The sequence below is a fragment of the Arachis ipaensis genome, chromosome B4 (genome assembly GCF_059453495.1).
Source record: "Arachis ipaensis isolate K30076 ecotype BB chromosome B4, ASM5945349v1, whole genome shotgun sequence".
Taxonomy (NCBI): Eukaryota; Viridiplantae; Streptophyta; class Magnoliopsida; order Fabales; family Fabaceae; genus Arachis; species Arachis ipaensis.
The window spans coordinates 117723098-117795186 of NC_142439.1; the positions used below are offsets into that span (position 1 = coordinate 117723098).

General features: G+C 34.0%; 1 protein-coding gene, 1 long non-coding RNA gene, 1 other non-coding gene and 1 pseudogene across 7 annotated transcripts; 1 reads left to right on the top strand and 3 right to left on the bottom strand.

The window, feature by feature from the left end:
• Nucleotides 1–6122: 6122 nt before the first annotated feature.
• LOC110271161 (uncharacterized) lies at nt 6123–32249 on the top strand. 4 transcript variants are annotated; one of them, XR_015881142.1, is made up of 4 exons: nt 6235–6451; nt 6536–6785; nt 30919–30997; nt 31405–32249. It is a non-coding gene; the product is annotated as an uncharacterized LOC110271161 (long non-coding RNA). The 4 variants fall into 4 exon arrangements; XR_002361472.2 differs by having other exon boundaries at nt 6236–6451; nt 31294–32205; XR_015881141.1 differs by having other exon boundaries at nt 6241–6451; nt 30919–32209.
• On the bottom strand, nt 6964–8549 carry LOC107639673 (thermospermine synthase ACL5-like). The gene is made up of 6 exons (XM_016343223.3): nt 8350–8549; nt 7803–7869; nt 7633–7727; nt 7448–7550; nt 7267–7355; nt 6964–7127 (listed from the first exon to the last, which is right to left on the bottom strand). Exons 1-6 carry the CDS (start codon nt 8463–8465, stop codon nt 6965–6967), a joined length of 633 nt encoding a protein of 210 aa, XP_016198709.1. The 5' UTR covers nt 8466–8549; the 3' UTR covers nt 6964.
• A 370-nt stretch (nt 32250–32619) lies between the features above and the next one.
• Nucleotides 32620–49931, bottom strand: LOC107639672 (uncharacterized; annotated as a pseudogene). Its single transcript, XR_015881005.1, has 4 exons — nt 49316–49931; nt 36090–36181; nt 33795–35987; nt 32620–33103 (listed from the first exon to the last, which is right to left on the bottom strand). The product of XR_015881005.1 is annotated as an uncharacterized LOC107639672 (transcript).
• Nucleotides 49932–71843: 21912 nt separating this feature from the next.
• Nucleotides 71844–71951, bottom strand: LOC148568921 (small nucleolar RNA R71). Its single transcript, XR_015882103.1, has one exon. It is a non-coding gene; the product is annotated as a small nucleolar RNA R71 (small nucleolar RNA).
• Nucleotides 71952–72089: the final 138 nt, after the last annotated feature.

Here is a 72089-nt window from a genome sequence, read left to right on the forward strand (position 1 = left end):
TTGTATGTTCTTGTAACCATCTGGACCCAACTTTAATGTTGTCAAAACAGCCATTACCGTCAAGAGGTGGCCCTTGGAAAGACATTTGCCAGCTTAATATTAAAGAGCAACATGTAAGAGATATGATGATCAGTGGTTTGTCTATGGAGGTGGGAAATGGCACACGTATTCGATTTTGGGAGGACGATTGGTTACAAAGTGGCTCTTTAAAAGATAGTTTTCCGAGACTCTTCTCAGTGTCAAATCAACAAGGATCTGTCATAGGGGACTGTGGGTTTTGGGATGGGTTTGAGTGGGTATGAAACTTTCAATGGAGGAGAGAATTATTCCAATGGGAGTTGGAACTGCTTAATCAACTTCATGAGCGGCTTAGGCTGGCTAGACCATCATCTGATAGAGAGGATACAGTCATATGAAAATTTGACAGAACAGGTGTTTATTCTACTAACTCTTTTGTGTAGGTGCTACAGAAAGAGACTCTCTCGGAGGACATCACGAGCTACAGTTTCACCAGTACCATATGGAGAGGATTGGTTCCTCCAAGAGTTGAAATATTTGCTTGGTTTGTCCTAGTAGGCAGAGTCAACACTAAAGAGAAACTCAATAGACTAGGAATTATACATCATGGTGATAATATTTGTGTTCTGTGCAAAAAAGAAATAGAATTTGTGCATCATCTCTTTCTTGGCTGTGAGTTTACATGGCAGGTATGGTGTGCTTGGCTGACAAGGGCTGATAGAGCTTGGACTATTCCGGAAACTGTCAAAGAGCTGTTTGAGAGTTGGATTGAAGCGCCTGGTCGTAGCTTGCAGCAAAAGAAGTGGCTGATAGGGTTCTTTGCGGTGATCTGGAATATCTGGATAGAACGGAACAGTAGAATTTTCCGGAGCTGTGACGCAGGTGTTGATGAAATTAAGAATAGGTCGTTTTTGAGCTATAGAGAATGGTGTGGTGTTGATCTGTTCGGTTGTTGATGGCAATGCCGGAGATGACAACGGATTAAACCTTGCTGGCTGCTGTATGGTGTTTATTCTCTTGTGATTTTTGTTTATTTTTCGTACATGCTCCACTTTAATGTGTTGAGCTTCCTTGGTTCAAAAAAAAAAGTAAAAAATATTATTATGCTGTAATTTTTAAAAAATCAAACTTTAAATATTTTAATTATTAAAATATTAATATTATATAAAATTATTTATCTCAAAATTTAATCTGATAAATAACAATATATAAACCATTAATTTAACTAAACACATGGTAATAGTAGATCTCATAGCGGGACAAATGACAAAAATAACATACTGCATTAACCCCAAGGAAATGAAAAAAAAAAAAAAAAACTAAAAGTACATCACGCATTAATCCTATCACTATGAAATACGGAAAACAATATGAGGAACTAGACCTTCTACGTGAAAAGCACACATCAAATAACTTCTTCTCTTTCAATAGACCAAAGTAACCACCCAAATTTTGCAACTGTTGCGAAGTATCAGAACACCTCCTACTCTATCAGAGCTACATCCCGATTCTGAATTTCCATGATTTTTTTTCTCTTGCAATTTAAAGTCTCTGCTAATATTATTGATATTCAAAATCTCTACTAAAGAGTTTGTTTGATTTAGCCATTCTGTACTGAGTGGTGTAATACTGTAATCAGCAACCTCATTCGTGACTTGGAGATTAAGAGTTTGTTTAGTTTAACAATTGAGTCTAAAAATGCAGGTTCAATTTTTAACGCTTCAAATTTTTGTTTTTTTATTTTTTTATCTCTAGACATATATGTGATTTTATGTATAAATTCTCATTCACTTGAGACCAAAAAAAATTTTGCTTCAACTGTTAAGTTAGGTGCAGTTATCTTTATATAAATTAATAATTAAAAATTATTAGATGATTTAAAAGTTTTAACTAAATTAATAATATTTTTAACTATTAACTTCACATAAAGATAATTAGACATCGATTTTTATTTATAATTTATTTTTTTACTAACTTTATCTTTTAGTCTAGACTATAAAAATATATATATATAACAATCATTAGAATTTTCATATTTAATTTTTTGTATGCCTACGCCAAGCAAAAAAATTATTTTTTTATTTATATCATTTTACTAATTTTTTTTATTTTTCTTGTTTATATTATGGTTGTTGTTATTTTTTTAAAATTTTTTTAAATGTTGTATGATGTGTATTGTTATTTTTTTTATTTTTTAATATTCATTATCGATATAAAATTTTTTAATCTAAGAAGACCAAATTAAAAAAAAAACGAGTACCAAAAAAAATAAAAAAATTATGACAAAAAATATAATAAATACTAATACATAAATTTAAGTTTTTTTAAAAAAGTTATAGCAAAAAAAAGTTAACAAATGATTTTAAGTAATATAAATTTTATATCTTTTTTTAATCTAAATATAATTTTAAATAATATAATCCAAATAATAATTATTTTATTATAATTTAGTTTAATATAAAATTATCAAACATAAATAATAGTAATAGTCCCTCACTCTCAATATAAATTAAGTTTGTAAAATCAATTAATACTAACTTCTATTTATAAATTTTAATCAAAATACACACTAAAAAACACTAAAATTTGGTTCCACAACAAAAATCAAAACATAAATACAAAAATAAAATAATTTTTTACAAAATTTGTCTTGATACATATTATTTTATATTTTTTTTAAATTGAGATATTTTTATCGTTATCTTTGTATTCACGTTTCGGTCTTAAAAATAAAAACAGATCAAGTTTATATAACATGTGAAATGTTATTCTGGTTAATTCTTCAAAGGAAAAAAAAGGCAAAGGCTTAAAAGATACTCTCAAGATTTGGATAAGACCATTTATTTATGTGACTAAATTTAACAGTTTATGACACATGACAATAGTAGGTTTCACTTGTCATTGGTCAGGTGGAAACACATGGCAATAGTAGGTTTCATAGCGTGACAAATGGCAGGTGCTTGCAGTGGTCACGTATGGGTTAAAGGCCTTTCTTTACTTTAAAGTACTTTATTACTAAATACTAGCAGTAATTTCTTTAGTACTAACTGCTCTTCTTGCATTGTATTGCATTGCAGCTACTCTAAATTTCATTTATTTCTCTGTCTATAAATTTTCTCTTGAACAATTTTTCATTTATATCAATAACAAAGTTGGTGTTAATTTTTAACCATACTAAGTATATAAAAAATTCAATTATCAAACTAATTACATATATATAATATATATTAAAAATATAAAAATATATTAAAATTTTAAAAATAATATATAATAATTAATTTTAATAAATATATAATATCGGTTATTGTGGTTTCGATTATTTACTTAAAATGACTGAAAAATATTTAAAAAAATATAAAAAATATATTTTTAATTATTTAATTTTGTTTTAAAATTTATAATTAAAATTTTAACATTAAAAATTTATAATTTAAAATGTATAATTTAAAATAAATTAAATCATTATAAAATAGTAAGTTATATTAACTTAAAAAAAATTGTTGTATAATATACTCCTTTTAAATACATAAATTTTCATATAATATATTAATAGAATACATAAAGTATGCTCTATTAGATATATTATAAAGTAATGATATCTGATATCAATTTAAATTTATTTGGTACTCAAGTGTAATTAATTAACTTTTTTTTGTACCATCTTTTTTATTCTAACTCTTTTATATGTCAAAATATAACAAATAATTTTTTTAAATAGGCCCATTATTAAAAATTAATTTACATCATATGTGATTGATATTTAGATATCACATCTCATAATAATAAGATTTAAATATGTGTTTAATTTCTATAAATATGTTTCATTTTAATTTATGTTTTTCTTAAAAAAAAATTTGGCTATATTATTATTCTTTTATTATTAATTTTTTTGTCCATATTACTTAATTTTAATGTCAAAGTACTGGTCAAAAATACCACTCTTCCATTGTAGTTTTATTTAAACATAAATACAAAACAAAACTGTGGAGTACTATTATTAAAAATAAAAATGATAATATTATTAATTATATTTTAAATACGTTATTGTCTTTTAGACTCATAAAATTTTTTGTAATAAAAATTTTAGTACTATGTCATAAAATTATGTTTTAAATATTTAAATTTATAAGAAAAAATATATAAATAAAGATAAACGGTCAAAATCACCTCTAATTTTTTAAAATATTAATAAAAATATTTTTCACTTTTATTAATCACAAAAATATCTTCAAAATATTTTAAAATATGACAAAAAAATATCAAAGATTAGATATATATTATCTAAAAGTGTTTTAAAGATTGGTTTTTGAGATTTTTTATAAGAAAAAAAAAAAAAAGATATTTTTATCTTTAAAGTTTGGTACTTGAGGTTAAGTCGATTTGTTTTTACGATTTTTATTGCCAATAACTAAAATTACTTTTAAAAAATAAAAAATATAAAAATAAAATTTATATTCAATTTTTTTATATATTTTTTAATTAGTTATTCAAATATTCTAATAAAATTTTAAATCAAATATATAAGTGGTTTGGTAAATATAAAAATCACCGTTTGCTACTTAAAAAAAATAATATTCTTTTTAGTTATTTTTATCGTATTTTATGATATTTTAAAAATATTTTTATTATTATAAGAATGATATATATTTTAATGAGAAAAAATAAAATTTTGGTAGTTGCATCAACTATATACATATCATACACATTAATAATAATGTTAGGTATATATTAAAATTAATTATTATTATAAAATATTTTTTAGAATATAAAATACATATTAAAAATAAATTAAATAAAATATATATTTATACATAAATATATAATATCTAATTATAGTAATTAATTTTAATATATAAATAATATTTTTATTTATTCATTTATATTAATCAATTTATATTGACCATGAAGAGGGAGAATTATCAATGGTTCATACTAAATATCAATACAAATTGTATTACTTAATTTATATTTATGAAATAAAAAATAATTTACGAAGATGCCAACAACAAATAAGAAATAGAAGTGGTATTCTAACACAATAGTACACATCCAAGATTAAAGAAATAATACATTACATTTGTTTCAGTGTTTTGTGATGATATCTTGATAACAACCGAGTTAACCATTAAGATTTTGTCTTTTTCTTTTTTTTTTTTTTGGTAAACTTTTATGTATTTCTACCTCTTTTAGGAAGCAAGCATGGATACGGAACAGTCATGTATGACTTTACATGCCTCTTTTTATATATTTTTTTGGTACATGATAAAAAAATATTTATTATATCTCATTTATTTATTTATTTTTTCTATCTAATACTTGATTTATGTGTCAATAATTTATAAAAGTAAAAATTATTATTATGCTGTAATTTTTAAAAAATCAAATTTTAAATATTTTAATTATTAAAATATTAATATTATATTATAAAATTATTTATCTCAAAATTTAATCTGATAAATAACAATATATGATTTAACTTAACAAAACGTATATTTTTTGTCCCTGAAGTTTAGCAAAAATTTAAAAAATACCCTTAAGTTTTATTTTGTTTCAATTTTGTCCTAAAAGTTTTCGATTTGCATCAAATATACCCTTAACAGCTAAATTTTCAAAAAAATTAAGACCAATCTAACAATAATGCATGAAAACTATGCTTGATTTGCTTGTGTTGAGGGTTATTCTTATGAAATTGTTGTTGAATTGGTCTTAAATTTTTTGAAAAATTAGCCGTTCAGAGTATATTTGATGCAAATCGAAAACTTTTAGGACAAAATTAAAACAAAATAAAACTTAGGGGTATTTTTAAAACTTTTGTCAAACTTTAGGGACAAAAAATATACTTTATCCTAAAAAAAAGTGTTTGTTTCGATAAGACCATAAATTTATATCTACTAGTACAATAAAAATATGGACAAATTAAAACATGACATGTGGATTATATTTTCCACATTAATAATTAATTTTTCTTTTTTTAAATACATATTATATCAATGATTTTACTAAATTACCTTTATACTTTAATAAAAATAAAAATAAATTTTATTTAATTTTTACAAAAAAATTTAAATATCTTTTTTTGTATTGGACAAAAACAACTATAATTCTTTAATTTAATCAAAATTCAATTAATTTTAGTTTTATAATTTTATAACCAAATCAATTTAAAAATCAAAACTAAAATATATTTCATTATTCATATACACTAAAAAAAATTGCTTTGTTTATCATGAACCCCAAATCTTAAATCCCCCTGTCCCACTCCAGACTCTTCTCCTCTCGAAAACTGAAAAATGAAAAAGGAACAAAGAACTCTAGCACCCTCAGGCTCTCGCAGCCCCGCAGCCACCGGAGCCCCCGTAGTCACCGCAGCTCCTGCAGCCCCACTTCGTTGTCATCGCGGAACTCTCCTCCGCTGGGAAGCTCCGTCGCGAAGGTAATTAATTTATCACCAATTCCAACATGCATGCTTACTGTTATATAATGTTATTGTTGGTTAATTGATGATTATATGATGAAGCAACTATACGGAGCAAGAAAAGTGTGGGTTCTGAGTACATTGCCATTGGGGTGCTTTACCAGGAGGTAGAACTGCAGCAGGAGGACCTTTAAGATTGTGTTCTGATATTGTCAATAGAGAAGCTCAATTATTCAATGGTCAATTAGCATCGCCGGTTAGTTCTTTGCAAGCCATACTTTCTGGTTCTACCTTTCAATTCATGATTTCTATGCTGCACTGCTCAAGATCATACAAAATCCTTTTAGTTCAGGTTAGTGTGGCTCTCATGTTCTATTTAATTTGGTGGCAATTGATAATCACCATATCATGTATGTTTTAAGTTAATTAATCATTTTAGGGTCTAGAAATGTTGCAAATGGATGTTGTGGTAGAAATGTTTCTTTATTGTTTCCTCTAATAAGTGTTTGATTCATGTAATGGACACTGGTCTTATAATACCCGTGTTACAAATATGCCACCCTGCTTCAGTCTAGGCTTGACGGTGCATTCATAGAAGGACTTGGTGTAGTGTTTATAACAAGGGCCTCCATCAATTGGGTCTGCCAAGTCTCCAGTTATCACATCATACCTCTCTTTGCTTTCTAGCTCGGCCCTTCATATCATGATACATTGCAGTAAAATTTATCACAATTTTTGCATTCATTGCTAATACCTATTAGAACTTGGTATTGGTGGCAAAGACCATTGAACTATAATTCACGAATCACAAGTTATAATTTTGATTAACAGACCTGGCATCATTGATGATGACCTTAAGTCTCGGATCATGGTATGCTTCCCTGTTTACCACTAAGTATGATTTGCAGAAGTCTACCACCTCCTGATCAATAAATAAAAGCTTTGAAGAAATGAATTTTGATAGTATAGCTCCATGGGATGTATATTATCCAACTTAGGAGACAATTAATTTACCTCATCTATATCACACATTATAACTTTGTCAATGGTATTATGCCTGAGCAATTCCCTTGCAGTGGATCCTTCTCCTCCCCCCATAATAAAAACATTCTTTGGGCTGAATGAATAAAAGTTCTAGGTAAATCACATGGGATTGGGAATGAAATTAGATTCTTAAAGAGCATATAGGACGGAGTTACTTAGGATGGTGAAGGAGTGGTGGATGAACAAGACATTCATGGTAGATGAATTCATCTGTCTCAGCACTCTGAAGCTTCCCATCAATTACCAATGCCTGTAACAGCCACATAAACTTAGTTTCCTCTTCATAAAGGTAGATTTAATTCTTTTGCATAAAGAAGATGCTTACCTTTCCAAAGGGCTTAGTGTCCAATAGTGCAATGTCTTGGTATTGGCTAGTTCCTGTATGCAATATACTACAACCGATCCAAAGAAGAAAATGAAATTACTCTTACATTAGTGTGTCTTCATAATAAAAGCAAATAAGATAATTGAAATATAGCTACATTTGCTATGTCTTATTTTCATTATGTACTGTTTGTATATGTATGTATGTCTGCCTTTTTCATAGCCATAGGCAAAAGAAGCTTATCATTTTTTAGGATCACTTTACTTTTCCTAGCATGAGAAGCTGCAATCACCAAAGATTGTTCCACTTGTTCTATTTTTGTCTCATTTGGACTCAAAGAAGTTCTTACTTCTCTCACCATATTGTCTCTGGCTTTATTCTTTTCATGAATCTTCTAAAGTCAATAAGAAAAAGTTATAATAGTAAATCATAAATGAACATGAAAAAGGCCAAAATGCTAATGTGGTATTTCATCTGACAGTTAGTGATATGAGATTTTGGATTAGCTAAGAACAGGGAAGAAAAAAGAGTAGTTAAAAAGATGTACCTATTAAGAGCAAAGCACCATCTTAAGTTGTCTTCAATCTCTTCTTCATACCAACCACTCTTCCTGTAACCATTCATAGAATGGTTCTGCCCATTTGAGAGAGCTACCTCACCCATATCTCCCTAAGCTTTAACAAATCAAAGAGAGCTAAAGAAGAGAAGTGTAGTGGAGAACATATATATATAGAAGGTGAAGATGGTCGTAATCGAAAGGAACAAGAGAGAATGATGATTATGTGAGGAAAAAATCTAGCAAAGTAGAGGCAATGTATTCAATACTTGAAAAGAACAATATTCTCCTGGAGTTTCGTAAAAGCTACAATACAAATAAGCTCTATCTTGTCGTTTTTTGATGTTGATGCTACGGAATATACGAGTAAACTATTATTTTAACTCTAAAAAAATTTAAATAATTTTTTATATTTGTTTCGGTACGATGATAAATTCATATATACCGATATGTTTAAAATATAAACAAATAATAACTAGTCATGTGGAATTTATTTTTCACATCAGTATTTAATTTTTTTTAAATATATATTATATTACTATTTTTACTAAAACACTCTTTTAATTAAATAAAAATTAAAAAATATTTTTTATTTAATTTTATAAAAAGACCTAAATATCCTTTTCTTTATATTGGACAAAATATATCTCTTTAAATTAATTAAATTTTAAAATTGAACTAACTTATATTTATAAATTTAAATAATTTAAATTTAAAACAACATCTAATTGATTATTGATGGTTTTAAGTGGCTAAGAGAAGGGGGTTGAATCTTAGCCCCTTTTTCACTTAATAACACATGCTGGTCTTTGAAACAACTTCTGGAGACTTTTTGATTTTTGTCTCGTACCCAACCACGAAACTTTTTCTTTTTATCTTGTGACCCGGCACGAGATATTTTTCAGTTTTATCTCCCGTGCAGCAGAAACAGAAATGGAGTAGGAGAGAAAATTACACCCAAATATATCTTGGTTTAACTGCTAAGTGCAGTACAACCTACATCCAGTCTCCATCACAATGATGATAAAATTTCACTATAATCATCCTTGATTACAAACACCAATTCTCCCTAGGAACTACCCTTCCTATTTGGGATAAGTCCAGAATCTAAACCCCAATCCTGAACTTGACTTGGTTACTGCCAAACTTTCAACTGCTAAGTACTAACCCAACTTGCAAGGGAATTCTCACAGAATCATGAAACACAACACAGATGTACAAAGGACCTCTAAGGACATCTATGGCTTTTTTCTTTTAATTTTGCACTCTCTGCCTTTTTTCGCTCTATGACTTTTTCTTACAAACCTCACTGTTTGCCTTTTTCCATGAGACTCAAGACAGACAAAATTAAACAGAAAAATACAAAACAGAAAACATTGAAGGAGAAGAATTTCTGTTAGCTTAGGTAGCTCTGAAAACTCTGTGCCTTGCACTCTCACTCCTTGCTTCAAGCCATGGCTGTTCTCCCTTATATATAGGGGGAAGCCTCCACGGTTGAAACCAAATAAACCAAGCTAAACTTCTTCTTCTTCATGCAAAACCGGTTCGGCCAGAGAGAGAGGAGAGATAACCGAATGCTAAAACCAACATGCAATTACCTCTGTGTCTTCTCTTTACACCAATCTTCATCAATCTGAGCCAAACAACTTGACTTACACTCCAAGTAGGATTTCTAGCCCTTGATGCTTCTTGATGCATGATAGCTCCTCCTGCACCACTTTTGCTTCCTCCCTCACGCAGCCACCCTAATTACCTTCTGTGATGAGTGAACACAAAAGTAGAGATGAGCCATCCCTCTGAGATCTTCTTTCTCTGATCGAAATCTTCTTCATCCATTTTTGGTATGGAGAAGTTGAGATCTCTTCACCAAATCTTACCTTATGTGATAAAAATCTCAGCCACAACATACTTTTTGTTTTCTTTTTCTTGCCATCATTATAATGGTCTTGTTACTTGCTTCTTCTCTACGGTAGCTTGCCATAGCTTCTATGGTTTCCTCTGTGATATAATCGAATAGAGAAGAGAGAAGAGCGAGTAGAAAGAAAAGTAATTAAATGAATTTGAACAAATTAATTAAAAATGAGTTGCTTTTGCTTCCTTTTTGCTGAGTAGCGTGTCTCATTAAGGCCAACCATCTAATCAATTATAATTTTTCTCTCATGGTTCCAAGGACTCCATTAACTCTATTTTATAAAATTTGAATTCCATCACATGATGAAAAAAAGAGATCCGTTGGAAGCATGAAGCATAACATTTGCTTTCTCTCAAAATTGGTTTCGGACCAAGCAAGTTAAATTCTAATAGAAACATTGATTTGGGCTAATAATAATGATTGAATCTGGCCCAAAAAGCAAATCAGCCACAATAAACATTGTATCAATGCTGAAAATATTTTATTGGGCTTGTTCTATTTTTTCCTTTCTTTCCGGCCCATAAAAAACCTGCATAACAAAATTATTTTAATAAACATTTATAAATTGAAATTAAACTAATAATTTTGCAATTAATTATATTAATAATGTTTGATCATCACTAATTTAATTTGGAGTTTTCCAAACTCATCAATCTCCCCCTTGATGACAAACTGGTGCACGAAATTGTGATCTCTGGTGCCCAAAAGCTTGGTACGCACGATTGTAATCTCAATTATTCTTCACAACTCCACACAACTAACCAGCAAGTGCACTGGGTCGTCCAAGTAATACCTTACGTGAGTAAGGGTCGATCCTACGGAGATTGTTGGTTTGAAACAAGCTATGGTCATCCTTGTAAATCTCATTCAGGAGGATTCAAATGGTTAAGAGGTTTTGGTAATTAAAATATAAATAAAATATAACATAAAATAAAGTTACTTATGTAATTCACTGGTGGGAATTTCAGATAAGCGTATGGAGATGCTTTGTTGCTTCTGAACTTCTGCTTTCCTATTGCCTTCTTCCAACCATGCGTTACCTCCTTCCATGGCAAGTTGTAAGATCCTCTCGGATGAAAATAAATCCATATGCGCTGTCACCGCACGGCTAATCATCTGTCGGTTCCTGCTAGCATCGGAATAGGACCATTGTCCTTTTGCACACTGTCACTTGCGCCCCACATTCGCAGGTTTGAAGCTCTTTACTGTCATCCCTTCCTAGATCCTACTCGGAATACCACAGACAAGGTTTAGACTTTCCGGATCCCGGATCCTACTCGGAATACCACAGACAAGGTTTAGACTTTTCAGATCCCAGGAATGCTGCATTTATTCTAGCCTATACCACGAAGGTTAGTCTTAGATTCAAATGCTCTGTTGTCAGGAGAGACGATGTGAATCTTTGATTAGAAACCTAAGAGAATATACTCCGGCTGTCGTCCAATGACTACGTTGAACATCATGTAGACCGCTTTGTGGTTGTCAGGCACGCGATCTTGGCTAAGCGAGTAACGAAGATTGGGTGATTGTCACGGGTCACCCCTTCATTCTGACTTAACTGAATTAAGAACAAGAGTATATCTTGGAGAAGAAGTAGGCCTGAATTGAATAGAAAAACAGTAGTAGTTGCATTAATTCATGAAGAACAATAGAGCTCCACACCTTAATCTATGGGGTGTAGAAACTCTCCGTAGAAAATACATAAATGAAAAAGGTCTAAGCATGGCCGTGAGGCCAGCCTCCAAACGTGTACAAAATCAAAATTCTAAGAGTCTCAGGACTAAATGTCCAAAGATTGATGTAAAATAAATCACTAAAAGTAGTTTTTATACTAAGCTAGTTACTAGGATTTACAGAAAATGAGTAAGTAAGTGCAGATAGTGCAGAAATCCACTTTCAGGGCCCACTTGGTATGTGCTTGGGCTGAGCATTGAAGCTTTTTCGTGCTTAGGCTTTTCCTGGAGTTAAACGCCAGTTTTGGTGCCAGTTTGTGCGTTTAACTCCAATTATGGTGCCAGTTTCGGCGTTTTACGCCAAGATGTTTTAGGCAGACTTTGAACGCCAGTTTGGGCCATCAAATCTCGGGTAAAGTATAGACTATTATATATTGGTGGAAAGTCCAGAATGTCTACTTTCCAACGCAATTAAGAGCGCGCCAATTGGGCTTCTGTAGCTCTAGAAAATCCATTTCGAATGCAGCAGGGTCAGAATCCAACAGCATCTGCAGTCCTTTTTTCAGCCTTTGAATCAGATTTTTGCTCAGATCCCTCAATTTCAGCCAGAAAATACCTGAAATCACAGAAAAATATACAAACTCATAGTAAAGTCCAAAAATGTGATTTTTGAATAAATACTAATAAAAATATAGTAAAAACTAACTAAAACATACTAAAAATTATGTAAAAACAATGGCAAAAAGGGTATAAATTATCCGCTCATCACAACACTAAACTTAAATTGTTGCTTGTCCTCAAGCAACTAAAATCAAAATAGGATAAAAAGAAGAGAATATACAATGAATTTCAAAAATATCAATGAAGATTAGTCTCAATTAGATGAGCGGGACTTAAGCTTTCTGCTTCTGAATAGTTTTGGCATCTCACTTTATCCTTTGAAGTTCAGAATAATTGGCATCTATAGGAACTCAGAATTCAGATAGTGTTATTGATTCTCCTAGTTTAGTATGTTGATTCTTGAACACAACTATTTTATGAGTCTTGGCCGTGGCCCTAAGCATTTTGTTTTCCAGTATTACCACCGGATACATAAATGCCACAGACACATAACTGGGTGAACCTTTTCAGATTGTGACTCAGCTTTGCTGGAGTCCCCAATTAGAGGTGTCCAGGGTTCTTAAGCACACTCTTTTTGCTTTGGGCCACGACTTTAACCGCTCAGTCTCAAGCTTTCACTTGACACCTTCACGCCACAAGCACATGGTTAGAGACAGCTTGATTTAGCCACTTAGGCCAGGATTTTATTCCTTTGGGCCCTCCTATCCATTAATGCTCAAAGCCTTGGATCCTTTTTACCCTTGCCTTTTGGTTTAAAGGGTTACTGACTTTTTGCTCTTGCCTTTTGGTTTAAAGAGCTATTGACTTTTTCTGCTTACTTTTTCTTTTTCTTTCATTTTTTTTGCCATTTTTTTTCTCCTTTTTTTTCGCAAGCTTTTGCTCTTTACTGCTTTTTCTTGCTTCAAGAATCAATTTTATGATTTTTCAGATCATCAATAACATTTCTCCTTTTCATTATTCTTTCAAGAGCTAATAATTTTAACATTCATAAACAACAATATAAAAAATATGCACTGTTCAAGTATTCATTCAGAAAACAAAAAGTATTGTCACCACATCAAAATAATTAAGCTAATTTCAAGATAGAATTTGAAACCATGCATTTCTTGTTCTTTTGCAATTAAAACATTTTTTTTTTCATTTAAGAAAGGTGATTGATTCATAGGACATTCATAGCTTTAAGGCAAGACACTAGACACTAATGATCATGTAATAAAGACACAAACATTAATAAAACATAAAGTATAGGAAACGAAAAACAGAAAAATAAAGAAAAAGAAAATTAAAGAACGGGTCCACCTTAATAATGGTGACTAGTTCTTCCTCTTGAAGATCTTATGGAGTGCTTTAGCTCCTCAATGTCTCTTCCTTGCCTTTGTTGTTCCTCTCTTATGGCCTTTTGGTTCTCTCTAATTTCATGGAGAAGGATAGAGTGCTCTTGGTGCTCCATCCTTAATTGTCCTATGTTGGAACTCAATTCTCCTAAGGAGGTATTGATTTGTTCCCAATAGTTTTGTGGAGGAAAGTGCATCCCTTGGGGTATCTCAGGGATTTCATTATGAGAAATTTTCTTATACTCTTGTTGAGGTCCATGAGTGGGCTCTCTTGTTTTCTCCATCTTTTTCTTAGTGATGGGCTTTTGAGATGAATCTCTCCATCTCCCATGACTCAGAGGTGGAAGCAATTGCCTTCCCTTTCCTCTTTCTAGAGGTTTCTCCGGCCTTAGGTGCCATTAATGGTTATGAAAAAACAAAAAAACAGAGCTTATTCCACACTAAACTTAAAATATTTGCTCGTCCTCGATCAAAAGAAGAAAGAAGGGAGGAGAAGATGAAGAAATGGAGGAGATGGAGGGAGGTGAATGGTTCGGCCAAGGGGGGTAGTAGTGTGTATGTTGTGTGAAAATGAAGGTGGTAAGGAGGGGGTATGTATAGGGTAAGGGAGAGAGGGTATTCGGCCATGTGTGGTGGGTTTGGGAGGGAGATGGTTTGAATATGAAGGGTGAGGTAGGTGGGTTTAATGATGGATGGATGTGAGTGGTGAATAGGTTGTGGGGAAGAGGGTAGGATTTAATAGGTGAGGGGTGTTTGGGGAAGAGGTATTTAGGTGATTGGTCAAGGGTGTATGGGGAAGAGTGTTATGGAAATGTGTGAAGAGGAGAGAAGAAGAAGTGGGGTAGATGGAGATTTTGTAGGGTCCACAGATCCTGAGGTGTCAAGAAATCTGAGTCCCTGCACCATTCTGGCGTTCAAACGCCCATTTTGTGCCAAATCTGGCGTTTAACGCCAGCTCTGCTACCTTTTCTGGCATTAAACGCCACTCTGTTGCCCATTTCTGGCGTTAAACGCCAGCCAGATGCCCATTTATGGCGTTTAACTCCAGCCAGATGGCAGACAGCCCTTTCTGGCGTTAAACGCCCAGAGTGCTGCCCATTCTGGCGTTTAACGCCCAGAATGCTGCCAGGCTGGGCGTTAAACGCCCATTCTGTTATCCTTACTGGCGTTTAAATGCCAGTAAGCTTGTCCTCCAGGGTGTGTTATTTTTAATGCTGTTTTTCATTCTGTTTTTTATTTTTTCTGTTGTTTTTGTGACTTCACATAATTATCAACCTAAAGAAAACATAAAATAGCAATGGAAAATAAATAAATATAATTAAATAACATTGGGTTGCCTCCCAACAAGCGCTTCTTTAATGTCAATAGCTTGACAGTGAGCTCTTAGAGAGCTTCACAGAGATTCAGAGCTTAGTGGTGGCCTTCCAACACCTAAGTTAGAAGTTGAGTGTGGGGGCTCTGTTTGACTCTGTATTGAGAGAAGCTTTTCATGCTTCCTCTCCATGGTTGCAGAAGAAGATCCTTGAGCCTTAAACACAAGGTAGTCCTCATTCAATTGAAGGACTAGCTCTCCTCTGTCCACATCAATCACAGCTCTTGCTGTGGCTAGGAAGGGTCTTCCAAGGATGATGAAATCATCTTCATCCTTCCCAGTCTCCAGGATTATGAAGTCAGCAGAGATGTAAAAGCCTTCAACCTTCACTAAGACATCCTCTACAAGTTCATAAGCCTGTTTCCTTGAGTTGTCTGCCATCTCTAATGAGATTCTTGCAGCTTGTACCTCAAAGATCCCTAGTTTCTCCATTACAGAGAGGGGCATGAGGTTTATACTTGAACCAAGGTCACATAAAGCCTTCTCAAAGGTCATGGTGCCTATGGTACAAGGTATTAAGAACTTTCCAGGATCCTATTTCTTCTGAGATAATTTCAGTTGAACCAGATCATTTAGTTCATTGATGAGCAATGGGGGTTCATCTTCCCAACTCTCATTACCAAATAACTTGGCATTCAGCTTCATGATTGCTCCTAGATATTGAGCAACTTGCTCTTCAATAATATCTTCATCCTCTTCAGAGGAAGAATACTCATCAGAGCTCATGAATGGCAACAGTAAGTCTAGTGGAATCTCTATGGTCTCTATATGAGTCTCAGATTCCTTTGGTTCCTCATTAGGGAACTCCTTGGAGGCTAGTGGACGTCCATTGAGGGTTTTCTCAGTGGAAATCACTACCTTTCCCTCCTCTTTAGATTCGGCCGTATGGGATATATTGATGGCCTTGCACTCTCTCTTTGGATTCTCTTCTGTATTGCTTGGGAGAGTACTAGGAGGGAGTTCAGTAACTCTTTTACTCAGCTGACCCACTTGTGCCTCCAAATTTCTAATGGAGGACCTTGTTTCATTCATGAAACTTAGAGTGGTCTTATATAGATCAGAGACTATGGTTGCTAAGTCAGAGAGGCTCTGCTTAGAATTCTCTGTCTGTTGCTGAGAAGATGATGGGAAAGGTTTGTTATTGCCAAACCGTGTTCTCCCACCATTATTATTATTGAAGCCTTGTTGAGGCTTATGTTGATCCTTCCATGAGAGATTAGGATAATTCCTCTATGAAGGATTGTAGGTGTTTCCATAGAATTTTCCCATGTAATTCACCTCTTCTATTGCAGGATTCTCAGGATCATAAGCTTCTCCTTCAGAGGAAGCTTCTTTAGTACTGCCGGATGCAGCTTGCATTCCAGTCAGACTCTGAGAAATCATATTGATTTGCTGAGTCAATATTTTGTTCTGAGCCAATATGGCATTCAGAGTATCAATCTCAAGAACTCCTTTCTTCTGAGTCACCCCATTATTCACAGGATTTCTTTCAAAAGTGTACATGAACTGGTTATTTGCAACCATTTCAATGAGTTCCTGGGCTTCTGCAGGTGTCTTCTTCAGATGAAGAGATCCTCCAGCAGAATGGTCCAATGACATCTTGAACAATTCAGACATACCATCATAGAATATACATATGATGCTTCATTCTGAAAACATGTCAGAAGGATACCTTCTGATCAATTGCTTGTATCTTTCCCAAACTTCATAGAGGGATTCACTTTTCTTCTGTCTGAAGGTTGATTCACCTTCCTTCTGTCTGAAGGTTTGGACTTCCACTCTAAGTTTGCTCAATTTTTGAGGTGGAAAGAATTTGGCCAAGAAAGTATTGACCTACTTTTTCCAAGAGTTCAGGCTATTTTTAGGTTGTGAGTCCAACCATGTCCTAGCTCTGTCTCTTACAGCAAAAGGGAAAAGCATAAGTCTGTAGACCTCAGGATTAACCCCATTGGTCTTAATAGTGTCATAAATTTGCAAGAATTCAGCTAAAAACTGATGAGGATCTTCCAATGGAAGTCCATGAAACTTGTAATTCTGCTGCATTAGAGAAACTAATTGAGGCTTAAGCTCAAAGTTGTTTGCTCCAATTGCAGGAATTGAGATGCTTCTTCCACAGAAGTTAGAAGAGGGTGCAATAAAGTCACCAAGTATCTTCCTTGCATCTCCACCATTGTTGTTGGATTTGGCCATCTCTTCTTCTTTTTCAAAAAATTCTATCAGGTCCTCTCCAGAGTGTTGTGCTTTAGCTTCTCTTAGCTTCCTCTTTAGAGACCTTTCAGGTTCCGGATCAGCTTAAACAAGAATGTTTTTATCTTTGCTCCTGCTCATATGAAAAAGAAGAGAACAGAAAAGAAGAGGAATCCTCTATGTCACAGTATAGAGATTTCTTTATGTGAGTAGAAGAATAGAAGAGTAGAACAAAGAGGAGAGAAGATGAAGAATTCGAACACGGAGAGGGAGAGAGGGTTCGAATTATAAGAAGAAGAGAAGTGTTAGTGATTAAATAAATAAATAGAAAGAGATGAGAGAGAGAGAATTCGAATTTAAATTAAAATAAAAGGAAAATATTTTTATTTTAATTATTGGTTAGTATTCGAAAATTAAAAAGAAGAAATAAAATTAAAATTTAAAACAATTAGTTAATTAAAAGGAATTTTGAAAAAGTGGTGAGGAGTTTTCGAAAATTAGAGAGAGAAAAGTAGTTAGGTGGTTTTGAAAAAGATAAGAATTAGTAAAACAAACAAGAAGTCAAGTAGTTAATTGAAAAAGATTTGAAAATCAATTTTGAAAAGATAAGAAGTTAGAAAAAGATTTTGAAATTAAGTTTTGAAAAAGATATGATTGAAATTTATTTTGAAAAAGATTTAAAAAAAAAATTTAAAAAGATTTGATTTTGAAAATTAAAGTTAATTACTTGACTAACAAGAAACTAAAAGTTATGATTTTGGAATTTAAAGCTTGAACCTTTCTTAATAGGCAAGTAACAATTTGAGATTTTTGAATCAGAATATTAAATGCTAGCAATGAATTTCGAAAATATGAAATAAAAATAAGAAAAAGATTTTGAAAATCAAATTTAAAAATTTTCGAAAATATTAAGAAGAAAATTGAAAAATATTTGATTTTTGAAAAAGTTTTAAAAAGATAATATTTTTAAATTGAAAATTTTGACTTGACTAATAGGAAACAACTAAATTTTAAAATTTTTTGACTAAATCAATTCAAAATTTTTGAAATTTATGAGAAGAATAAGGGAGAGATTTTATTTTTTATTTTTGAATTTTAATGAAGAGAGAGAAAAACATGAAAATGACACAAAACATGAAAATTTTTTATTTTTTATTTTTGAATTTTTGAATGTCAAGATGAACACCAAGAACACTTTGAATGTCAAGATGAACACCAAGAACATATTTTTGAAAATTTTTAAGAAAAGAAAAACATGCAAGACACCAAACTTAAAAATTTTTTAATGTTGAGACACTAACAAATTGAAAATGCATATGAAAAATAAGAAAAGACACAAAACAAGAAGATGCAAAGATCAAATAAGGAAAATCATCAAGAACAACTTGAAGATCATGAAGAACACCATGCATGAGTTTTCAAAAATTTTTGTGAAAATTAAAAATATGCAATTGACACCAAACTTAAAATTTGACACTACACTCAAACAAGAAACATAAAATTTTTGGTTTTTATAGTTTTAAAAATTTTTTGGATTTTTTTTTTCAAAAATTCTTTAGGAAAAGAAAATAAAGAAATTCAAAATTTTTAATAGGAATTCCAGGAATCATGCAATGTTAGTCTAAAGCTTCGGTCTAAAAATTTAGACATGGCTTAATAGCCAGCCAAGCTTTATGAGAAAGCTACGGTCCAAAAGATTAGACATGGCCAAATGGCCAGCCAAGCTTCAGCATACAAATCAGACATACAACAGTCAAATAGATGGGAATCCAAAGGCTCTTGCCATGATAAGTGGAAGCCTCGATCCAAAAGATTAGACATGGCTTGACAACCAGTCAGGCTTCAATAGATCATGATGAAACTCTAGAATTCATTCTTAAAAAGTTTGAAGAATAAAATAAAATATTGTATTATTTTTTTTTAAATTTTTCGAAAATAAAAAGCTTAAAAATAAAATAAAATTATCTAATCTGAGCATCAAGATGAACCATCAGTTGTCTAAACTCGAACAATCCCCGGCAGGCGCAAAAAACTTGGTGCATGAAATTGTGATCTCTGGCGCCCAAAAGCTTGGTACGCACGATCGTAATCTCAATTATTCTTCACAACTCCGCACAACTAACCAGCAAGTGCACTGGGTCGTCCAAGTAATGCCTTACGTGAGTAAGGGTCGATCCTACAGAGATTGTCGGCTTGAAGTAAGCTATGGTCATCCTTGTAAATGTCAGTCAGGAGGATTCAAATGGTTAAGAGGTTTTGGTAATTAAAATATAAATAAAGTATAATATAAAATAAAATTACTTATGTAATTCATTGGTGGGAATTTCAGATAAGCGTATGGAGATGCTTTGTTGCTTATGAACTTCTGTTTTTCTATTGCCTTCTTGCAACCATGCGTTACCTCATTCCATGGCAAGCTGTAAGATCCTCTCGGATGAAAACAAATCCATATGCGCTGTCACCGCACGGCTAATCATCTGTCGATTCCCGCTAGCGTCGGAATAGGACCATTGTCCTTTTGCACACTGTCACTTGCGCCCACATTCGCAGGGTTGAAGCTCTTTACAGTCATCCCTTCCCAGATCTTATTCGGAATACCACAGACAAGGTTTAAACTTTTTGGATCCCGTATCCTTCTCGGAATACCACAGACAAGGTTTAGACTTTCCGGATCCCAGGAATGTTGCATTTATTCTAGCCTATACCACGAAGGTTAATCTCAGATTCAAATGCTCTGTTGTCAGGAGAGACGATGTGAATCTTTGATTAGAAACCCAAGAGAATATACTCCGGCTGTCGTCCAATGACTACGTTGAACATCATGTAGACCGCTTTGTGGTTGTCAGGCACGCGATCTTGGCTAAGCGAGTAACGAAAATTGGGTGATTGTCACGGGTCACCCCTTCATTCTGACTTAACTGAATTAAGAACAAGAGTATATCTTGGAGAAGAAGTAGGCGTGAATTGAATAGAAAAACAGTAGTAGTTGCATTAATTCATGAATAACAGCAGAGCTCCACACCTTAATCTATGGGGTGTAGAAACTCCACCGTAGAAAATACATAAGTGAAAAAGGTCTAGGCATGGCCGTGAGGTCAGCCTCCAAACATGTACAAAATTAAAATTCTAAGAGTCTCAGGACTAAATGTCCAAAGATTGATGTAAAATAAATCACTAAAAGTAGTTTTTATACTAAACTAGTTACTAGGGTTTACAGAAAATGAGTAACTAAGTACAGATAGCGCAGAAATTCACTTCCGGGGCCCACTTGGTGTGTGATTGGGCTGAGCATTGAAGCTTTTTCGTGCTTACGCTTTTCTTGGAGTTAAACGCCAGCTTTGGTGCCAGTTTGGGCGTTTAACTCCAATTCTGGTGCCAGTTTGGGCATTTTACGCCAAGATATTTTAGGCAGACTTTGAACACCAATTTGGGCCATCAAATCTCGGGCAAAGTATGGACTATTATATATTTCTGGAAAGCCCAGGATGTCTACTTTCCAAAGCAATTGAGAGCGCGCCAATTGGGCTTTTGTAGCTCCAGAAAATTCATTTCGAATGCAGCAGGGTCAGCATCCAACAGCATCTGCAGTCATTTTTCAACCTCTGAATCAGATTTTTGCTCAGGTCCCTCAATTTCAGTCAGAAAATACCTGAAATCACAGAAAAAAATACAAACTCATAGTAAAGTCCGAATAAATACTAATAAAAATATAGTAAAAACTAACTAAAACATACTAAAAACTATGTAAACAATGCCAAAAAGGGTATAAATTATCCGCTCATCACAAACATTATTAAAAATTAAAATGGAAAAGGATAAAAAATTAGAGAACTCCCTTTGTGAATACTTGGATTCATTCCTTTCCAATTGTTACATGGCTCCCCCTTAATGTATGCTATTCTACCAAGGGAAGCTTTATACCTGTAACATTTTTATCAAGCCTAAAGAAACAATGTTATTCAACATATTACATGTAAGATGTTGAATGGCTTGATTTATGAGCAGAATTAGAGTGATAAACAAAACTCATTTGTTATCATAAAATTGATTTTCTGCTCAAACCAAACAAACAAAAAATAAAGCATGCTTGAGTACCTTCAGAGTACTTTTCAACATATATTCAAAACTCAACATGCTTTGGTTCAAAACAAGTTCTTGTAAAAATATTTCTTGCCAAATAATTCACAAAATATGAAACTATTTCAGGTTATCATCCAAAATAGGATTTGCAGATTATTAAACAAAAAATATCAGAGCTTTAAACAAACTTGTCATAACCCAGAGCTTAAACAAACTTATCACAACAATAAACAGATCATGACAACAATAACCTGCAAAATTAGAAAAAAAATAACCATAAAACAAAACAGAGCACAACAAAGCAACACAATCCATGTTCAGGGGTAATCATGAATCAACTTCAACTTGATTTCAGCCCCTGTTTTTAGTTCTAGTTACTTTTCAAGCAAAGCAACCTTTCAATTTTTCAGCATTTTTTCCCCTTTTGTCATCAAGGAAGACCTGCAAAGAAATAACAGTGATATGCAAAATATCTAAAATATTACCAGTAGCAAAATAACATAGTATCACAGATCTAAAGTATCACAAGTCTAAAGTATCCATAACAGCCTACAACAGTACCAAATTGAGCCAAACCAAGCCAGATATCAACATAAAAAAAGATCAATCATCAGATAAATTGTACTCAGAGCCATCTACATCATCATCACTGGCAGCCCCCATCTCTTCTTCAAAACTCTGCAACATTAGACCCACCCTGTCTTTGCACTTCATCCAAGCTCGCTCGTTTTCAAAAGCTTGCTTGCGGGCCGCCTTGTATGATTGCACCATTAGCTTGGACATGTTGGAGAATTCAGTAAGAATTTTCTTGATCGATTCTATCGTCTTGAAAGATTCAGGTGGTCGACTCTCAAACTCACTGTCCGAGGGTACTGAACTCTTCCCTTTGGTGCCCTTCATAACTCCTCCTCCTTTAATCATTGAAACCTTATTCTCTATAGCTTCATTTGTTATATCAACTTTAAAATATTCAAAAATACTGGTGAGAAACATGCCATAAGTTAGATTTGCCTTTTTGGTACTTTTAACAGATTTCCACATGTGCCTTATCATAAGGTATCCAAATGAGATAGGAGAGGAAGTAACAATAGCAAAAAGTATAAGAGAGTCAGAAACAGTTACTCTGTTATGTGAACCACTTTGAGGAGTTAGAATATGAGTGATGATTCTGTGCAGCAATGAGTTAGTGGGACCGAGGGCCTTGTGAGTGGGGATGGTGCCATCCAAGCCAGACAAGTTCTCACAGATTTGTTGCAGGACTAGCTTGTATGTGACCCCAATTTGAGAGTCCCATTTTTCAGTCATGTACGCTCTTGGTCCCTCATCTGTTTAGCCTAGGGCAATGCTGATGGTCTCCGAGTTCAGAGTCATGTATACCCTCTTTACGTAGGAATGAATGGTGCCATCGATCAGTCTCATATTAGCATAAAATTCTCGTACAAATTCAGGGTAAACATGTTTCTGAATATGGAGCAGAGAAGTCCATTTCGGATTCTCAAACAGAGGAGAAATATTGATTCCTTTGGCTGTGAGTGAGTCCAGATTCACTAGGTATGTGGCACATATGTGACGTTTCTCCAATACTTCCTTGTGGAACTCATAGGAGGCACACGAATTGAATCTGGCGGGATCATAGTGTGAATGAAGTTTGTTGTACTTATTTTTGAATTCCAATGATTCCAAGTTGGTTGGTTCCCTCGTGTTGTGTAACACAAAGCTTTTGTTCTTTTGTGAACTGTGTCCAGGGGTGGTCTTCTTCGGCGGTGATGGCGGCGGTCATGGAGGCAGTGAGGTGTGGGACTCCTCTTCCTCTTCAACTATGGGTTCCTTCTTTTTTCTTGAGGAAGTCTTTGTTGCTATCACCTTTGTCCTCATGGTGTCCATTTGCTTGGATGATGGTGAGGGAGAGGATGAAGATGTGGAGTGAATGTGTATATGTGTGTGGGTTTGAGGTGTGGAAGGTTTTTTAGAGAAAAGGATTCGTTCACTTTTCCTTGGAGCAGTTTTCTTTTTCATGATACTAAAAATGGAGAAGTGGAGAGAGGAAGAAGATGAAGAGAGAACCGAATTGAGTGGAGAGATGTGGGAGGTTAGGGACGCATTAAATGTTGAGTGGAGAGAGAAATGGAGGGAGTTAATACCCATTAATGAGCGGTTATTAACCAAGGGAAGTTTCTTTTATTTAAAATTAAAACTGAAAGGTTGATTCCTATAATCAAGGGATGAGAAGAGGGAAAAGATTTGATTTGATAATAACTTCTTCCCACAAGATTTGATAAGACAACAAAAAGGAATTGTGATTAACACAAAGAGAAACTCAAAACTAGTCAGAGTGGGGTCAAAGAAATTTGGTGGGTCCTAAGATAATTAATGTTTGCGCAGTCTCCCCCTATATCATGGCCTTTTCAACACATCCTGAAATTAGTCTCCTGCTTTCCTGCGAGATAAAACTGAACAGAATCAAAATTTCACAAGTTATCAATATAGCTTAAATCTATCATTCCCAAACTTTTTCTCAATGAGCAGAATTTGTCTTCACAGAGGGGTTTTGTAAAAATGTCAGCAAGTTGGTCTTCAGATTTTACAAATTGAATATCAATAGTACCCTTTTGCACATGTTCTCTAATAAAATGATATTTGATTTCAATGTTCTTGGTTCTTGAGTGCAGAACAGGATTTTTAGAAATATTTATAGCACTCATATTATCACAAAATAAGGGTATACTATTGATCTTTAATTTGTAATCTTCCAACTGCGTTTTCAACCAAATTAGTTGTGAACAACATGCAGATGCAGAAATATATTCAGCTTCGGCTGTGGATAGAGCCACTATGGCTTGTTTTTTGCTTGACCACATGTTGAGTGAGCTTCCAAGAAAGCAACACGTGCCGGATGTGCTCCTTCTATCTACCCTATCTCCCATCTGCATCACAAAACTCTACTGCACAAAAATCATCAGATTTTGGATACGATAAGCCATAATCACTAGTTCCCTTCATGAATCTAATGATGCGCTTGACGGCTGAAAGATGATATTCTTTTGGGTGAGATTGAAATCTTGAACATACACCCACACTTTGAACAATATCCAGTCTAGAGGAGGTAAGGTACATGAGAGATTCTATCATTCCTCTATACCGTATTTCATCCACATCTTTTCCAATATCATCCTTTTCAAGTTTAGTGTTTGGATGTATTGGTGTTCCCATTGGTTTAGAATTTTCTAGGCCAAATTTCTTGATTAGTTCTTGTGCATACTTTCCTTGGTGAATAAAGGTACCACTAGGAGTTTGTTTAATTTGGAGGCTAAGAAAGAAAGTTAGCTCTCCCATTAAACTCATTTCAAACTCACTAGTCATGAGTTTTCCAAACTCCTCACACAAGGACTCATTGGCCGACCCAAACACAACGTCATCTACATAAACTTGAACTAGAAGAATATCATCATTAGATGCTTTAATAAATAAAGTAGTGTCGGTGGTATCCTTTGAAATTGATTTTCCAACAAGAAGGCACTAAGCCTTTCATACCAAGCTCTTGGAGCTTGTCTAAGGCCATAAAGAGCCTTTGAGAGTTTGAAAACATGGTTTGAAAATTCTTTATCTTCAAAACCGGGGGTTGTACCACAAACACTTCTCTATCAATAAATCCATTAAGAAAAGCACATTTTACATCCATTTGAAATATTTTAAAACCCTTATGGGTAGCATAGGCAAGAAGCAAACTAATTGCTTCCATTCTTGCTACCGGAGCAAAAGACTCATCAAAATCTATACCCTCTTCTTGATCGTAATCTTGGGCCACTAATCTAGCCTTGTTACGAACAACTTTTTCATCATCAACTAATTTATTTTTAAACACCCACTTAGTACCCGTAACCTTCTTACCATCCGGATGAGGTACTAGTGTCCAAACCTCATTCTTGTCCAATTGAGCAAGCTCTTCTTGCATGGCTTTGACCCATGATGGATTTTCAAGAGCTTGTTTTACATTGTTGGGTTCCATTTGTGACAAGAGGGCAAGATTGCTTGGTTCGGATTGCCTTTTGGTTGAGGATCTTGTTGTTACACCTTGAGAGGGATCACCAATGATAAAGTCATGAGGATAACCCCTCATGGACTTCCATTCTCTTGGTTTCCGGAGTGATGTTGAGCTTTGATGAGCTTCAGTGGGTCTTACTGTTTCAGATTCTCTTGCTGGCTCAGGAGACAAAATGGAAATGTCTTCTCCATTCTGATGAGACAAAACTGGACTGACAGATTCTTCATTTTGAGCAGACTTGGGATTTTCTTCACTGGTTTCCTTGTTGACAACATCTTCACAATCTGTATTATCTTCTATCACAGCACTGGGGATTGAATTAGAATTACAAAAGGAGACATGTATGGATTTCTCTATGGTCCTATGTTCTTTGAGATAAATTCTATAGGCATTGCTAGTAGTGGAGTATCCAACAAACATCCCTTCATAGGATTTTGGATCAAATTTACCAAGGTTTTCTTTATTGTTAAGTACAAAGCATTTGCATCCAAAAATATGGAAATACTTAAGATTTGGAGGGGTTCCTTTCCATAGCTCATAAGGAGTTTTCTTCAACCCTTTTTTAATAATTGTCCTATTCAAAATGTAACAAGCTGTATTTACAGCTTTAGCCCATAGAAATTTTGGAATCTCATTCTCACAAAGCATGGCCCTAGTCATCTCTTGAAGGCTTCTATTCCTTCTCTCAACCATCCCATTTTGTTGAGGGGTTCTAGGGCATGAAAAGTTATGAGCAATTCTAAAATCATCATAGAATTTTTCAAAGTCTTGGTTTTCAAACTTTTTTTTTGTGATCACTTCTCAAATGGGCAATTTTTAAGTCCTTTTCATTCTGAATTTTTTTACAAAGGGTTGAGAAAGCATGGAAAGCATCATTTTTATGAGCAAGAAAAAGTACCCAACCAAATCTAGAGTAATCATCTACCACCACTAGACCATAGTGTTTACCTCTTAAACTTTGAGTTCTTATTGGACCAAAAAGATCAATGTGTAACATCTCTAATGGCCTTTTGGTTGAAATTCCATCTTTTGGTTTAAAAGAGGATTTTACTTGTTTGCCTAATTGACAAGTATCACAAGTAAGATCCTTATCAAATTTGATATTTAGAATTTCTCTAACCAAATTTTTCTTGACTAGCTTAGAAATTTGGTACATGCTAGCATGACCCAACTTTCTATGCCATAGCCATTTTTCAGATTTAAGAGAAGTGAAACATGTTACATTTTGTTCTTTCAAGTCCTCAAGAGTCAATCCATACACATTATTGCACCTTTTAGCCTCAAACAAAATATCTCCAGTTTTTTCACAAACAACTAAGCATATAAACTTTCTAAAAATAATTTCATATCCTATATTACACAATTGGCTTACACTAAGTAAATTATGTTTCAAGCCATTTACAAGAAGAACATCATTTATACAAGATGAAAAGCTTTTACCAACTTTTTCAACGGCCACTATCTTTCCTTTACCATCATCATCGAAAGTAACAAATCTTCCATCATACTCATCAAACTTTATGAAGAAGGTTGTCTTTTCGGTCATATGCCTAGAACATCCGCTGTCCATGTACCACATATTGTCCTTCCATTTGGATGCTAGGCATACCTACAAAACAAGCTCAAGTGACCTTAGGTATCCAAATCTTCTTGGATCCTTTCACGTTAAACAATCTCTTATGTCCCAATCCATTATAATCAAAAACAATTTTGTAAACTTTATCACCAATCATCCTTTCACTAAAGAAGCATTGAATGGGAAAGTGTCCATTTCGGTTACATAGTCTACAAAATCTTGGAGTTGCTGTTTTGTTAAAGCTTGTTGGGTTTTGAAACCTTGTATCATTAGAAGATGAGGCAATATTTTCAAAATGAGGTTTCTCAACAGATTTAAAAAAATCCAAGCCAGCTTTATCATAAAGAGGTTTTTGACTAGTCAAGATTTGACTTTGAGTGAACTTGGCTAAGTCTTCTTTAAGCCTTTTGACCTCTTTAAGCAACTCTTCATTTTCTTTAAAACAATTTACATATGCAACAATAGAATGATCACTTTCACAGCTCCTAAGTTGGGCTTTTAATTGCTTGTTTTCTTCAACAAGATCAACAACAGTTTCGGCCTCCCTTAGTTTTTCTTTGAGAAAACTATTTTCTGCTTTAAGAATGGTGATTTGTTATTCAAGTTCTTGATTATCCAGCAAGAAGCATCTAATTTTTTCAGAAAGGTGGTCTATCATAAGATGAAGAGCTTCAGTGTCAGGGTTATGAGTGACTACCTGTTCAACGTGGTCTGCCATAAGACATGGTTTTGACTTGGTTTCGGATTCTTCATCATCGTCAGAATCATTTTCCAAGTCCTCCCAAGAGGCCATCAGACCTTTCTTCTTTTCCTTCTTTGGCTTCTCTTCTTTCTTCAACTTAGGGTAATCTGACTTGAAATGCCCAGTTTCTTTGCAATTGTAACATATCACCTTACTGAGATCTTTCCTTTGTTTCCTAGAGCTGCTTCCCTTGCTTCTCTCCTTGAACTTCACCATTTCTCTGAATTTTTTGGCAAACAACACAAATTCATTTTCAGAGGGGTTAGTAACAGATGTAAAAGCAATTCCTTTCTTTTTTGAATCCTTTTTCAAATAAGTGTTTTCAAAAGCAAGTAGGTTTTCTCTCAAGTCATCACATGTCATGGAATCTAGACCACTATTCTCAGATATGATTAAAGATTTTGTTTCTCACTCTTTAGTAAGACATCTTAGAACTCTCCTCACAAGCACAGAATCAGGATACGTAATTCGCATAGCATCCAAGCCGACAATGATGATGTTGAATCTTTCAAACATTTCATTTATTGATTCTCCTTCCTTCATTGAGAACATTTCATATTCTCTGTTCAACATGTCTATCCTTGTCTTCTTTACTATGGTGGTTCCTTCATGAGTGATTTAAAGTTTGTCCCAGATTTTCTTTGCCGTTGTGCATCGTGATATCGTCGGTATTCTTCGAAGCTGATGGCACAGTTGAGCAAGTTGACAGCCTTGGCATTGAGCTCCACCTTCTTTCTGTCTTCTTCGGTCCAGCTGGCTTCTGGTTTAAGAGAGATTATTCCTTCAGCACTTGTGATGGTTGGAAATTGAGGACCCTCAAGGATGATCTTCCATAGTCTGTAATCTATTGCTTGCACAAAAATCTTCATTCTCTCCTTCCAATAGGTGTAGTTTTTTCATTGAAAAGAGGAGGTTTGTTGCTTGACTGTCCTTTTGTCAGATTGTAGGACACCAGGGTTGAGCCACTGTTCTCTGCCATCTGGATCTTTTCTCCAAGATGCAAAGTTTGATCTCTTTGAGACCAAGCTCTGATACTAACTGATGGTTTTCAGTGGCTAAGAGAAAGGGGAGGGGTTGAATCTTAGCCCCTTTTTCACTTAATAACACTTGCTGGTCTTTGAAACAACTTCTGGAGACTTTTTTATTTTTGTCTCGTACCCAGCCACAAGATTTTTTCTTTTTATCTCGTGACCTGACACGAGATATTTTTCAGTTTTATCTTTCGTGCAGTAGAAACAGAAATAAAGTAGAAGAGAGAGAAAATTACACCCAGATATATCCTGGTTCAGCTGCTAAGTGCAGTGTAGCCTACATCCAGTCTCCATCACAATGATGTGTCTCCATCACAATGATGTGATGATGGAATTTCACTATAATCATCCTTGATTACAAACACCAATTCTCCCTAGGAACTACCCTTCCTATTTGGGACAAGTCCAGAATTTAAACCCCAATCCTGAACTTGACTTGGTTACTACCAAACTTTCAACTGCTAAGTATTAACCCAACTTGCAAGGGAATTCCCACAGAATCATGAAACACAACACAAATGTACAAAGGACCTCTAAGGACATCTATGGCTTTTTTCTTTTAATTTTGCACTCTCTGCCTTTTTTCGCTCTATGACTTTTTCTTACAAACCTCACTGTTTGCCTTTTTCCATGAGACTCAAGACAGACAAAATTAAACAGAAAAATACAAAACAGAAAATATTGAAGGAGAAGAACTTCTGTTTGCTTAGGTAGCTCTGAGAACTCTGTGCCTTGCACTCTCACTCCTTGCTTCAAGCCCTGGCTGTTCTCCCTTATATATAGGGGGAAGCCTCCACGGTTGAAACCAAATAAACCAAGCTAAACTTTTTCTTCTTCATGCAAAACCGGTTCGGCCAGAGAGAGAGAGGAGAGATAACCGAATGCTAAAACCAACATGCAATGACCCCTGTGTCTTCTCTTTACACCAATCTTCATCAATCTGAGCCATCCAACTTGACTTACACTCCAAGTAGGATTTTTAGCCCTTGATGCTTCTTGATGCATGACAGCTCCTCCTGCTCCACTTTTGCTTCCTCCCTCACGCAGCCACCTTAGCTACCTTCTGTGATGAGTGGACACAAAAGTAGAGATGAGCCATCCCTCTGAGATCTTCTTTCTCTGACCGAAATCTTCTTCATCCATTTTTGGTATGGAGAAGCTGAGATCTCTTCACCAAATCTTACCTTATGTGATGAAAATCTCAGCCACAACATACTTTTTGTTTTCTTTTTCTTGCCATCATTACAATGGTCTTGTTGCTTGCTTCTTCTTCTTCTCTATGGTAGCTTACCATAGCTTCCATGGTTTACTCTGTGATATGACCGAATAGAGAAGAGAGATGAGAGAGAAGAGAGAGTAGAAAGAAAAGCAATTAAATAAATTTGAACAAATTAATTAAAAATGAGTTGCTTTTGCTTCCTTTTTACTGAGTAGCGTGCCTTATCAAGGCCAACCATCTAATCAATTATAATTTATCTCTCATGGTTCCAAGGACTGCATTAACTCTATTTTATAAAATTTGAATTCCATCACATGGTGAAAAAAGGAGATCCGTTGGAAGCATGAAGCATAACATTTGCTTTCTCTCAAAATTGGTTTTGGACCAAGCAAGTTAAATTCTAGTAGAAACATTGATTTGGGCTAATAATAATGATTGAATCTGTCCCAAAAAGCAAATCAGCCACAATAAACATTGTATCAATGCTGAAAATATTTTAATGGGCTTGTTCTATTTTTTCCTTTCTTTTCGGCCCATCAAAAACATGCATAGCAAAATTATTTTAATCAACATTTATAAATTGAAATTAAACTAATAATTTTACAATTAATCATATTAATAATGTTTGATTATCACTAATTTAATTTGGAGTTTTCCAAACTCATCAATTATTCATGTACAATCAATCATGCTTATACTCTTCCATATTGGCACAGCCCAATATTTTTCATTGTATGCTAATTTGTTTTTCTTTTTTAATGTTCATCTCAGGTGCAAGATTTACATTTTATTATTTCTGACTATTTCTTTTGAGTGGAGCAGTGATACACACTCGCTTTCTTATCAGCAGGTTAGTATTACGTACATTAAAGTTGAACTTTCATGGATATTATGATATTTTGAAAACCATGAGAATATACTGTTCATTATTTCTTTATTATGCCTATATATCATTTTTATAAATAAAGATGATGTTCCTAGCTATATAAATAAAGATGATGCTCTTAGATAATAAGTCATATCATATTTAAATATTCATTAAAATAATTCACTAAAATTATTTTTAGATTAACAATTAGCAGGTTTAACAATATGTATTTATTATTTTTGTTATTAGTACCTAACATGTTAAAATTTTAAGTTCAGTCATGGAGAATGATGGCAAAGAGTCGTAAGATGGTGATTAATCTGAGAATTTAAGTGTTGAATATGAGTACAATTCTGATGAAAGTGATGATATGGTGGATGTAACTGTAGATGAAGTAGAGGCAGATATAATTAATGTTGATGGTTTTGAAAAGTTGATAACTGATTTGACCATCAAAGACATATGGGGATTGGTGTTTGATACAGAATCTCAAGTTTGTGAATTTTATGTCAAATATGCCAAGTGCTATGGTTTGTGTCCCAAAAAGACTTGAAGATGGTGGATGCTAATGCCAACATTAATACAAGACAATTGGTTTGCAATAAAGGAGGAGAAAGACATTGGAAACACCTTGAAAGGGATAATCGGCAAAGGGAAGCATAAGGCAATTACTCGTGTCAACTGCAGGGCGAGGATTTGTTTCATTTGTCACTATAGAATGGTTAAGTGGAAAGTCAGTGTGTTTGAGAGTGAACACAATCATCTACTGTGCCCACCTAAGTACAGGCATCTTATTCCCGCGAATCGTGGGCTTAATGAGGCCGATAAAACACAAACAAACAGCTTGCAAGCATGTGGTGTTAAAACTTGTCACATAATGGGTTACATGGTTTCCCAAAAAGGTGGATACGATAAAGTGGGTTTTACCAGCAAAGACCTACATAACTACATTAGTAAGACTAGACGTGGCAAAGTGAAAGACGGTGATGCATTTGCTGCGTTGGCCTATTTATTGTCCAAGGCAGATAGTGACCCGTTATTTCAATAGGTGAAGCTTAATTTTCACTCTAGCATTTTGATTCTTTGAACCACTTTTATATTGTAAGCTGAACAAGTAATGTTTTTGGTTAACCAGAATGAGCAATCACTTAATTAAGGATGTTGATTTTTTGTTACAATTATTGTATTTGACCAATTGAATGTGCCATAGAAAAAATTGTCAATTTTTTTGGGTTATAATTATGATATATTTTCAACACTTATTTTTTGAAATTTTTAAACTGAACATAAAAAAAACTGAAGGAAATGCGAAGAAAAACTTGATACTAAAGGAGGAGATATTATAAAGAGGAAATAAAAAGAAAAAGTATGTGCGCCTTAATTGAAAATTTGATACTAAAATATACTGTTAGAAAAAAAGAATTTCTAAATCAAGCAATGCAGTTTTAATTGAGTTCAATTTTCCTGTTCAATTCATGTGAAGAAAGAAACAAATGCAGAAATAATGTGAAAATAAGCTGATAAGAAAACATAAAGTATAATTTATATTAAGCAATTAAAAATAAAAACAACATAAGAGAATGGTTTTAATATAACACCAATAGTAAACTATGAACAATATTGATTATTATGCAAAACCAGAATTCAACATTAAGCTAAAAACGAAAAATTAGGACTTCAAAATAAGAAACTCCACTCCACAATCCTATAAAATAAAAACTAGAAGAAAATTGCTAAATCATAAACACCATGATCCTCTTGAATCCAAGAAAGATTAACCATCAATTTGCCATTGGGAAGCCACTCAAAATCCATATCAGAACCATTCACTTGAAACTTCTTTGGAGGTTCACTTGAGTAAGCCAAAATTTGGCCATCACCCTTAACCTTGAGCATATTCCACTTCTTGAATTACACCTCCATTATTGAGCATATTTGTTAGTCCTATTGGTGCAAATTTGATGATGCCAGATAGCACTCACTCCAGATTTGTCATTGCTCCCCTTCCTCTAATGAAATCCCCAAAAGAAGTTCTTGATGACGGTAAAAAAGATGCATGTTTTGTCCCAACTAGACAGAATCAACTTGCTTTACTTGTAATCAAGCATTTTTTATGCATAGTGCACAAATTCAGGATTGCAGAAGTGCACAAATTCAAAAGAAAATGAGCCAAATTGAAAACAAGGTAATTTCATGATAGCAGTAATTTCCTAATTTAAATACTTGAATTATATAATAGTGAATAGTGAATAGTAGAATGTGAATTATATAATACTGGAATTACATGAATAGTTATATTTCATGATAGCAGTAATTTCCTCAAGCTTGAACTGCACTACACAAAACCAACCAAAAACAGAACAACTAAAACTATTTCAGATCTGCAAGGATCACTTGACTTGTTCTATGAACCAAACACTTGAAATCCCCAGCCACGTTACTTGCACAAGTGATGTGAATACACAATTTCATATATAACAATAACGAGTATATGATTGATCTTATGTTCTTACATACTAATAAAAAGGAATGCAATGCATCTCATATCAGATAATCACACAGTCCAAACTCCAAGTCATTCCTACTTACTCTCTCCAAGCCTTAATTTACAGCATAAATTGCACTTAACAAGTAAAACATTAAGAAGAAATAAAAATGAGGTATGGAGTGGTATTCTTCACCGCAGAATTTTGTGAAATAAAAATGAAAACAAATTAATAGTCATCTCATCACAATGCAACAATGCCATGAATGAATAAATAAATAAAAAAGTACTAACTTTTGAGGTCTTCATGTCTTCATGAAGAGGCAAAACTTTCCTGTTTAACTTAGAAGCTTGGTTTCTCTTTTGTTCCTCAAGCAGTTTCAGTTCTTCTTCAATAGCTTGGACTTTTTTCTGGAGCTCAACTTTTTCCTGCTCTAGCAACTGTAAGGTTTGTTGATGCTGCCTGTTTATTCTTTTGACTTGGCTGAGCTCAGATTCCTGAACACATCTCATTTCTTCTCTAACCTTCAAGTCACTCTCCAACTGCATAAGCCTTTCTTCAAGTGATGATCTAGTTCCCTTGCAGTCCTCCAATTCAGAGACAACCTTCTCCAAGGTAGAAATCTTTATTTTAAATGATGCCTTTTCTGCCTCCAAATCTTTGCATACTTCAGAAGCTAGGCTCAATGAGGTTTCCAATCTCTTTTTCTCATAATTGGCAGAGTTGAGCTCATTCCTGAGAGCCACAATCTCATTCTCAAATTGACTTGTCTGCTGCAACTGTAACTTTAGATTTCTAGACTCATCCATGAATTTTTGCCTTTCATATTGAGTGACTGTAAGTTTTAACTCAAGGGCATTTTATAGTGCTTTTCAGTTTTAGCTCTCTTGATTTGGAATTCTCCACCACCTTCAACAGTTTTTCATGTTCATTCATCAGCATTTGCTTTTCCATTTTCAGATCAACAAGTTCAGTTGTTAGGTCTTTCAGCTTTTGTTCATATTCAGTATGCATCCCATTAACTTCGGTCTTGGACAAACTCCGTTTAGATTGAACTTCTTCAAAAGCAGATTCCAGTTTAGCTTTATCAGCACGTAAAGTGGATACTTCAAGCAAAGCTTTGGAAGCTATCAATTCTTTTTCATCATAGGTTGCTGCAAGTTTCATGCTGAGGTTCTCAATTTCCTTTTCAAGGCCCTGGATTTCTACCATCTTCTCCGTTTGCATCTGATTCAACAAGCTTTGACCCTGCTCCATATGTTTTCTATTTTCATCAATAAAGCCATCTAACTCCAACGCAAGATGCTTCTCTTTTGATGCAATATCTTCCTGGATTGAAGAAAATTTCTTTTCTAAGATTACCACTTTTCCACAGATATCAGCAAATTTTCGTTCTGATTTCTGCAACCTGACTCCCATGAGGGAACAATACTGTTCCCTTTGTTTAGAATCTTCTTTTGAATAATCCATCTCAGACTTCATCTTTAACATCTCCTCCCGAAGCCTCGCAGCTTGAGACTTAGAGCTCTCTAGTTCTGATAAGTAAGACTCCTTTTCATTAGTCAAATCTCCAAGATGAGCTTCCAATACAGATATTTGCCTTAACAACTGTTAATTTTGTTGTTCTATCTGTGATATGTGGAGCTCCAGTTTATGTTTTCCTTCTTCCAACTCCAACGACTTTCTTGTAAGTGTTTCACTGGCAGAAACATGGGACTCTATATTCTTGTTGAGAGTTGCATAATCATTTTGTAAATGATATAAGAATTTAGAGTCCGTATCACTTTCTTTTGTAAAGATCTCCATTTGTTCCTGAAGTTGAAATTTTCTCGTTCAAGATCATTGACCTTGCCTTCTAACTCAGTCAGGTGCTTCTGCAGAACCCCAATTTCTTTTTCTTTAGAAGATAAGGTAGCCTCAAGATTTGCTATTTCGGATGTTTTATTGATCACTTCCATATTCAGATCCAATATTCTGACTTCTGGATCAAGTTTCAAAGCCTCAACCTCTTTAGTCGGAACATTATCATCAACACTAATATTCTTGGTGTGTTTCCCCTGGAGCATGTTTTCTGAAGGGAAGATTCGAAATAAGTTGTTTTCAGACTCAAAGCTAGCAAAAGATCGATCTTTGAGACCTCCGTCTTTAGGATTTTTCTTTGCTTCTTTAAGCTTGAATAAAAGCTCCAGGTTCTCTTCTGTCAGTTCATTGCAGTCCATCTCAAGTTCTTGAACTTTCTCTTTCAGTAATTCGGTTTCTCGCATAAGATCTGGTTCCTTGATATGTCTGGACACAGTCTCTGAATAAGTGCTTTCTGGAAGAGATTCAGACAGCTTTGCTTTCAAACTTAGAATTTCTTCCTCTTTAGCAGATAATTTGCTTTCATATTCCATTTCAACATCTGAAAGGGTTTTGTCATTTGGACTCTTCTCATGCGCAGTGTCATGCATTTTGTCCTCCAAATTAAATAGCACATGAGAGTCACACTAACCTGAACTAAAAGGATTTTGTATGATCTTGAGCAGTGCAGCATAGAAATCAATGAATTTAAAGGTAAAACCAGAAAGTGTGGCTTGCAAAGAACTAACAGTCGATGCTAATTGACCATTACATAATTGAACTTTTCCATTGACAATATCAGAACACAATCTTAAAGGTCCTCCTGCTGCAGTTCTACCTCCTGGTAAAGCACCCCAATGACAATGTACTCAGAACCCACACTTTTCTTGCTCCGGCATCGTATAGTTGCTTCATCATATAATCATCAATTAACCAACAATAACATTATATAACGGTAAGCATGCATATTGGAATTGGTGATAAATTAATTACCTTAGCGACGGAGCTTCCCAGTGGAGGAGAGTTCCGCGATGACAACGAAGTGGGACTGCGGGAGCTGCGGTGACTGCGGGAACTCCGGTGGCTGTGGGAGGCTGGGGTGCTAGAGTTCTTTGTTCCTTTTTCACTTTTCAGTTCCCAGGAGAGGAGTGGGAATATGGGATTGGGGGGATTTAGGATTTTAGGGTTCATGATAATTTAGTGTATATAAATAATGAAATGTATTTTGGTTTTTTTTTTTTACCAAAGATAGGAAACTCGAACCGCAACTTTTTAATTGAATATGGGGAGACTATGCCATTTGAGTTATTATTCATTGGCTATTTTGATTTTAATTGTTAAATTGATTTAGTTATAAACTTATAAAACTAAAGTTAATTGAATTTTGATTAAATTAAAGAATTAAGGTTGTTTTTGTCCAATATAAAAAAATAAATATTTAAATTTTTTTGTAAAAATTAAATAAAATTTATTTTTATTTTTATTAAAATATAAGGGTGATTAGTAAAATTATTGATATGTATTTTAAAAAAAAATTAATTATTAACGTGAAAAACATAATCTATAGGTCGTATTTTAATTTGTCTATATTTTTATTGTACTAGTAGGTATAAATTTATCGTGGTACTAAAATAAATACCTAAAAAAAAAACTAAAAGCACATTAGTATTAACCCTATCACTATGAAATAGTGAAAACAAATATCAGGAACTAGACCTTCTACCTGAAAAGCACACATCAAATAATTTCTTCTCTTCCAATAGACCAAAGTCATAATTTGGACTCAAGAAACTATAATTATGACCTACTTTCATGTAGACAAACGGTATATTGTTCAAGTGTTCAGACAAGTAACTACTCAAATTTTGTAACTGTTGCGAAGAATTAGAACATCTCCTACCATAGTTGTAAAAACCGGACCGGACCGGCCGGTTCGACCGGAAAACCGGTGAACCGGACCATGTACCGGTCCGGTTTAGTATACTAACCGTTTAAGGAATTAAACCGGTTAAAACCGGTACGAACCGATTAAACCGGTCAAAACCGGCACGAACTTGAACCGAACCGGTTCGGTCAACAAACACAGTCAACAGTCAATCCCGCGCATTGATGATGTCATGCTGATGTCAGCGTGCGGGTTGGGAAATTTTTTAAAAATATAATGCAAGGCAGGAGTCGAACTTGGCCCTTCTCAAAGGGAGACCAAGCTAACTACCACTACACTAGTTTGTTCTTTTAGAATACTTCATGCCTTTATAATATATATTGTATGTTATATAATATCCTAACTAATATATATATATACAAAAATACTTAATTCAATATTTTTTATTTCAATATTTTTTAAATTAATTATTTTTTAATTGAAGTACAAATTAATTAATTTTAAAATAAAATAAAAATTACTTATTCTAAAAAAATAAATTTATATATAATTATTTAATTATGTAAAGATATTTAGACTTTAAAATTACTCTTTGGATATAGTTTATAGATTGTTATTCTTACTGTGTCCAACTAAGATATTATTATAGTAGTACGGACTAATTTTATGTCTATCTTTCTATTAGTTATTTATAGAATTTGAGACTTAATTATTCTTAAAATATTAGTAAAAATATGTATTTTAAATTTTAATGTTAGATTTTTTATTATTTTATATTTTTTATTTACATGAGACCGGTTTTACCGGTTGAACCAATAACTCATCGGTTGAACCAATAAACCAGTAAACCAGTAACCTGACCGGTTCGATCACCGGTTCGGTTCTGACAACTATGTCTCCTACTCTATCCAAAGCTACATTCGGACTCTGAATTTCCATAATTTTTTTTCCTCTTGCAATTTAGAGTCTCTGTTGGTATTATTGATATTCAAAGTCTCTACTAAATAATTTGTTTGATTTAGCCATTCGGTATTCAATGGAGTAATCAACAACCTCGTTCGTGACTTGGAGATTAAGAGTTTGTTTTATTTTTTTATTTTTAGATGTATGTGTGATTTTATGTATAAATTTTCATTCACTTGAAACAAAAAAAAAATATAATTTTTGCTTCAATTCTTAAGTTATGTGCAGTTATCTTTATATAAATTGATAATTAAAAATTATTTGATGATTTAAAAGTTTTAGCTAAATTCATAATATTTTTAATTATTAACTTCATATAAAAACAACTAGACATCGATTTTTATCTATAATTTATTTTTTTATTAACTTTATCTTTCTTTTTTTTTTTTATCAAAGATAGGAGACTCGAATCCGCAACTTCTTAATTGAATATGGAGAGACTATACCATTTGAACCATAGTTGTAAAAACCGGACCGGACCGGCCGGTTCGACCGGAAAACCGGTGAACCGGACCATGTACCGGTCCGGTTTAGTATACTAACCGTTTAAGGAATTAAACCGGTTAAAACCGGTACGAACCGATTAAACCGGTCAAAACCGGCACGAACTTGAACCGAACCGGTTCGGTCAACAAACACAGTCAACAGTCAATCCCGCGCATTGATGATGTCATGCTGATGTCAGCGTGCGGGTTGGGAAATTTTTTAAAAATATAATGCAAGGCAGGAGTCGAACTTGGCCCTTCTCAAAGGGAGACCAAGCTAACTACCACTACACTAGTTTGTTCTTTTAGAATACTTCATGCCTTTATAATATATATTGTATGTTATATAATATCCTAACTAATATATATATATACAAAAATACTTAATTCAATATTTTTTATTTCAATATTTTTTAAATTAATTATTTTTTAATTGAAGTACAAATTAATTAATTTTAAAATAAAATAAAAATTACTTATTCTAAAAAAATAAATTTATATATAATTATTTAATTATGTAAAGATATTTAGACTTTAAAATTACTCTTTGGATATAGTTTATAGATTGTTATTCTTACTGTGTCCAACTAAGATATTATTATAGTAGTACGGACTAATTTTATGTCTATCTTTCTATTAGTTATTTATAGAATTTGAGACTTAATTATTCTTAAAATATTAGTAAAAATATGTATTTTAAATTTTAATGTTAGATTTTTTATTATTTTATATTTTTTATTTACATGAGACCGGTTTTACCGGTTGAACCAATAACTCATCGGTTGAACCAATAAACCAGTAAACCAGTAACCTGACCGGTTCGATCACCGGTTCGGTTCTGACAACTATGATTTGAACTATAACTCATTGGCACTAACTTTATCTTTCAGTCTAGGCTATAAAAAGAACTATATATAACAATTATTAGAATTTTTATATTTGATTTTTCGTATGCCTATGCCAAGCAAAAAAATTATTTTTTATTTATATTATTTTACTAATTTTTTATTTTTCCTGTTTATATTATGGTTGTTATTTTTTTAAATGTTGTATGATGTATATTGTTATTTTTCTTTAATTTTTTAATATTTATTATTGATATAAAATTTTTTAATCTAAGAAGACCAAATTAAAAAAAAGAGTACAAAAAAATTAAAAAATTATGACAAAAAATATAATAAATACTAATACATAAATTTAAGTTCTTTTTAAAAAAGTTATAGAAAAAAAAGTTAACAAATGATTTTAAGTAATATAAATTTATATCTTTTTTTAATCTAAATATAATTTTAAATAATATAGTCTAAATAATAATTATTTTATTATAATTTAGTTTAATATAAAATTATCAAACATAAATAATAGTAATACTCACTCATTCTAAATGTAAATTAAGTTGTAAATTAAGTTTGTAAAATTAATTGATATTAATTTCGATTTATAAATTTTAATTAGAATACACACTAAAAAACACTAAAATCTCGTTCCACAACAAAAATCAAAACATAAATACAAAAATAAAATAATTTTTTTCAAAATTTGTCTTGATACATATCGTTTTTTTTTTAACTGATATTTTTATTATTATCTTTGTATTCATGTCTCGGTCTTAGAAGTAAAAACAGATTAAATTTATATAACATATGAAACATTATTCTGGTTAATTTTTTAAAGAAGGGAAGGGACAAAGGGTCAAAAGATACTCTCAAGATTTAGATAAGACTATTTATGTGACTAATTTTAATAGTCTATGACACATGGCAATAGTAGATTTTACTTTATTACTGGTCAGGTGGAGACACATGGCAATAGTAGGTTTCATAGCGTGAGAAATGACAGGTATTTACAGTGGTCACGTATGAGTTAAGGGCCTTTCTTTATTTTAAAGTAGTTCGTTACTAAGTACTAGCAGTATTTTTTTAGTACTAGCTGCTCTTCTTACATTGTATTGCATTGCAGCTACTCCTAGATTTTATTTATTTCTGTCTATAAATTTTTTTTTGAACAATTTTTCATTTATAAACATGACAAAGTTGGTGTTAATTTTTAACCATATTAAGTATATAAAAAATTCAATTATCAAATTAATTACATATATATAATATATATTAAAAATATAAAAAATATATTAAAATTTTAAAAATAATATATAATAATTAATTTAATAATTAATTTTAATAACTATATAATATCAGTTATTGTGGTTTCGATTATTTACTTAAAATGATTGAAAAATATTTAAAAAATATAAAAAATATATTTATAATTATTTAATTTTGTTTTAAAATTTATAATTAAAATTTAAACATTAAGAATTTATAATTTAAAATGTATAATTTAAAATAAATTAAATAATTATAAAATAATAAGTCATATTAGTTTTAAAAAAATTGTTGAATAATATACTCCTTTTGAATACATAAAATTTTATATATTATGTTAATAATACATAAGGTATGCTCTATCAAATATATTGTAAGGTAACGATATCTGATATAAATTTAAATTTATCTGGTACTCAAATAGTCAAATGTAATAAATTATCGTTTTTGTACCATTTTTTTTTTTCATTCTAACTCTTTTATATGTTAAAATATAACAAATACTTTTTTTTTAAATAAGCATATTATTAAGAGTTAATTTACATCGTATGTGATGGATATTCAGATATCACATCTCATAATAATAAGATTTTTTTTTGGTGACTTCATAATAATAAGATTTAAATATGTGTTTAATTTCTTTAAATATATTTCATTTCAATTTAGGTTTTTCTTAAAAAAAATTTGGGTTATTATTATTCTCTTATTATTAATTTTTTTGTCCATATTATTTAATTTTAATGTCAAAGTACCACACTTTAATAGTCAATAATGCCACTCTTTCATTATAAATTTATTTAAACAAAATTATAAAAAAAATTGTGGAGTACTATTACTAAAAATAAAAATGATAATATTATTACTTATATTTTAAATACGCTATTATCTGTTGAACTCATGAATTTTTTTTGTAATAAAAATTTTAGTACTATGCATAAAATTATGTTTTAAATATTTAAATTTATAAGAGAAAATATATAAATAAAGATAAACTATCGAAATTACCTCTAATTTTTTAAAATGTTAATAAAAATATTTCTCACTTTTATTAATCACAAAAATATCTTCAAAATATTTTAAAATATGACAAAAAATATCAAATATTAGATATATATTATCTAAAAGTGTTTTAAAGATTGGTTTTTGGGATTTTTTTTATTAAAAAAAAGATATTTTTATCTTTAAAGTTTGGTATTTCAAGTTAAGTTGATTTGTTTTGCAATTTTTATTACCAATGACTAAAATTACTTATAAAAAATAAAAAATATAAAAAGAAAATTTATATTCAAATTTTTTGTATATATTTTTTAAATAATTATTTAAATATTCTTATAAATTTTTAAATCAAATATATAAGTGATTTAGTAAATATAAAAATTTCCGTTTGCTACTTAAAAAAATAATATTCATTTTAGTTATTTTTATCGTATTTTATAATATTTTAAAAATATTTTTATTGTTATAAAAATGAGACGTATTTTAGTGAGAAAAAATAAAATTTTGGTAGTTGCATGAACTATATACATATTATACACATCAATAATAATGTTAAGTATACATTAAAATTAATTATTAAAATTAATTATTATTATAAAATATTTTTTAAAATATAAGATATATATTAAAAATAAATTAAATAAAATATATTTTTATATATAAATATATAATATTTAATTATAGTAATTGATTTTAATATACAAATAACATTTTTATTTACTCATTCATATTGATCAATTTACATTGACCAAGAAGAGGAAGAATTATCAATGGTTCAATATTAAATACCAATACAAATTGTATTACTTAATTTATATTTATGAAAATAAAAATAGTTTACAAGATGCCGACAACTAATAACAAATAGAAGTGGTATTCCTACACAATAGTACACATCTAAGATTGGAGGAATAATACATTACATTTCTTTCAGTGTTTTGTGATGATATCTTGATAACAACCGAGTTAACCATTAAGATTTTGTCTCTTTCTCTCTTCGTATACTTTTATGTATTTCTACCTCTTTCAAAAAGCAAGCATAGATATCGACAGTCATGTATGACTTTACATGCCTCTTTTTATATTTTTTTTGTACATAATAAAAAAATATTTATTATATCTCATTTATTTATTTTTCTTTTTCTATCTAATACTTGATTTATGTGTCGCTGATTTATAAAAGTAAAAAATATTATTAAGCTGTAATTTTAAAAAATCAAACTTTAAATATTTTAATCATTAAAATATTAATATTATATTATAAGATTATTTATCTCAAAATTTAATATAAATAACTATATATAAACCTTTAACTTAACTAAACACATGATAAATGGCAAAAACAACATACTGCAGTAACTCTACCGAAATAAAAAAAAAAAGGAACTAAAAGCACATCAAGCATTAATCCTATCGTTATGAAATACGAAAAACAAATATCGGGAACTAGACCTTCTACGTGAAAAGCACACATCAAATAACTTATTCTCTTCTAATAGATTAAAGTCTTAGTCTAGACTCAAGAAACTATAATCATGACCTACTTTCATGTGGGCAAACAGTATATTGTTCAAGTGTTCAGACAAGTAACCACCCAAATTTTGTAACTATTGCAAAGTATCAGAACACCTCCTATTCTACCCAGAGCTATATCCGGACTCTGAATTTTCATGATTTTTTTGGGCTGCACATGGATCGGATAATATTAGCATATCCGCGGTAATTATCCGCATCCGATCCGAATTATGCAGATATTATCTGATCCGCAGAGCCATCAGATCGGATCAGATCCAATCCGCACTATGGTAGGATCGGATTGCGGATTTAGCAGTGATATCCGCGGATTCGATCAGCAAATCCGCATATCCGCACGTCTCATATAAATAGCATAGTTTAAGAAAGTAAACCCTAATATGATATGAATTTTAGTGTGTTGTTTTATGAATTTTATGATATATCTTGTTTTTAATTTTTTAGGTTGTACTTCAACTTAGAATAATTAAAGTTAAATCTTGTGTTATTATTTTTTTTGTTATTCAAGAGAACTTTTATTGATAATATTTTAGGAGGAAATAGGCTCAAACAGGTGAAAAATAAATTTTTGTAAAAATAGTCAAATAGAATCTTAAAATATTTTTTTTAATTATACAGATATACCCGATATCCGATCCGATCCGATCCGATGAGTTCAGTGCGGATCGGATAGAATTTTAGGCTATATCTGATCCGATCCGATCCGTGTGCAGCCCTAATTTTTTTCTCTTACAATTTAGAGTCTCTACTAGTATTATTGATATTGAAAGTCTCTACTAAAGAGTTTGTTAGATTTAATCGTGGTGTAATCAGTAATTTCATTTGTGACTTAGAGATTAAGAGTTTGTTTTTTTTTTGGTGACTAGATTAAGAGTTTGTTTGGTTTAACAGCTGAGTCTGAAAATGCAGATTCAATTTTTAATGCTTTAAATTTTTGTTTCTTTATTTTTTTATTTCTAGATATATATGTGATTTTATGTATAAATTCTCAATCACTTGAAACAAAAAAATTATAATTTTTGCTTCAATTGTTAAGTTACGTGCAGTTATCTTTATATAAATTGATAATTAAAAATTATTAGATAATTTAAAAGTTTTAGCTAAATTAATAATATTTTAATTATTAACTTCACATAAAGACAACTAGACATTGATTTTTATCTATAATTTCTTTTTTTTACTAACTTTATCTTTCAGTCTAGGCTATAAAAAAGAACATATATATATAACAATCATTAGAATTTTCATATTTGATTTTTTGTATGTCTGTGTCAAGCAAAAAAATTATTTTTTATTTATATCATTTTACTAATTTTTTTATTTTTTCTATTTATATTATGGTTGTTATTTTAAAATTTTTTTAAATGTTGTATGATGTATATTTTTCTTTTTTTTATTTTTTAATATTTATTATTGATATAAAATTTTTTAATCTGAGAAGACCAAATTAAAAAAATGAGTAAAAAAAATTAAAAAATTATGACAAAAAATATAATAAATACTAATGCATAAATTTAAGTTCTTTTTAAAAAAGTTATAGCAAAAAAAGTTAACAAATGATTTTAAGTAATATAAATTTATATTTTTTTAATCTAAATATGATTTTATATAATATAATTCTAATAATAATTATTTTATTATAATTTAATTTAATATAAAATTATCAAACATAAATAATAGTAATACTTACTCACTCTAAATATAAATTAAGTTTGTAAAATCAATTGATACTAACTTCTATTTATAAATTTTAATCAAAATACACACTAAAAATACTAAAATTTAGTTTCACAACAAAATTCAAAACATAAATACAAAAATAAAATAATTTTTTACAAAATTGGTCTTGATACATATTATTTTATATTTTTTAAACTGAGATATTTTTATCATTATCTTTGTTTTCATGTCTGGATCTTAGAAGTAAAAACAGATCAAGTTTATATAACATATGAAACATTATTCTAATTAATTTTTTAAAGGAGGGAAGGACAAAGGCTCAAAAGATACTGTCAAGATTTGGATAAGGTCATTTATGTAACTAATTTTAACAGTTTATGACACATGCAATAATAGGTTTCACTTGTCACTGGTCAGGTGGATGGAGACACATGACAATAGTAGATTTCATAGCGTGACAAATGACAGGTGCTTGCAATGATCATTTATGGGTTCAGGACCTTTCTTCATTTTAAAGTATTTCATTACTAAGTAATAACAGTATTTTTTCAGTACTAACTGCTCTTCTTGCATTGTATTGCATTGCAACTACTACTAAATTTTATTTATTTTTTTGTTCATAAATTTTTTCTTGAACAATTTTTCATTTATAACAATAACAAAATTAGTGTTAATTTTTAACCATATTAAGTATATTAAAAATTCAATAATCAAATTAATTACATATATATATAATATATATTAAAAATATAAAAAATATATTAAAATTCTAAAAATAATATATAATAATTAATTTAATAATTAATTTTAATAAATATATAATATCAGTTATTCTTGTTTCGATTATTTACTTAAAATGATTGAAAATTTTTAATTATTTAATTTTGTTTTAAAATTTATAATTAAAATTCTAACGTTAAGAATTTATAATTTAAAATGTATAATTTAAAATAAATTAAATAATTGTAAAATAGTAGGTTATGTTAGCTTAAAAAAAACTGTTGTATTATATACTCCTTTTGAATATATAAATTTTTATATAATATGACAATATGTTTATAGAATACATTAGCTATGCTCTATCAAATATATTGTAAGGTAACGATATCTGATATAAATTTATCAGGTACTCAAGTGCAATTAATTAATGTTTTTGTACCATTTTTTTTCATTCTAACTCTTTTATATGTCAAAATATAATAAATAATTTTTTTGTAAATAGACCCATTATTAAGAGTTAATTTACATCATATACGATGGATATTCAGATATCACATCTCATATAATAATAAAATTTAAGTATGTGTTTAATTTCTATAAATATGTTTCATTTCAATTTATGTTTTTCTTAAAAACAATTGGCTTTATTATTATTCTTTTATTATTAATTTTTTGTCCATATTACTTAATTTTAATGTCAAAGCATCACATTTTAATTGTCAAGAATGTAACACCCTACCACACAGAGCTTTACATCTAGGATGTAAAATAGAGATGATGTGGTATTACGACCTCTAAAATAAAAATATATATAATAATATTGAAAAAGTTACCCTATACGAGGAGTCTTGAAAAAGGGATAAAGCAAAAATCGTAAAATAAAGAGTGCAATGCTCCGGAAACAAGATTACTTGCGTAAGAAGAAACTAAGGTTAACAAGCATAAGTTAACAGAAACTAGGAATAGATAGCCAAAAGGTACAAAGTAACAAGCTCCTAACTCAGCCTGCAAAGCTAAGGTTGGCCGGAGAATATTTATACACATATATATACATGACCCGATATCCAAAAATACATATATACTACCCTAGTTCTCCATAAACCTCTAGGAGGTACAAAATAAAACAAGTATATATATAAGGAGAGTCTACACACATATAGTAAGGAACCAAAAGTAAAATCCCAAAATGTATCCACTTCGCTGTGAAAACTCCAGACACCTAGCGAGGTGCCTCTCGACCTGCATTTGAAAAAAAAATAACAACATAGTATGGAATGAGAATCGGGGATTCTCAGCATGGTAAAGGTGCCACGCACATAATGATAACCCCAATCTAAGAAATTAACCAATGAAAGAATTCCAAGCTGACATGGGGGAAACAACAACCCAAGCTCAATGATAACCATGAGACGAATCCCAAGCTGACATGGGAGAGACAACACCCCAAGTTCAATAATATTCAATCATTAGCTCACATATGCATCTCCGACACACTCGCAACATTATCGCACTTCCTCAATAAATCGTAATCACTTAATCATTAATCATATATTTTGTTATTCTCAATTAACTAACATCATCAATTCTCTCATACATCATTCTCAATTATACATTACTCTCTTAATTGCCTTGTACACCACTTTCATCATCTTTATCGAATCAAACTCCACCTTCTCCAACCCCATATTACCTTTGTAAAAATCTTTCTTCATCTCTAAGTTACCACCATTTTCTAATTTCCTCCTATTACTAGGCTTACTAACAAGATCTAGGGTCAAAGGAATGAAAGTAGAGGTTTAGAGGTTTAAAATCATGTTCAAAACACAAAAATCTCATTTGCTAAAAACAGGGGTCACGCGTACGCATAAATCACGCCTACGCGTGGACGTGTACCTTGGACCATTTCGCGTATGCAACCCCCTACATGCGTATGCACGCACGCTAGGCCGAAACGCATGGTCGCGTATGACCATGTTCGCGTACGCAAAACCCTCGGGTCACGCGTATGCGTGGGTATACGTTTTATAAAATTTTTTGGCTAATTACTTATTAATTTCTTGGGTTTTACATCCTAGCCACCTAATTAGGAATTTTGCCCCTAAAATTCAAGTTCAGTTATCTGAGATAGGTGTAGTAGTCGTTCCTCCTGTTGGGTACAAGTTCTTAGGTGTGTCCTTCCATCCCTATTATTATAATCCGTCTTATTATTACAATTGGTCTAATACACCTCGGGTGTAATTCCTTAATCTTACTTGCTTACTAATCCCAATCTGTTGAAGTAACTGTTGAGTACGCATAAACTCCTTCTTGAATGATTTAGGTATTCTCTTCTCTTATCCGCACAACTCTTTAGTTGGCTCTGCGCAGCTAGAGTCTCAACTCAAATTCATCTACTCTTTCCGTTGTTTTGGCTCTCTAGTCCTCCGGGGTCATCTCAATACTAAAGTAATTAGTGTACCGTGTAACCTTACTATTTCTTATTGTACATTAAATCTTTTGATCATTTTTCAGAGTCCTTCCATTAAGGTGTTGTCACGTTGTCATGATGTTGCATCCGTTCACCTTCTAGGCCCTTGGATAGTGCATGTGTAGGATTTTCGAATAGTTCCATTAGGTTCAGGTGTCATGAATTTTGGTACAGAGGTCACTCTTTTCTTTCAAGGAATCGGCATCCTGATGGTTATGCTTAGGAGTCATACATGATGTTAAACCAAACTTAAGTTGATTTTTAAAAGATATTAAGCCCAAAAGTGGTTGAACTACTCAAACGGTATTCATTAGAAGATAAAAGGATATCTTATGTGGTAGTTGCAGCAAGCATTAGAGATTAGTAAAAATGCATAAGGAGAAGTTAAGGTGCACTCCAAAGAGAGGATTGAAGTCCAAGCTTGATGGAGAGGGAATGAAGTCCATCAAGTTAAATAAATCTTAGCTGATGTCAACGGAATGTAAGTTCGCTAAATAGATCAATTCCACTCACAGTAGTCCCCAAGATTTAAGGATTTACACAATTACTCCAAGACAACCTCAAGCTCCTTTCGAGAGAAACAAGATTCACGCGAGTAGGAAAATAGGATTGGAAAGTTGATCAGTTCATTACTCAAGAAGAAATTTAAGATGGACTCCCAGTGTAAGTCACCAAAGGAAAAACTAGGTTGACTCGCCGAGATTTGCTAACGCACTCCCTCACGTATAATTCATCCTGTTGTTATCTTCTTTTCCATTCGACATAACTGGTGCTTCCTACCGGGAACACTTGGTTGAATGGATTCCGTCTTCTATCTCACACTCCCTCAAACCCCTAAGTTCTACCGATTCTAATAGTATCGTCGCGCCACTCTTAAAATTCCCAGTCCCTAACCTATGACTCAAGCTGTATGCTTACTTTTTCAATCCTCTTCTATTACATAACTTTAGTTATTATTCTCCAAGAACCTAGTCACTCCATCTAAGCCAACCAAACGTCGTTCTGTCTCACCCATCGGAAGCTATCAATCAATCGTTTACTTGGAAATTCACAATTTCCCAACATTTGGTAATGCGTTAAAATGTGTACTACATGTCGTTATCATGCAAGGCATTCAAAACTTCAACAATTAGTTTACAAGTACCTCTAATTGGAGCATTTGTGGCCTCAGTACCATCCGCCGCCATGGTGTACATGTGTCTCGCCTGCGGAGCCCTTCTAGCTTCTTGACTCTTTTTCTCCGGACAATTCCAGGACACATGCTCAGCTTCCCCACAGTAGTAACATACATCCCAACCGGCTCTACACGGAGTGTTCGGGTGGTATCTTTTACACCTCCTACAAGTCAAATCATCTTGCGGAAACTGAGCTTGCTTTCCTTGTCCTCTTCCTTGGTTGTTGTTATTATTGAACCTCCGGAAGCTAGTCTGACCTTGATGTTGCTGTGGAATATTACTGCCTCGCTTGAACTCTTGACCTCTAGGTGCAAAAGTTCTTCCTTGATCTCCCGTAGCAAAGGCTCTATGATCACCCTTATATAATGCCGCCTTTCTCACACATTCCTCAGTCACCCTACCCTTATTCACAAGTTTAGAAAATACTCTGATCTCCATCGGCGCAACAGAGCTCATAATATCGCTCCTAAGACCTCCCTCATAATTGATACACTTCCACTTAGCAAAATCTTCAGGAGCACCTTGACAGATGCAGGAGAATTGGCATAGCTCTTCAAACTTATTAGTATACTCAGTAACAGTCATCTGGCCTTATTTTAATTGAAGCAATAATTCAAGTTCTTTGGTGTTTCTAACCAAACTGGAGAAATACTTTTTGTAAAATTCTGTGTGGAACACTTCCCAAGAGATTACAAAACTATTTGGCTGCAGGATACGTCGAGTACCCTGCCACCAGTATCGAGCCTTGCCTTGCAGCTGATAAGTTTCAAATTCAACCCATTGCTCCTCAGGAACCTGTTGAGCTGTAGTGCCCGCTCCATCGCCTGAATCTAATTATCTGCCTCAGTGGAGTTTGAGGTTCCCTGGAAGGTTAGAGGGTGAACCTTCAGGAAAGAAGCAAGCGTCATTGGACCCTCATCGCCATTATTCCCATTGTTCTTCATTGTTCATCTGGTTTTCCAGTGCTTCAGCTGTCGCCTGTATAGCCGCAACCATGTTTTCCAGGGCAGCCATTAAATCTACAGGGTTATTCCCTGTCGGTTCAGGTATAGCATCGCCTATTCTACCTCTGCATCGCCCACGACCACGTACGCGAGTCGACATCTGGTTCCTATACACACTAAACAAGTGATATCAAGTTAATCAATATCAATATCGCAAGTCTAGTGCTTCAAGTCCCAAATGCATGCTGATGAACGTTTATACCACATATATCACTTAGATATCCTAATAGCACATAGACACATACACAGAGAATGCACAGAAGCATAGTCAGTCCGTCCTTCAGGCTCTATAGGAACGAACTGCTCTGATACCATAATGTAACACCCTATTACATAGAGCTTTACTCCTAGGATGTAAAACAGAGGTAGCGTGGTATTACGACATCTAAAATAAAAATATATATAATAATATTGAAAAACATACAGTATACGAGGAGCCTTGAAAAATGGATAAAGCAAAAATCGTAAAATAAAAAGCGCAATGCTCTAGAAACAGGATTACTTGCGTAAGAAGAAACTAAGGTTAACAAGCATAAGTTAACAGAAACTAGGAATAGATAGCCAAAAGGTACAAACTAACAAGCTCCTAACTCAGCCTATAAAACTAAGGTTGGCCGGAGAATATTTATACACATATATATACATGACCCGATATCCAAAAATACATATATACTACCCTAGTTCTCCATAAAACTCTAGGAGTTACAAAATAAAACAAGTATATATATAAGGAGAGTCTATACACATATAGCAAGGGACCAAAAGTAAAACACCAAAATGTATCCACTTCATTACAAAAACTCTAGACGCCTAGCGAGGTGCCTCTCGACCTGCATCTGAAAAAAACAACAACATAGTATGGAATGAGAACCGGGAGTTCTCAGCATGGTAAAGGTGCCACGCACATAAGATATAAGGTCCTGGGAATGGCAGAGGCAATCCTAGAATGCCGACACTCAAATTATAAAACTTAAAGAACTAAAACAGAAACCAAAAATCAGGGTGGTTTTCTAAAGCTTTATAAACTTAACCAACTCCTTAAATCTAACTAAAACTTAACTAGAACCCTAAGTCTTTCCATCTTTCCTCCGTTCCTCCATCTCTAATGAAATGACAAAGACAAACAAGTAGACAATGGCAAACACATTTAGAATACAAGTAATACAAATAGCAAGTATAACAAATAGCATATTATAATCACTTAGGAAATCCCAATTAATGTACAAGCAAGCAATTCAAACAATATGAATATGATGTATGATTGTCCTATGGCTGTTGATATCAACTGTCGGTTACGTAGCCAGCCCGACATGTCCTAGTAGCTAACCGTGGACAGTTCCTCTATACGTGCCGCCCCAATCTCAGAAATTAACCATGGAAAGAATTCCAAGTTGACATGGGAGAAACAACACCCCAAGCTCAATATTATCTATGGGACGAATCCCACCCCAAGCTCAATATTATCTATGGGACGAATCCCAAGCCTACATGGGGGGAGACAACACCCCAAGCTCAATAATATTCAATCATTAGCTCACATATGCATCTTTGGCACACTCGCAACATTACCGCGCTTCCTCAATAAATCATAATCACTTAATCATTAATCATATATTTTGTTAGGAAAAGTATGAGGAGACAATATCCTTCTTATACAATACATACAATGGGGGTTTAATTGAAATTAAAATTAAATTATAGGTAATTAATTAAATTTGATTTCCTTCTAATTTGAATTTTGAAACAAATTAGGATTCCCGTCAGTTATAGAATCAGAAAAAGGAACTTCCTTCGTCAAGACGGCGTGACCTCCATTCTTTGGATTAATCGGAGAAACTCGCCGCTTTAGCCCTGCAAGATAACTGACCGTCGTCTGCCTCTCTTCCCACCGCCCTATCGTTCGAACTGCGTCCAGGTGGTTTGCAGGGTCTTCGCACTAGCGCAGCAACCCAGACCTGCACCGAGGAGAATTGAGTAGCCGGAAGGCCTTCTTCCCAATGGAAATTTGCACATCTTCTTGGACTTTAATATCGGAATTTTAACACTATCACACTCATTTTAAAAGTAATAAGTTAAGAATTTACTTGTACTCTAAAATAAAATTAATAAAAATCTCACACATTAACATTCATTTATATGGCCAATGACATAAGCAATACCATCTAATCAATAGAGACAATTTGTATCATTCATCACAAATATTTTTTTTCCTAAATGCAATTTTGCTGTCTGGGTTTAAAATCCTAACGGTCCTGGCCTGAGATGAAAATTATTTTAAATTTATTACAAATCAATAACAACAAGTTCAGGTAATTCTTTGGCTGTAGTGACAAGAGCAACATAGCAGGAATTAGAAATTGTTCAAACTTGAGAAAATTTGCAAAACTAACCATCCAATATCCTACTAAAGTAACCATCCAACAAATATCAACCAATTTTCAATGATGGTTGATAGACTACTATTTCATGGTTTATCTTGTGCTAATTTGAGTGGTTTTTATTAACTCTTTACTCACTTATTCATACTATTTGCATGATTTTACAATTCCTTCCTAATTATGTTCTATGATTGAAAACTTGCTTCCTAAGCCTTTAATTCATGTATTTTAATTCCCCTTTATACCATTCGATGTCGTGATCCGTGTATTTAGTGTTTTCAGGCTTTATAGGGCAGGAATGGATTAGAGGATGGAAAGGAAGCTTGCAAAAATGGAAGGAACACAAGAAATAAAGGAGACAACCAGCGAGATTTTTCCTGTTTATTTTTCCTGTTGATTTTCAAATTTTTTTTTCTAATTTCAGTTATTATTTTTGGATTTATTTATTTATTTAGTATTTTTATTTTTTATTATTTTACATAGGTTACCTCACTAGGAGTTTTCTGCACTCTGACGTAGAGAATCCCATCTTTTCTTGTCTTCTGTCTGTTTATGAGCAGGAACAGGGACAAGGAACCTCTGTTAGACTTTGATTCTGAACCTGAAAGGTCTTGTAAGTGACGTTTACAACAAGCAAAACTTTACAAGGCTGCAGAGTCCACTATGGATAATAATAATGCTGTTAATGCCAATGTGGCAAATCCGAATGGGGATGAGCAACAAAGGAGAGTGCTTGGCTCTTATCCTGTCCCTACTGCAGATCTTTATGGAAAGAGCATTGTGGTGCCTCCTATAGCTGCGAACAACTTTGAGTTGAAGCCACAATTAGTCACCCTAGTGCAACAAAACTGCCAGTATCATGGTCTTGCTCATGAAGATCCAAATCAATTTATATCTAATTTTCTACAGATCTGTGATATTGTGAAGACAAATGGAGTGAATTCTGAGGTGTACAGACTCATGCTCTTCCCGTTTGCTCTGAGGGACAAAGCAAAGCTATGGCTAGATTCCCAACCCAAGGAGAGTTTGGATACTTGGGAAAAGATTGTTACTGAGTTTCTTAGTAAATTTTTCCCACCAAAGAAGCTGACTAAGCTTAGGTTGGAGGTTCAGACCTTCAGGCAGAAGGATGGTGAAACTCTGTATGAAGCTTGGGAGAGGTACAAGCTACTGACTAGGCAATGCCCTCCGGATATGTTCTCCAAATGGACCCAACTAGATATCTTTTATGAAGGCTTGGGTGAGATGTCCAAGATGAGCTTAGATACTTCTGCAGGCGGTTCATTGCACAAGAAGAAGACACCAAAGTTGACTATTGAGCTTATTGAATTGGTTGCTAGTAACCAATATTTATACTCATCTGACAGGAATCCTGTGAACTCTAAGACCTCTCATAAGAGAGGCGTGTTGGAAGTAGAAGCTGTTAATGCTCTTCTTGCTCAGAACAAGCTTATGTCTCAGCAAATAAATTTACTTACTCAATAGATGGGTGGCATGCAAGTCTCAGCTATCAACACCCAAAATCCACCTCAAGAGGTCTCCTATGACATAGCAGGTAACTTTGTGCAAAATGATAATTATGATTATGCTCAATCCTCTTCTGAATAGGTCAATTACATGGGGAGTGCTCATAGATATCCCAATAATGATCCCTATTGGGGTGGAGAAATCACCCAAATTTTGGGTGGAGAGACCAACCTCAGAGACCTCAGAATTTCAACAATAACTCTCAGGGCGGCTTCCAACAGAACAATCGCAATAACCACCAATTTCAATCTCATCAACAACAACCACCTCCACAGGCAAACTCTAAATCCCAAGAAGATTCTAATTGGGAGATGATGAAAAGTTTTGTGCAGGAAACCAGAGCATCAATCAAGAATTTGGAGATTCATATGGGTCAAATAGCCACAAGAGTTAATGAAATTGATCAGAGGACCACTAATAGCCTTCCTGGTAACAATTCCAAATCCAAGAGAGGAATGCAAGGCTATCACCTTGATAGATGTACAAGTGGCAAGTATTAAAGCACAAATTAATGAGGAGCCAGTTGAAAAAGAAGATTGCAAGGTTATTCAATTGAGAAGTGGTAAAGTAGTTGGCTCTGAGACCAAGGTCAATGGAGAGTTAGTGGAAAAAGAAGCTCCAGAGGAGAAGAAAGAAGAAGTAGAGCACGCCCCTCCAAAGCGTGCGGACAACCCATTCCCAGACTCTCTTGACACTTATCCTACACTGCCAAAGACTCTTGAGTACAAGCCTAAAATGCCATATCCTCAGAGACTTGAAAAGGAGACCAAGAACAAGCAGTTTTCAAAGTTCTTGGAAGTCTTCAGAAAGTTGCAAATCAATATTCCTTTTGCTGAGGTTTTGGAGCAAATGCCTATCTATGTCAAGTTTATGAAGGAGCTGTTGTCAAAGAAGAAGCCTTTAAAGGGGGATGAGACAGTGGTCCTGACTAAAGAATGCAGTGCCATCATTCAGAATAACTTACCAAAGAAGATGCTAGATCCAGGGAGCTTTCAAATTCCATGCACCATTGGGAGCACAACCTTTGAGAAAGCTCTATGTGATCTGGGGGCAAGCATAAATCTAATGCCCTTATTTATGATGAAGCAGCTGAAAATCCAAGAGGCACAACCCACAAAGATAGCATTACAAATAGCAGACAAATCTATGAAGCCTGCATACGGATTAGTAGAGAATATCTTGATCGAAGTGGGTAAGTTCCTCCCAGTAGATTTTGTAATTCTTGACACAGGGGAGGATGAGAATGCCTCTATAATTCTAGGAAGACCATTCCTAGCCACTGGAAGAGCTCTGATTGATGTAGAAGTGGGTGAATTAATGCTTAGAGTGCATGATGAGCAACTAGTCTTTCATGTCTTCAAAGATGTACATGCAACAGGTGAAGAAGAGAGGTGCATACAGACTGAGCTTATTGATCCAAACCTTCAAGAACCCTCCGATGATGCACAACAAAAGTTGTAGCTCAAACCTCCTTTGGTGAAAATCAATAAAATTCCTCCTGACATCAAACCTAAGTTTGGTGTTGAGAATGCATCATCCACTAAGGAGGAAGTTCCCAAAAAGAAGAAAATACCCAGGGAATGGAGAAACAAAAAGATCCCCACTGAAGGTTTCTCCCCATGAATGAAGGTGGTGTTGACTAAGAATCCAGTATGGACTTATACAGTAAACATAATGCTCTCTCTGGAGCATATTGAGCTAATTTATGGAGACATAAGAAAGAAGTTCAAAGTAAGGGGTGAAGAGCTGAGCCCCTATGATCCTCCTCCTTAGAGGAGCTGACCGTCAAGCTAGTGACGATAAAGAAGCGCTTGTCGGGAGGCAACCTAATAATTTCGTATCCTTAGTTATTTTTTGTAGTAGTAGTTTTCTTACTTATTTGATTGTTATTGAGTTTTTACTATTTTTCTGATCATGCAGCTATTTTAGAACAGGAACCGGATAATTTAAAAAAAAAAAGTGCACACGACGCGCAAGCGTCGCTGACGCGTACACGTCATATGTGTGTGCGTGAAAAAAAATAAAAGTGAACAGAGAGTTGCGCGGGAGTGGCGCAGGAAGTGTGTCTTGCGCACAACATGCACACGTGTACGCGTCCATGATGCGTGCGCGTCATTTGCGATTTTGGCACTCCAGGCGTACGCGTCAAGCACGCGCACGCGTGGATGAGTAAAATCAGCGTAAAAGGTGTTTGGCCAGAGAGTTATGCTGGTGTGGGGCTGGAACTATGCTGGGCGCACAAGCCCCATCATGCGTATGCGTCCCTCACGCGTGCGCGTTGTTTTCCCATCCTAGCCGTCTAGGCGTACGCGCGTCGCTTGAAATTCGCGCGATCCGCGTGCCTTACGCGTACGCGTCGCATGCGACGCCCAATTAAACCAAATCAGTGCCTGATTTCAAATCATCCACATCCCAAATCCTAATTCTCTCTTATTCTTTTTTCCTTTTATTCTTTTTTCATCATAATATTTGTTTCTTTTTGTTTTCAGTTCTTCTTTGCTTAAGGACAAGCAAACTTTTAAGTTTGGTGTTGACGCTTCGCTTATGGGTTTTCTGTTTATTTTTATGGCACTAAGGGAGGCGAATCATCTTCACGAAGGAGCACAACTTGAAGAATAAAACGACTGCTAGGATAACTAAGGTGGTTGAGTTCCTTTCATTTTTTATTCCTTCCCACTTTTACTATGTTATGTTTCGATTTTCTACTATTTTGCTTTGTTTATTGCATGATCCTTTATTAGTTAGATTCCTAGGTTCTATTTTAGTTTTTAGTTAATTGCTTTAATTCTGAAAGATGCCTCATGTATTGCCCACTAAGCTTGAAATCAAAAAGAAAAAAAAAGAAAAGGGGATGTAGTGCATGAGAAATTGAGTTTAATTTTAAGAGTAGTCTTATTTACTTAAATGTGGTGGTATTAATTGTAATTCTGAATGCATGATATGAACAGTGCATAGTTGAATTTGAATAAAAGGATGTTGATGTATAAGAAATAGGAATTTAGAGAACTATTATGATTTCTATGAATTTAATGAAAGTTTAATCCTTGAAGCAAAAGAAACAGTAAAAGAAACAGTAAAAGAAAAATAAAAGCAAGGTTCAAGGCTCTGAGCATCAATGACTAGGGAGGTCAGACATGATTAAAAGCTCAAAGAGTTGTTTCCCTAGTCACATGCTTGTGGTATTCTTGTGTCAAGTAGTCCTTGAGACAAAACATTTAGAGTCGAGATCAATTGCATTTAACAAAGTACGCCAAAGACTTTGAGCACCACTGTCTGGTAGTAACTTTAAAAAAAATTTAAATTTTAGAACTTAAAGAGAGTTCCCCAGTTAAGTACTTGTGGTATTTCTGTGTCAAGTGAAGCTTGAGACAAAACATTTAAAGTCACGGCTAGGCTCAAGGTGCAAAGCACCAAAGAAAAAAAAGAATCTAAGAAAAATTGATGTGTTCAAGGGTTAAATGTAGTTACAAAAGATAAGAGAATTCATAATATTATCCGGATTCCAATTCCGAATGACAGTGACATCCTTTTGATTCAAAGGAGAGTGAGATGCTAAAACTATTCAGGATTGCAGTTGTAAACCCCACTATAAGAAGATACCTGAGCTTAATTGAACTCTCATTCTCATGCAAATTCACACCCAAAACTATTAGTTTTGGTTGCTTGAGGACAAGCAACAATTCAAGTTTGGTGTTGTGATGCGTGAGCATCTTTCCTATCTTTTCCTAGTGAATTTGCATTTAATTTGTTGAGTTTAATCAAGAATTAATTATATTTTAGCCACTATGGATGCTACTTTGAGTCTTGTGCAATTCTGTTTATTTTAGGTAGCATTCAACTGGATTTGATGGAGTTTCTGCAGCACAAGAATTAAAGGAGATGACCAGCGAAGAGCAACGCGTACACGTACCTGACGCGTGCGCGTGATTTGGAGCTTTCGATGGCGACGCGTGCGCGTGACTAACGTGTACGTGTGAAAAGCGAAGCTGCACAGCAACGCATGCGCGTACCTGACGCGTACGCGTGACACACGAAGAAGACCATCGACGCGTACGCGTGACTGACACGTACGTGTGACATGCGCCACGTGCAAAAAATGCAGAAAAATGCTGGGGGCGATTTCTGGGCTGTTTTGACCCAGTTTCCAGCCCAGAAAACACAGATTAGAAGCTGCAGAATGGACGAAACAAGTGGTCCCCATCCATCAACTGAAGACTTGCAGATTATTTAATTAATTCTTATTTAAATTCAAATATGATTTTTAGGAAAAGATATTATTTTTAATTTTAGAAATTAGATTTTAAATTTATTAGGATTAGATATAAAAGGAAGAAACTTTTCTTCCCTAAGGATATACCATTCCAGACTACCAAAATACATTTTATCAGAATCCTTATTTTCTTCTCTTCACCATGAGAAACTAATCCTCCATTGTTAAGGTTAGGAGCTCTATCTATTTGTATGGATTGATTTTATTGCTTTTTCTATTTTAATTCATGTATGGATTTACAATTTAAGAATTGTTTTCGCTCTTTATCTTATGAATTTGGGTGGAACGGAAGTATGACTCTCTTTCTACTTGAGTTCTTGTATAACTTGGAAAAGCTCTTTACTTGAACAACAGCTTGAAAACAATTTCTCCTAAACTTCTAATTATCTGGACTTAACGGGATACGTGACATATAATCCTTTTATATTTAGGTAATTAGAGTTTTTGTGGCATAATTACTGGAATTAAACTTCACCCTCTAATTGGAATTAATTGACCAAGGAATTGGCAATTGATGAAAATTAGAGGAGACTAGAAAGGTCTAAGGAATTAGAGTCTAGTCACATATAGTTTGCCATAAATTAAATCCTGCATGATTAAAATAGTTAGTAAGAAAAGTTAATCCAAAAAAATAGATAACTCTGAAACCTTAACTGCTTTCTCCATATTTTATTCCCAACTTATTTACTTTACGATTTTAATTTCTGAACAATTGTTTAATGCTCTTTGAACACTCAAACATTATTTTCTGTTTGCCTGACTAAGCCTATCACTCAATAATTGTTGCTTGATCCATCAATCCTCGTGGGATTGACCCTCACTCACCTGAGGTATTACTTGGTACGACTCAGTGCACTTGCCGGTTAGTTTGTGGACTATAAATTCCGCACCAGTACCTGACGCGTACACGTGGAAGCGAGTTTGCACAGCGATGCGTGCGCGTACCTGACGCATACGCGTGACACGCGAAGATGGCCAGCGACGCGTATGCGTGACTGACGCGTACGCATGACATGCGCAATCTACAGAAATCACAGAAAACGCTGGAGGCGATTTCGGGCTGAGTTTGGACCCAGTTTTCGGCCCAGAAATGCAGACTAAAGCCAGGGGACAAGCAGAGACTCAAGATACTTTTCATAATTCATAATTTTAGGTTTTAGATGTAGTTTCTAGAGAGAGAGGCTCTCTCCTCTCTCTTAGGTTTTAGGATTTAGGATTTCTTCTTTCAATTTCCAGGTTCAATATTCCTTTAATTTAGTTTCTCTTCTACTTTTATTTGTTCTAGTACTCCAGTTTATTTATTTTCCTAATTTAGTTTATGAATTTCCATATTTAATTTGATTTTCTATTTAATGGAATTTGAGGTATTTCAGATTTATGATTGCTTTCTTCAATTTATAATATTGATGCTTTTAATTTAAGTTAGATTTTTCCAACTTGGCTTTGGAGTTGATTATTATTTGGAGACCCTTGAGTTGGAAGACTCAAGAGTTAATTTGTGATTGGCTCTCTAGCCACCAATGCTAATCCTTCCCAAGGGAGAGGATTAGGACTTGTGAATAGAAGTTGGCTCCCAACTTAACTTTCCTTTATTTAGTAAAGGATAACTAAGTAGAGACAACAACCTATTACTATTAACCTTGAGAAATCCAACAAGGATAGAACTTCCAATTAATCTTCTCCTAGCCAAGGCTTTTTAATTTAATTACATAAAACCTCTTGTTTATTTTCATTGCTTTAATTTATATCATTTATTTTCCCATTCTCCAACTCTAAAAATTCTCTGAAAAACCCATAACCAATAATAACACACTTTCCTGCAATTTCTTGAGAGACGACCCGAGGTTTAAATACTTCGGTTTATTTTTATTGGGTTTGCTTAAGTGACAACCAAATTTTTGTATGAAAGGATTATTGTTAGTTTAGAAACTATACTTGCAACGAGAATTTATTGTGAATTCTTTACTAGCAAAAATCCGTTCGTCAAAATGGCGCCGTTGTCGGGGAATTGCAAATGTGTGCCTTATTATTGGTTATTGTAAATATTTATTTTTTTCATTCTTTTGTTAGTGTTTCTAGTTTTAGGAGTTTATTTTCATTAATTTTTATTAGTTTTTGCTTTTACCTGCTACTATGAATTCTCACCCCTCTGGCTTTAAGTTTGGTTCCAATGTTGTTGTAAAGAATGGAAGCTATAATGAGAACATGCATCAAGGTTGGAAGAATCAAAGATGGGAGGAGCCACAAGGATTTGATCAACCCTCTTGGCAACAACCCCTCCAATGCGCTCTAACTAACAACCATTTTATGATGCATACCAAGACAATAGTTATGGTGGACCTTTTCGTGACAACCAACCTCCACCAAATTACTATGGTCAAGAGCCATTCCGAGGTGCGTACCAAGATGATAGATATGGTGGACCCCTTGTAGTTACCAACAAGCCCCACCATATGCCTATGACCCCCTTCTCAACATAGCTTTGAACCACCAAACTCACAAGCCCCCTACTACCAAACACCCTTATCTAATCCTAACCCTTATCCACCATATCAACCACCCTATGAGCCATATGAGCCATACATAGATCCACCCTAATTCCAACCTAGTTACTCCCAAGGACCACCACCTCCATATACACCACATCCATATCCATCAATCCAAGAGCCTTATGGTCCTACTTATGATATCTAAGCAAAACAAGAGCCAAGGGATTATCTCAAGGAAATAGTGGATCAATTTCAAGCAACCCTGCGTCAATTGGACCGAGCGGTAAACCAAGTAGCACCCGAAGCTTTCATGGCTAAAGAATCTCAACTTGAGAACAAGTAATTGAAGTGTGCTGTGCAACAAGCGGAAAAGATGGAGAGTGTTGAACCACCACATCCTTATTATGATGAACCACCTTCTTATCATGAACCTTTCCTCCCAAGTAATGAGCCCTCACTTCCACTTCAATCTTCAATGCGTGACACTCTTGGTGTTCTTCTTCAAGGGCAAAGAGCGATGGAACGGGGAGTACTAGAGTTCGCGGCTGCCTTGACTGAGGTAGTAAACCGATTAGCTTCCCAACATTTGAATACTCAAAGTACTCCCATGGCTACATGTGGAGAATCTAAAGAAGAGCGTAGCATGAAGGAGACGGTAGACAATGAGGAACGTGGCTTTGTATTGGAACAAGTGGAGGAAGCCATAATAGTTGCAGAGGAAGAAGTGGTTGAAGATTTAGGAGATGCTGAACCTCCATGGGAATCAAGAATTGTAGAGTATTCCTCCAAGAAGATTGAAATTAATGTCAAGGAGGCTAGTGCACAACCTCCATGGTGTATTTCCTATGAAGAATTAGATGGAATAGATTAAGAAGCGAGTCCCCTTGGTGAAGATGATCATGAACCAAGTCTTCCTAGTGATGAACCCACATCCCCACATGAACTCACTGAATATGAAGATCCTTCTTCGATTGAATCTGAGAATGATGTGGGACTGGAAGTCCTTCAGAAAGGTTGGACAGGAGTTGGAAATGCTTTGTTAAGGTCGTTGGAGACCTCTCCACCTAGATTTCCGTCTACTCCTTCACTTGAGTGGGTAAAACTTATCTCTGTTCGTCTTCCTATCCCACTTGAGTATGGTATTCTTGAAACGGACATCCAACTCAGAAAGCTTTGTGGCATAAAGCGTAAGAGAAGACTGTTTAGTGGTTGGAGTTACAAATCAAGGCTCATCAAGGTTGATATTTCAAGAGCTAGATGTAAGGGCTCAACTGGTGATAATTTGGTTAGATCTAAAAGAAGAGTTTGGTACTCCGTAGAGAATTCAGACTGCTTGCCACCCAGTTAAGACAATGGTGATCCACTTCAAGACAGGTGTAGATACAAGATTTGGGATTTGGACATACATGAGAATCAACTTTGGGAGCTCAAAGCTTGTGAAGAACTACCTCAAGGCTTGGCAAATTCACTTGAGAATGGTGAAGAAGATTATTGGAAGTCCAAGCGCTGGTGGCAGTTTCGGGATGAGTTCAAGCACAAGCCACCATGACAAGGAGCTCACCAAATGTCCAACTTAAGGACTTTAACTAAAAGTGCTGGGTGGGAGACAACCCACCATGGTATGATCGTTCTTTTTCAGTCTTAGCTTTATTCTTAGTTTTATTCTATTCTGTTTTTCTTAGTGTTCATTCATAATGTCTGCATTAGCATCTCCATTTTGCATTCTTCATACTGCATAAAAAAAAGGCAAACCACGCGTGCGCGCAGGCCACGCGTGGGCGTCGATGGCAACTTCGCCCCCCATTCAACGAATAGAAAGTTGTGATGGAATCGTACGGCTGGTGTGCTCTGCGTACAATTTGACCCACGCGCACGCGTCTACGACGGTGCGCGTCATTTTCCACAAGGAAAGCCACGCGTACGCGTCAAGCACGCGCACGCGTGGATAGTAAAATCGGCGTAAATACCATGTTGGATAGAAAGTTGTGCTGCCCCCACGCTGGAACTGTGCTAGAGGCACAAGGTCATCCACGCGTATGCGTCCCTGACGCGTGCGTGTCCTTTTGCTTCCAAGACCACCCACGCGTACGCGTGGACGACGCGAACGCATTGCATGGTGAATACAGTTCTCACGCGCACGCGTGCCTTGCGCGCGCGCGTCGCATCCCAAATTTTCATCCCCTTCTCCTTTCTTCCTTCATTCTTCTTATTACATTTAATTACTTTTCTTTCTTCAACAATTTTTCTCTTTCATGCTTAGTTATTTATGGTTTCTTTTTTATTCTTTTCTTTTTCTTCATGCATTTTTATGTTAGTGTTGGAGCTTTATTTGGGTCTTATATTATTATACTTGAGCTTGTGGATATCATCAAGAGTGATTTGACAATTAATATTAATTTTTGGATTGCATGCATGTTGAAATTCCTGCCTTCCCTAACATATTTTACATGCATACCAAGTGTTTGTGAAAAGCCCGTATGGCATTGTGAATTCTTAATTATTCTATCCTTCTATTCTAATGCCTGTTTTTCACAAAATCCTTCCAATATTTTATTAATTAAATATAATTGTCAATACAAACGTTATTGTTAGTTTGTTACGAGTGATAATACATTTTGGCTTTTAATGCTTGATCTATGCTACTCATGCCTTTGCCGGCATGCTAATAAACATCTTGCATTTAATTGCCTCAATTTATCATGCTATATTTCCATTGATGTCCTAATTGCATGGAGTCGCGACCATGTGTTAACGACATTGTTCTTTACCTTTACATGATTATCACTCGTACTGCCCTCTTCCTTGCTCTATCCCTTTGAATTTATGCCCCTTTCTCTTCTCCCTTTTCAGGATGGCCACCAGGAAGGATACAGAGAAAGCCTCTAACAAGCCACCGACGAGGAGAGGAACAAAAAGCACAAGCACCTTCAACAAATCAGCTGCTCCCTCAGTTACTTCAGAGGTTGGACCGGCTAGACCGGCAGGCAAAGCGAATGGAGCGGCGTAACAGGTGCCGATTTACATACCTCAAGGAGCTGATTGCTGGCAACCACCCACCGGAAGAAGATCCAGACACTCCGGACTCCACCTCACCCACCAGCACCGGGAGCCATGACGATCCCGACTGTGGAGATGCTGTTACCAGCCCCCCTTTGTCCTGACTGATGGCACCGAGGACGGTGCCAAGCTTTAAGTGTGGGAAGGTCAGTCCTTGACTTCCGGAGGTAACTTCTTTAGCTTTTAACACCAAAATTTCTAGTTTTTCTTTTGTCATATAGGATAGATTGCATAATAATAAGTGTTTGCATGCATGTTCCACTTGGTTGAAAAAAAAATTCACTAATTCGAATTAAAATTTTGTGTTTAATTTGTTTGAAGACTGTAAATTGGAACATGAATTATAGCAAAGAACACACAAACTGTGAGATTTTGAGCTTATTCAGATGGTTACATTATTTAACCATAATATTTTAATTTTGTGTGTTCTCTTCTCTATGATTGCAATCTTTGCTTTGTTCCATTCTATATGTCCATTGTTTAGTGTATTTACATGCTTGCATATGACTGAGGCCATCATTTGTTGTAGCTCACTTATCCCAAATAGCCTACCCTTTCAATCACCTTTGTTAGCCACCTTGAGTCTTTTAATCCCCGTTTGTTCTATATTTTACCACATCACTAGCCTTAAGCGGAAAAATAATTAATTATCCCAAATGAATCTTTGGTTAGCTTAAGTTAGAGATTGTGTATAAATTAAGTGTGGGGAACTGTAAGAACTTGGGTTGATGAAATGGTACTGTTTCATTGACAAAATATTGGAAATTTGGGTGCATACTCATATGAGACCAGAAAAATTAAAAAAAATCCATGTGTATTGATATGTTATGTTTACTTTTACTTTAAAAAAAAAAAGAGAAAAACCAAAAATATTCAAATAAGTAAGTAAATAAGTGAATAAGGGGACAAAATTACCCCAATGTTAAATTTAAGATCAATGCATATGTGATAAAATTAAAGAAAATTTGGTACATGAGTATGTGATACAAAAGTGGGAATACTGGGTAGCTAGGCATGATTCTAGAGTTATATAGAGTGTATGTATGTTAGGTGATAGCTTAGGTTATTCAAAGATTCAATTTACAGCTCACTTGGCCATACATATATCCTCACCCTTACCTTAGCCCCATCACAACCTTGAAAAGACCTCATGATATTTGCATTGGTATACTAGATATTTGTTGATTGGTTAGATGAAGAATAAAGTTTAGAAAGCATGGCTAGAGAAGAGTAGAGCGATTAACCCTAGACACTTGAGAGTTAGAGTAATATACATTACCAGTGAGGGTTCAATGCTTGATTCTATGTTCCCTACTTTCATGAGCTATCTTCTTACAAGTTTACTTGTCTTTTATTGTATGATTTGAATTAATGGAATTTGATTTATATTTGTCTTGGAGAACTTGTTTATTTTTAACCAAGTGGACAGAAGCATCTTAGCATATAGTTGCATTTATACATAGGTTGCATTGCATTGCATTACATGAGTCTTACTTTCCCCTATTCATTTTTTTTGTCTCCTTGAGCTTAGCATGAGGACATGCTAATGTTTAAGTGTGGGGAGTTTGATAAACCACTATTTCATGGTTTATCTTATGCTAATTTGAGTGGTTTTTATCAACTCTTTACTCACTTATTCATACTATTTGCATGATTTTACAATTCCTTCCTAATTATGTTTTATGATTGAAAACTTGCTTCCTAAGCCTTTAATTCATGTATTTTAATTCCCCTTTATACCATTCGATGCTGTGATCTGTGTGTTCAGTATTTTCAGGCTTTATATGGCAGGAATGGCTTAGAGGATGGAAAGGAAGCTTGCAAAAATGGAAGGAACACAAGAAATAAAGGAGACAACCAGCGAGAAGCGACGCGCACGCATGGCTCACGTGTGCGTGCGAATTGGAGTTTTGCACAGTGACGCGTTCGCGTACCTAACACGTACGCGTGGAAGCAAGTTTGCACAGCGACGCGTGCGTGTACCTGACACGTATGCGTGACACGCGAAGATGGCCAGTGACGCGTATGCATGATTGACACGTATGCGTGACATACGCGATCTGCAAAAATCACAGAAAATGCTGGGGGCGATTTCGGGGTGAGTTTGGACCCAGTTTTCAGCCCAGAAATGCAGACTAAAGCCAGGGGACAGTAGAGACTCAAGATACTTTTCATAATTCATAATTTTAGGTTTTAGATGTAGTTTCTAGAGACAGAGGCTCTCTCCTCTCTCTTAGGTTTTAGGATTTAGGATTTCTTCTTTCAATTTCCAGGTTCAACGTTCCTTTAATTTAGTTGCTCTTCTACTTTTATTTGTTCTAGTACTCCAGTTTATTTATTTTTCTAATTTAGTTTGTTTAATTTGATTTTCTATTTAATGCAATTTGAGGTATTTCAGATTTATGATTGCTTTCTTCAATTTATAATATTGATGCTTTCAATTTAAGTTAGATTTTTCCAACTTGGCTTTGGAGTTGATTATTATTTGGAGAGCCTTGAGTTGGAAGACTCAAGAGTTAATTTGTGATTGGCTCTAGAGCCACCAATGCTAATCTTTCCCAAGGGAGAGGATTAGGACTTGTGAATAGAAGTTGGCTCCCAACTTAACTTTCCTTTATTTAGTAAAGGATAACTAAGTAGAGACAACAACCTCTTACTATTAACCTTGAAAAATCCAACAAGGATAGAACTTCCAATTAATCTTCTCCTAGTCAAGGCTTTTTAATTTAATTACATAAATCTCTTGTTTATTTTCATTGCTTTAATTTATAATCATTTATTTTCCCATTCTCCAACTCTAAAAATTCTCTGAAAAACCCATAACCAATAATAACACACTTCCCTGCAATTTCTTGAGAGACGACCCGAGCTTTAAAAACTTCGGTTTATTTTTATTGGGTTTGCTTAAGTGACAACCAAATTTTTGTATGAAAGGATTATTGTTAGTTTAGAAACTATACTTGCAACGAGAATTTATTGTGAATTCTTTACTAGCAAAAATTCGTTCATCAATGGTCAACCAGTATATGTCACGTTGCATGCACATGGTCCACACGGGAACAGACAAAAAATTTTCAAATTCATCTCATATATAAACACGATCCCAAACTTTTCCAACCTTTCCCGCGCTATAATAAAATCATCATAAACTGCAACAACCTAAACTAACTACAAAAATGGCTCCTACTGCTATTTCACCATGGTTAATCACGCATTTGATCAACAAAAACTATCTACAATCAAACATGCAACAGTGATTACCAATCGAAAAATGAACAACTTCACCCACTTGCCTTGGATGGTTAGGATTCTTCCGGTCATGATGTTCGTTGTGTTTCAGGTGAACCGTTGACTAGCAGGTGGCTATTTCTTCAATGTCGGCTGCTCCGCTGCTCGGAGACAACAGAGCCCGCATGCGGAGTACTCTGTAGATGCTTGGTTCGGCAGTGTGATCTCCCTTGCGGCAGTTCTGGTCGGCGGCGTCTCGCCCAGTGGCTCGGTTGCAGCGACGCCCGGATGTTCAGCGACGGCGCCGTACTTGAGGGCAACGAACAGGTCGCTTGCATTCACCTGCAAACTTCCTCGGTTGCAGGTTGTGGGGCTCAGGGTTCTAGCACCATCACGGGTCTCTGCAACGAATTGGGAGGGTTTCGGTGGGGGAGAGGAGAAACGGCGAAACAAAAGGGATTGGGGATTTGGGAAAAAAGTGGAAATAGCAAAAATTTAGTGGTGTGTTAAAGTAAACAGCCATAATAGGATTAGGGCTAATTTTCTCCTTTAATTTCAATTGGGCCTAATAAAGGGCCCATTGTAGGCATTGTATACTGATGAGCGGATAATTTATACGCTTTTTGGCATTGTTTTTACATAGTTTTTAGTATGATTTAGTTAGTTTTTAGTATATTTTTATTAGTTTTTAAATAAAATTCACATTTCTGGACTTTACTATGAGTTTGTGTGTTTTTCTGTGATTTCAGTTATTTTCTGGCTGAAATTGAGGGACTTGAGCAAAAATCTGATTCAGAGGCTGAAGAAGGATTGCAGATGCTGTTGGATTCTGACCTCCCTGCACTCAAAGTGGATTTTCTGGAGCTACAGAAGTTCAAATGGCGTGCTCTCAATTGCGTTAGAAAGTAGACATTCAGGGCTTTCCAAAAATATATAATAGTCCATACTTTGCCCGAGTTTAGATGACGCAAACTGGCGTTCAACGCCAGCTCTCTGCCCTATTCTGGAGTTAAACGCCAGAAACAGGTTGCAAAGCAGAGTTAAACGCCAGAAACATGTTACAAACTGGCGTTTAACTCCAAGAAAGACCTCTACATATGAAAGCTTCAATGCTCAGCCCAAGCACACACCAAGTGGGCCCCGGAAGTGGATTTCTGCATCATTTACTCATTTTTGTAAATCCTAGTAACTAGTTTAGTATAAATAGGACTTTTTACTATTGTATTTACATCTTTGGATTATCCTTTGTTCATCTTTGGACGTTTAGTCTTAGATCATGGAGGCTGGCCATTTGGCCATGCCTGGACCTTGTTCTTATGTATTTTCAACGGTAGAGTTTCTACACACCATAGATTAAGGTGTGAAGCTCTGCTGTTCCTCATGAATTAATGCAAAGTACTATTATTTTTCTATTAAACTCAAGCCTATTTCTTATCCAAGATATACACTTGTTCTTCAACCTAAGGAAGGTGATGATCCGTGACACTCATCATCATTCTCACCTATGAACGCGTGCCTGACAACCACTTCCGTTCTACTTGCAATATCTTGAGTGCATATCTCTTAGCCTCCTGGTTCATGACGCATGGTTGCCTCGCCTGACAACCGAGCCTTCGATTCCATGATATCAGAGTCTTCGTGGTATAGGCTAGAATTATTGGCGGCCATTCTTGAGATCCGAAAAGTCTAAACCTTATCTGTGGTATTCCGAGTAGGATCTGGGAAGGGATGGCTGTGATGAGCTTTAAACTTGTGAGTGCTGGGCGTAGTGATAGACGCAAAAGGATTACTGAATCCTATTCCAGCATGATCGAGAACCGACAGATGAATAGCCGTGCGGTGACAGCGCATCTTGGACCATTTTCACTGAGAGGACGGGAAGTAGCCATTGACAACGGTGATGCCCTACATAAAGCCTGCCATGGAAAGGAGTAGGAATGATTGGATGAAGACAGCAGGAAAGCAGAGGTTCAGAAGGAACAAAAGCATCTCCATACGCTTATCTAAAATTCTCACCAATGAATTACATAAGTATCTCTATCTTCATTTTATGTTTTAATTATATTTTAATTATCAAATATCCATAATCATATGAATCTGCTTGACTGAGATTTACAAGGTGACCATAGCTTGCTTCAAGCCGACAATCTCCGTGGGATCGACCCTTACTCACGTAAGGTTTATTACTTGGACGACCCAGTGCACTTGCTGGTTAGTTGTGCGAAGTTGTGACAAAGAATTAAGATTATGAACATGAATATAAAGTTTTTGACGTCGTTACCAAGGAATGAACGATCACGATTTCTGCACACCAAGTTTTTGGCGCCGTTGCCGGGGATTGTTCGAGTTCGGACAACAGACGGTTCATCTTGTTGCTCAGATTAGGTAATTTTATTTTAATTTTAAGCTTTTTATTTCTTATTTTCGAAAAGTACAAAAAAAATTCTTCAAAAAAATAAATTATTCTATGACTTCAGAATTTTTAAGAATGAATTCTAAAGTTTCATTGTGATATGTTGAATTTTGGCTGGCTGTTAAGCCATGTCTAATCTTTTGGACCGAGGTTTCACTTATCCTTAAGAGAAGAGCTTCTTTATCTTCCTCAACAATTTAGCTATTGTATGTAATGATTTGCTAAAGCTTGGCTGGCCATTGGCCATGTCTAGTGTTTTGGACCGGAGCTTTCACTGAAAGCTTCGCTGGCTAGTATGCCATGTCTAAATTCCTGGACTGGAGCTTTAGACTAACATTGCATGATTCCTGGAATTCTCATTAAAAATTTTGAAATCCTTATTTTTTTTTCTTTTTCCAATTAATTTTCGAAAAATACCAAAAAAATTTAGTAAAATCATAAAAACCAAAAAAATTTTGATGTTTCTTGTTTAAGTCTTGTGTCAATTTTTAAGTTTGGTGTCTTGCATGTGTCTCTTTTCCTAAAAATTTTCAAAAATAAGTTATTGGCATTCATCTTGACATTCAAAGTGTTCTTGGTGTTCATCTTGACATTCATAGTGTTCTTGCATGCATAATTTGTTTTGATCCAAAATTTTCATGCATTGAGTCTTTTTGATGTTTTTCTCTCTCATCATTAAAATTCAAAAATCAAAAAAATATCTTTTCCTTTTTCACTCATAATTTTCGAAAATTGAGTTGACTTTTTCAAAACTTTTTAAAATCTAGTTGTTTCTTATGAGTCAAATCAAATTTTCAATTTAAAAATTCTATCTTTTTCAAATCTTTTTCAAAAATCGAATCTTTTTCATTTTTTTCTTTCATAATTTCGAAATTTTCAAAATTTATTTTCAAAATATTTTTCTTATTTCTATTTCATATTTTCGAAATTAATGCTAACAATTAATGTGATTGATTAAAAAATTTTAAGTTTGTTACTTGCCTAGTAAGAAAGGTTCAATCTTTAAATTTCAAAATCATATCTTTTAGTTTTTTGTTAGTCAAGTAATCAACTTTAATTTTCAAAATCAAATCTTTTTAAATTTTTTTTTCAAATCTTTTTCAAAATAAGTTTCAATCACATTTTTTTCAAAATCTTTTCTAACTTCTTATCTTTTCAAAATTGATTTTCAAATCTTTTTCAATTAATCTTATCTTTTTGTTTTGATTCTTATCTTTTTCAAAACCACCCAACTAATTCTCTCTCTCTAATTTTCGAAAATCACCTTCCTCTTTTTCAAAATTCTTTTAATTAACTAATTGTTTCAAATTTTAATTTTAATTTTATTTCTTCTCTTGATTTTCGAATTCTAACTTTAATTTAAAATAAAAACAAAAATATTTTTCTTTTCTTTTCAATTATTTTCGAAAATTCTTCTCTCTCACCTCCTTCTAATTATTTATTTATCTACTAACATTTCTCTTCTTCTTAAAAATTCGAACCCTCTCCCTCTTTCTGTGTTCGAATTTCTTTTCTTCTTCTACTCACATAAAGGAATATCTATACTGTGACATAGAGGATTCCTCTTCTTTTTTGTTTTCTTCTTTTTCATATGAGCAGGAACAAGGATAAGAACATTCTTGTTGAAGCTGATCCTGAACCTGAAAGGACTCTGAAGAGGAAGCTAAGGGAAGCTAAAGCACAACTCTCTGGAGAAAATCTGACAGAAATTTTCGAAAAAGAAGGAGACATGGCCGAAAATAATAACAATGCTGGAAATGCAAGGAAGATGCTTGGTGACTTTACTGCATTAAATTCCAATTTACATGGAAGAAGCATCTCAATCCCTGCCATTGGAGCAAACAATTTTGAGCTAAAGCCTCAATTAGTTTTTCTGATGCAACAGAATTGCAAGTTTCATGGACTTCCATTAGAAGATCCTTTTCAGTTCTTAACTGAATTCTTGCAGATCTGTGATACTGTTAAGACCAATGGGGTTGATCCCGAGGTCTACAGGCTTATGCTTTTCCCGTTTGCTGTAAGAGACAGAGCTAGAATATGGTTGGACTCTCAACCTAAAGATAGCCTGAACTCTTGGGATAAGCTGGTCACGACTTTCTTAGCCAAGTTCTTTCCTCCTCAAAAGCTTAGTAAGCTTAGAGTGGATGTTCAAACCTTCAGACAAAAAGAAGGTGAATCCCTCTATGAAGCTTGGGAGAGATACAAGCAACTGACCAAAAAGTGTCCTTCTGACATGCTTTCAGAATGGACCATCCTAGATATATTCTATGATGGTCTGTCTGAATTATCAAAAATATCATTGGACCATTCTGCAGGTGGATCCATTCACCTAAAGAAAACGCCTGCAGAAGCTCAGGAACTTATTGACATGGTTGTA

Excerpts from the sequence above, each read along its gene's own strand:
- LOC107639673 (XM_016343223.3), bottom strand. The coding sequence starts at position 8,465 with ATGGGTGAGGTAGCTCTCTCAAATGGGCAGAACCATTCTATGAATGGT. Across the intron at positions 7,870-8,349 it reads TGGTGCTTTGCTCTTAATAG|TATATTGCATACAGGAACTA; the intron begins GTACATCTTTTT and ends GATCGGTTGTAG. Across the intron at positions 7,356-7,447 it reads TAATGTGTGATATAGATGAG|GAGGTGGTAGACTTCTGCAA; the intron begins GTAAATTAATTG and ends TTTATTGATCAG.